The sequence below is a fragment of the Gorilla gorilla genome, chromosome 21 (genome assembly GCF_029281585.2).
Source record: "Gorilla gorilla gorilla isolate KB3781 chromosome 21, NHGRI_mGorGor1-v2.1_pri, whole genome shotgun sequence".
NCBI classification, from domain to species: domain Eukaryota; kingdom Metazoa; phylum Chordata; class Mammalia; order Primates; family Hominidae; genus Gorilla; species Gorilla gorilla.
In genome coordinates this window covers 33,599,210-33,669,968 of record NC_073245.2, presented here as the reverse complement: position 1 = coordinate 33,669,968, position 70,759 = coordinate 33,599,210, and the positions used below count along the sequence as shown (strand labels likewise).

At 46.5% G+C, this 70,759-nt stretch overlaps 3 protein-coding genes and 2 long non-coding RNA genes across 9 annotated transcripts; 3 read left to right on the top strand and 2 right to left on the bottom strand.

The window, feature by feature from the left end:
• Positions 1-4,282: 4,282 nt before the first annotated feature.
• On the top strand, positions 4,283-7,681 carry LOC115931737 (cystatin-S). The gene is made up of 3 exons (XM_031005019.2): positions 4,283-4,577; positions 6,119-6,232; positions 7,344-7,681. Exons 1-3 carry the CDS (start codon positions 4,350-4,352, stop codon positions 7,425-7,427), a joined length of 426 nt encoding a protein of 141 aa, XP_030860879.1. The 5' UTR covers positions 4,283-4,349; the 3' UTR covers positions 7,428-7,681.
• Positions 7,682-25,924: 18,243 nt separating this feature from the next.
• LOC129528979 (uncharacterized) lies at positions 25,925-33,917 on the bottom strand. Its single transcript, XR_010132301.1, has 4 exons — positions 32,300-33,917; positions 31,739-31,849; positions 31,336-31,504; positions 25,925-26,402 (listed from the first exon to the last, which is right to left on the bottom strand). It is a non-coding gene; the product is annotated as an uncharacterized lncRNA (long non-coding RNA).
• A 14,192-nt stretch (positions 33,918-48,109) lies between these two features.
• LOC109024386 (uncharacterized) lies at positions 48,110-55,086 on the bottom strand. 4 transcript variants are annotated; one of them, XR_008674332.2, is made up of 5 exons: positions 54,919-55,086; positions 52,986-53,137; positions 49,524-49,666; positions 49,241-49,291; positions 48,110-48,966 (listed from the first exon to the last, which is right to left on the bottom strand). It is a non-coding gene; the product is annotated as an uncharacterized lncRNA (long non-coding RNA). The 4 variants fall into 4 exon arrangements; XR_008674333.2 differs by having other exon boundaries at positions 52,986-53,133; positions 54,919-55,080; XR_008674336.2 differs by lacking the exon at positions 54,919-55,086 and adding an exon at positions 53,300-54,237.
• Positions 54,338-65,700, top strand: CST3 (cystatin C). Of its 2 annotated transcripts, XM_031004776.3 has the most exons (4): positions 54,412-54,807; positions 57,062-57,175; positions 58,409-58,494; positions 62,937-65,700. In XM_031004776.3, exons 1-3 carry the CDS (start codon positions 54,565-54,567, stop codon positions 58,490-58,492), a joined length of 441 nt encoding a protein of 146 aa, XP_030860636.1. In that variant the 5' UTR covers positions 54,412-54,564; the 3' UTR covers positions 58,493-58,494; positions 62,937-65,700. The 2 variants fall into 2 exon arrangements, with proteins under 2 accessions (XP_030860635.1, XP_030860636.1); XM_031004775.3 differs by lacking the exon at positions 62,937-65,700 and having other exon boundaries at positions 54,338-54,807; positions 58,409-58,751.
• Positions 65,701-67,766: 2,066 nt separating this feature from the next.
• On the top strand, positions 67,767-69,970 carry LOC115931697 (forkhead box protein M1-like). The gene is given in 2 exon segments (XM_055372355.2): positions 67,767-68,375; positions 68,377-69,970. Coding segments are annotated over 2 exon segments (2,094 nt in total). The 5' UTR covers positions 67,767-67,875.
• The last annotated feature ends 789 nt before the right edge of the window (positions 69,971-70,759 follow it).

The window sequence follows — 70,759 nt, the reverse complement described above, 5'->3', positions numbered from 1 at the left end:
CAGATGGATCCCTGGCTGCAGCATCCAGCAGCCCGAGTTCCGGAGGCTGCCCCTACTCCCCTCCATTCATATGTGGTTCTTCAGTCAGTGAATCTGCACTGACAAATGCTCTTTTTGCAAAATAAATGTTAACTTGCACTCCAGAACCACAAATACCGTTCACATGCTAGTCCCTGAGAGAAAGGATTCTCTTTCTCCCCATGGAGTGCAAAACAATCAGACCTGACACTGGGCTCTGCCCTCTCTCGCCTTTCCTAGCCAGGGCTACCAGCAGGCTTCCCCATGAGTATCACAGTTTCCTAATGACGTGGAAGAGCCAAATGTGTTACCAACGTGGGCCCATAGTTTAGAAGCATCCACATGTCCTAGCAGAGCCAAATGTGTTACCAACACTGGCTCATAGTTTAGAAGAATCCACATGTCCACCATGTGTGAGGAGAGGGAGAAAAGAAGGAGGGATGGAGTGAAAGAGATGAGCTTGACCCCAGAGAATTCCAGGCACTCCATAAGGGAGACTCCTGGGCTTCCCATTTGAGAAGTCAGCAAATCCTGTGGCTGCTCCGTCCCAGCTCCTACCATAGACCAAACTGTTAGTTGCTCAAAACCCAGATGTGCAGAATCTCAACTCTTGGCCAGCTTGTCCTCACCACTTGAAGCTTTATGTGATGCTTTCTGAGCTTGGCCATTTGTTTATTATAGTATTGTTTAGTGTTCACTTATTATTGGTCATTTATTGCAGAGAACTTCTGCCTGTCACCTAATTTCTCATCCTACTAATTCAGATAATCGGATCAGTAGTCACCCATGCAGCCTAGGGGAACACAGCTTTCTCTTTTGCCACCTGGCAGAAGGAAAACATGCCCCCTCCTGGGCAGCTGGACTCCTCCAGGTTATATGGGTGCTGGAGGCCCCAAGCTTGTTCCTCGGTCCATGGTTGCTATCTGGCCCCCTCCTAGTGTGTCCTTAAAACTGTGGACTATAGAAATCAGGGAACAAAGTGTTCTGTCATTTTTTTTGAGATAGGGGTTTCACTGTGTTACACAGGCTGAAATTGAACTTCTGGACTCAAGGAATCTTCCTGACTCACTCTCCTAATTAGCTAGGATTACATGTGCACCATCACACCTGGCTACTCCATCATTTTCAAACATGTTTATACACCGCTGCTGAAGTCCTCTCATCTCTGCTGGTCTGAAATCCCAGACACTATGCTTTAGAAAGCAGCCTCTTTCTCCAGAAGCATGACAGACACAACATTTGCCTAAGGTCATCAAATATCTGGAGCAGCTGGCCAGCTACCTCAACCTGCCACTTCCTATAACTCCATACTGGACATCGCACTTGTACCTCCTCCTAAGAGCAACCTACATTGGTATCTTTCCTACTGGGATTAGAGAGGTTGCTGCATCAGGACAGCTGACCCTCCCTGAAGTGCATGCCAGCGTCCTGACAGAAGATGACCACTGGTGGTGTCATCACATATGGGGCACAGGTCAGCACTCTGGCCTCCCTCCCTCACACTCCACCCACCAGCACATTCTCGCTATTTGGGTTACCTGCATCTCCTTTCCAATGATTAAAACAAAACAAAACAAAACAAACAAACAAACAAAAAAACAAGAGGATTGCTTGACCTTCAGTTTACCCTCTCCACACCATGTCTTCCTGAGTCTGGACTCCCAGCTGTCCCAGGAAGGTGGGAGCCACAGAGGAGAACTAACTCCTACCCTTTGGAGATGACCATTCTGCTCACAAACACCTAGTAACACCTAGTAAGGGACTTCCCTCTCTTTCCCTTCTCTAGGAATCTCTCCCCATTTCCTGTCTAACTAGGAGGCATATGTACAGCTCTGTTTGAAGACCTTCCCTCCTTCACCCAGCAGTAAACACCATCGGGACACCTGCTGTATCTGCCAGGCTGCATGGCTATTCTAGGGGTGCTGGATTCACAGTGGGGTGAGATGGTCACCAGGCCTCAGGTAACAAGGTTCCCTGTCCTAATACTGAACATGAGCACCCATGAGTAATACGGTTCCAACTGCCAGGTTCCTGCTGATCCATCCCCAGACATGTCCGAGCCCAGGATGACTCTTGGCCAGCTTGTCCTCATCACTTGCACCTTTATGTGATGCTTTCTGCGCTTGGTCATTTGTTTATTATAGTATTGTTTAGTGTTCTAAACAGGTCTGGGCTGACACCGGCCAACCCTCACCTCCACCACTCCCAAGACAGTCCTCTGGGTGTCCTGCTAAGGCCCAGGGTTTCCTGGAGTTTCTGGCCAAGCCTGCCACCTCCCCATAAGGGCATTTGCCACAGGGTCACCTTCAGACATGGAGGGTGGGGTTGAGAGAACAACGAGAGCAGCTGTCTGGTCAGAGCCTCCTTCCAACCCTCCCCACTCCTGGAGTCACATTCCAGCCCAGGCCCGCAGCATCCCAAGCTGGGGGCTTTGTCAGCCCACAGGACACCCAACTGACCACATCCTCTCAGTCTGTGGAGAAGGAGAACTCACAATCCTGGCAATGAAGCAACTTGGGTGCCGCTGGAAAGCCACACTGAGCAAAGGATGAAGACACATCAGGGCTCGCTCTGCAGGACTCCATTCCTGGGAAGCTCAAGGACAGGCGACAAAGGAGTCTACAGGGCCGGATGGGGGCTGCCAGGGTGGGGCGGGCATGAGGGTGGCTGGAGAGGCAGGAGGATACCATCTGGGGCAAGGCAGATGTCACAGGTCTGGACAAAGTGGTAACACAAGTGTATGCATTTATGAAATCCCCCAGATTGGGCACATACTATTAGGCATTTTATTGTATGTAAATTCTACCTCATTTAAGGCAATTTTTAAAATGCCACGTGAGTCTTCCAAGGAGTGCACAGAGGAAAGGAGCCCGAAGCATGGCTGCCTAGGAGAGAAGCAAGAGAGGCCTGTGGGTTCCCACATTCATCCCGTGGCTGCTGCTCCCTCTCCTGACACCCCCACTGCCTGCCAGGGGTCTCCGTGCACCTTCCACCGGGCCTCACCCACAGTTACCGTGAGACTCCAGGTCGTTTCCTCCCCTGCTCAATTCCCCTCCAGGAGCTTCCTCTTCCTGGAGTAGGCATGCCCCAACCCCACCTCAGGGCCTTTGCCCTGGCTGTTCCCTGCTGCCTGGGGCTTCTCAACCTCTCCAGTCTCATAGAGACCTCCCTGACCAGGGTCCAGTGGTCTCTCTCTAGCCCCCGTTCTATTTCACTTCCAATGGAGTGAGTATAACTCCCTGATCCTAATTGTTGATCATAACCTACCATCCTCTACACACACTGTGTAGGAATTTACTGTGCAGTTCCACAGCCACCAGCCACATGTGCCACAGGACACTTGAAATGGGGCCAGTCCAAAATGATTCCTGGGCTAAGTGTAAAAAATACACAGGGAATTTCAAAGATTTACAAAACCAAAAAAAACCACATAAACGATCTCATTAATAATTGTTCCCATTAGCTGAAATCACACTGTGGCTATATAAGGTTAAATAAATATTTTAAACATTACTTTCACCCATTTATTCTCATCTTTTAAAATGCATCTACTAGAAATTTTCAATTGCTCATGGGTTCGTGTCACATCTCTGTGGGCAGCAGCTCTGCAATGTCACCTCTATGGCTCATCATCCAGGTTCCGTGTTCAAGCCCTAGACCTCCTGGCACAGGGAGTAGCTGGTGATAGGTTTGTTTATTGAATAATGAGTTATGAAAACAGAAGCCAGTGACCTTTTCCAAAAAGGTTAATTCCTTTAAATTTGGCAAAGAAATTCTCCATATTAGCGTGTGGACAGAGTCTTCTGGAACCTTCTGAAATAACCTCTCTGCTCCAGAGATTCAGAGACCGTGACCAAGTGCTCCTGGATCCCCTGATATCTGAAGACCCCGGGAGGCCAAACCCTGTATTTTTCCCTTTTCTGAGCAAACAGGAGGTCACATTGCTTTCACAGTCAAAGGACCAGTGTCACCTCTGTGGAGACCTGGGTGACTCAAGCTTGGGAGCACTGGGGAAGAGAGGCATGGCTCGGGGAGGCTGCAGTGAGGACAGGAGTGGGGAGGAGGGGGAGATGGAGGAGGAAGCCTGGGAGGGGCAGGGAGAACTTAGGCAGGGAGGGAGCTTGTGTTGGCAGGGGAGTGAAAAGAGAGATGGAGAAAGAGGGGATGGGCAGAATGAGGAGGAGCAGTCAGTGGCAGGGCATGGAGGTGGGTGGGGCTGGGCTGCCAAAGCAGGATAAATGCACACCTGCCTGCTGGTCTGGGATCCCCACCTCAGGCTCTCACCCTCTTCTCCTGCAGCTCCAGCTCTCTGCTCTGCCTCTGAGGAGACCATGGCCCGGCATCTGTGTACCCTGCTACTCCTGATGGCTACCCTGGCTGGGGCCCTGGCCTCGAGCTCCGAGGAGGAGGATAGGATAATCTCGGGTGGCATCTATGATGCAGACCTCAATGATGAGTGGGTACAGCGTGCCCTTCACTTTGCCATCAGCGAGTATAACAAGGCCACCGAAGATGAGTACTACAGACGCCCGCTGCAGGTGCTGCGAGCCAGGGAGCAGGTGGGTGCTGCCTCCACCCGAGGGGTCCTGAGTCCCAGCCTGGTTTGTCGCCCGACCCCCAAGAGCATTCCCAGCAAATCAACACTGACACATTCATGATCTAATGCTCAGATTCATTCAGCTTTCCCTGACTCTCCGCTGATGGCCTTCATGCCTAAGCATGCTCCCGGGCCATGCACTGCAGCCACTGTCTGTCCTCTCAGCTTCCTTTAACCTGCAGCAGCCACTGTGTCTGTACCGTGACCGTGGCATTTCCCAGGGTCCAGCAGGTGTGGATGGAGACTGTGCTGACTCTGGGTGGGCTTGATGCTGCTCAGGATGAGATCCAGGCCATGAGGCTCATACTCCTCCCTGAGTCCTCTCTGCAGGGGCCACACAGGAACCTGGCTCCCTGTTCTGCAGAGCCCTGCTTCCCTCCCCAAGTCATGCCCTTGGGCACAACCCCTTAGGGCTAGTGGCCTTCACCCTCAGGCAGGCTGACCAACTCCTACAGCCCAGGGTGGCTGAGTCCCTGCTGGGGTGGAGCACGCCTGACCCTGCCTCTGCCAGCTGATGCAGAGTTAGACCTCAGCCAGATGAGGACAGCAGTCACCCAGCAGAGCGGAGGAGGGGGTCAGGTTGGGAGGTAGCGTCAGCAGCGCTACTGGGCCCAGCTTGACCTGCATCCCATGGCAGAGCAGCAAATAGTGACACAGCATTTAGAGCTCCTCCCCCTTCTCCTGGAAATTCAAACGAATCCCCACCAGCCCTGTTTCTCCTCCTGCAGCTGTCAGCTGGGGCCCTCACCCTGCATATGAGGCATACTCCCTGGTGCCATGGTCCCCGCTGGCTTGCATCTCGCTCTCGAGCATGACAGTAACTTGGAGTGAAGCACAGGGCATTGCAGGCCATCAGGCCCGGAAGCCTATTTTAGACATGGGTAAACTGACACTCGAGGGATCTCAGCAGTTCCTCCTGGTTCCAAAGAGTCCCTCATCCCAGGTTTCTCCACAGCTCTGCCACGTTGTGTCTGGGAGAGGCCCTGTGCAGGGAAAGGGTTCAATTCTAATCTGCAACTGTAAGACACGCAGGTGTGCTGCTGACTTGAGAAACGTATCTTGAATCTCACACTTGAAATGGTGGCATCCGGGTGGCCCCATTGACCCAAAATATCTATGTGTGTGAAGCATCTCATTTCCTACTCTAAGTGAAGTAATAAATCTAGGTTGAATGGAGGGAATGAGATTTTCGTGAGTTAGCTGAAATTTTGTCATCAGACAGCCTTCCTAGAAAAGAGTTAGTGTTCCCTCGCCCCTGAGCCACAGGTAACAGAATTCAATGAATCCTTTTACCCAGCACAGAGAAAGCAATGTTTAAGAGCGGGCATGAGGCCCAGCACCCTGCCAGCTGACAGGAAGAGGGGGCTTGTGTGCCTAGTGTTGACATGTGGGCAGCTCACGAAGCCCCCAAGCAAGTCCAGTGACTCAGCCACAGTGAAGTGCCTGTGAGTGCATGAACTGATGGGGGCGCTGTCCGTGCGTCCTGTTTTCTCCTGTGTGCAGACCGTGGCCGGGACGAATTACTTCTTCGACGTAGAGGTGGGCCGAACCATATGTACCAAGTCCCAGCCCAACTTGGACACCTGTGCCTTCCATGAACAGCCAGAACTGCAGAAGGTACGTTCCTGATGCGGGTCCCGGGCCAGTCATGCACTGCAGAGGGGTGCGTATGTGTCCGCCTCTGCACTACACATGTTTGGAGGGTGTGTGTGTGCAGGTGGGTATGTGGGGAGTCCTGTATGCATGGATGTGTACATGTTCATGTACTTGTGGGGGGTGTGCATGTAGGTGGGCAAGTGGAAAGGTGCACGTGTGTACACACATGTGCCAGTGTGTGCAGGGAGCTGTATGGGAGCATGTGTGCCTGTGTGGGTGTGTGGCGGGAGTATGGGGGTTTGTACATAGATCCATGGGGATGAGGGGTCCAAGTGAGTTTACGTAGTTGTCCATGTATGTCCCTCCATGGTGAGGGAGGGGGGTGATGTGTTTGTTTTGCTAGGAAGGAAGGCTTTAGCTTGGGAATGGTTACTAGAAGGTCAACTGCCTGCTTTGGGGTGTTGCCTGTTGGACAGGAAGAATCAGCTGTGGGGCTGTGTGCTGGGCAGGGAGAAGGGGATCTGTCTAATCCCAGCCTCAGGCACCTGCATGCAGCCACAGCCACAGTGATCAGATTAGTGGGACCTAGAGGTCTGTTAGCTGGGAAGCCCTGGACCTGCCCAGCTCACCCAACACCAGCCTCTCCAAGGACCTGCTGGTTCTTGTGAGGTCTCCACTCAGGGGAGAGCTGCAGTCCCCTTGTTGCCCTTGCCCCATGCCCCAGCTCTTTGAGGGGGAGTTGCCCTGCCCTGGGTTCTTCCCTCTGGCCCCGCTTAGTGCTGGCCTGGGTGCTGGAGGTGGAAGGAGCTGGGGGAAGTGAGCCGCCTCCGCATGTCCTGCACCCTTGGGCTCCCGAGGCCTTGCCCAGGCTGCTCCTCACAGGGCAGTGCTGGGACAGGACACTGCAGGCTGGGGTGGGGGCCCAATGCCACCTGGTGACTTGGAGCCTTGGGAGGGGTAATGGAACAGTCACTATTCATTCTAGTTCAGCACTCTGGGACTCAGCAGGGGTGGGTGAGGGCCCAGTGTCTCACCTCCATCATCCTCACCCAGGCTCTGACATCTCATGCCTGGGCATCTTCCCCTTTAACTGTAACCCACACTGATTGGCCCTCTCTCTTCCCTTTCACAGAAACAGTTGTGCTCTTTTGAGATCTACGAAGTTCCCTGGGAGGACAGAAGGTCCTTGGTGAATTCCAGGTGTCAAGAAGCCTAGGGGTCTGTGCCAGGCCAGTCACACCGACCACCACCCACTCCCACCCCCTGTAGTGCTCCCACCCCTGGACTGGTGGCCCCCACCCTGCGGGAGGCCTCCCCATGTGCCTGCGCCAAGAGACAGACAGAGAAGGCTGCAGGAGGCCTTTGTTGCTCAGCAGGGGGCTCTGCCCTCCCTCCTTCCTTCTTGCTTCTCATAGCCCTGGTACATGGTACACACACCCCCACCTCCTGCAATTAAACAGTAGCATCACCTCCCTCTGAGTTCTTGGCTGTCTGGGGATGTGCACACAGGCAGGGTTTCTGCAGTTCCTTTATGAAGCCTCCTTGTCCTGCTGGTGTGGAGATCAGAGGAGTACCTGGGAGCTGATGCGGCCACAGCAAGGCCAGCAGGGGAGCTGCTGCCACTTTTGGAGACCTGAGCTTTAGAACAGGGAGAGAGCAGCCACGCACTGGGAACCCAGGCCTTCAGCTGCAGCAGCCCCTGGTGAGGGGGTCAGGGAGAGGAGGGGGCCCAGGAAGCTGCCCCAGAAGCTGGGCTGGTGCTTTGGTCTGAGGTCCTGGTCAGACCAGGAAGAGGGGGCTGGTTGTGTCCACAAGCAAGGGCCAGGCCTCGGTGGAGCTCGCCAGGCCATAGAGTCCATGTGTGCTTGCAGAGTGGAGCAGACTCCAGGGACTGAGCTGCTCTCATCAAATCCCCTAGACACTAAATAGATAGCGATCGACGTGTAGTTCTTTCCACAGGAGACTTTAGGCCCCTACATGGAAACAAAGTCCAAAAGTGTGTATGTGTGTGTGTGTGTAACTGATTGAGAAAAATGCCACCCAAACCAAAGACGGGCAAGATCACCCAGAGAAAGCAGAGCCTGCTGTCATCCATCCTGGGAGGGTGTGCCCCAGGCTGGGAGGTTGTCTCCTACGCTAGGAAGCTGTGCCCTAGAAGAGTTTTACACATTCTCATCCAGCCGCCCTTTCTCTAGACTTGGATTTAAAACGAGCACTCAGGTCAGGCTTCTTGGTAGGGATGGAGAAGCTAAAACACAAATGGAAGTGACACGCAGTGGACACTCGATTTTTTTCACAAAGGATGTTTTAATTAATAAATAACATCACCTTAGTGTCAAAACCACTCTGTAGAATAGTGGGTAGTTGCGCTCGAAAGAAGAGGCTACAGTCCTAAGAGCCCACCCATCCTGCACGGCCTTTCCCATTGCCATTTCAGGGCAGAGGGGTGCAGCCCTCAGGGCAGGTGCCTGTGGGAAGGGCTCTCAACTATCTTCCATGCCTAGAGCTGTGTTGACCAAGAGTGGCTGCCATGAACACCGAGGGGGAAATGACAAAGGGGAAACTGCCCAAACAGCCCTGAGGCCAGCACCCCATGTGCCGCACATAGAAAGCCTGGAGGAGAATGGTCTAGCAGGGAGAGTGGGGAGCACGTGCTTCATTTCCCCTCCACCCCCACGGGATTTAACCAAGGTTTTGGATTGAAAAAAAGTGAAGCAGCGCCCAGGAGGCCATGAGCTGAGGAGAATTGAGTCTGGGTCTCACCCCGTGTCGGGGGGTAGGGGGGTGCACACACTGATTCAGGCTTCTGTTGGAAGAGAGGGGCTGAGAGCAGAACAGCATGTGCCCAGGAATGGTGGTTAGGGGCGAAGTCTTCCCTGCATGGAGATCCTCATGGTTCTCTACCTGGGGAAGGGTCTGTCTTGACATAAGCAACCACCATCCAAGGACACAAGGAACAGGTGATTTTCTGTAAACCAGTAACTTTTCTGACATCTCTCTTCCTGGGGAAGTGGAGGGGGAAGTCTGGCTCTGTAGAGGGCTCCCTCCACCACCTCCCTGTGTGTCTGTTCCCTAGGAGGGGAGCAGGGGACAGGGAAGCTTGAAGGTGAGCATGTGGGTCTTTGTCTTCCGGACCAAGCTGAGGATCTGGGCTCTCTCTGGAAGCTACCGGGTTTTGGGAGTAAAAAAGGCTCCTAAGGGTCATGTTTTGGAAATATTGCACCCCTTCTAAGAGTTCCTTTAGCAAAAATAATGTCACATATTCTTGCTAAAAGTGTAAAACCACAGAGGTTAGAAATTCCACCTTCAGCATAGACAAATCACTCTGGAAGGAGAGATAAATCCATTGGAGGCCTGGGAAGCAGGAACAAGTGCGGTCATTCCTTGGGCAGGTGGATTCTCAGCACTATGACCACAGGCAACCCAGGTTCCGTGAGGTCTGAGGCTTACATAATTCAGAGGGTTATCTGCATGAAAAATAGCATAATATAACCAATTTGAAACTAAGCACAGAAGTTAGTGTTTATTTAAGAAGAGGAAATAAGTCACAACAAATTACTCATTTTAAAGTCCTAATAAATACAACAATCATCCCAAATTCCAGAAAAATGATATACATCCTAGTGCGATCAGTCATCAAACTGATTTTGCAGTTAACAGACTCAAGATTATTGGCTTGTAGCAAAAAGGGAATAAATTCACATCAAGAAATCTGGGATGATTCAAAAAACAAAGCAAAGAGGTTATTATAAGACTGTGGGGAGGGATTTTTGAGGCTGTAGTGATGGACTCAGAGCATGGCAGGCCTCTGTGTAAAGGAGCCAGTGTCAAGTCTGGTCTGCAAAGTGGACCTAGGTCCTGTGTCCTTAGAACCCATAAAGTCCAGCCAGATGTGGAACGTTCCATCCAGTAACCCATTCTCTGTAGCTCTGTGCTTCTGTGTAAAGGTGGATATAGATCATCCAGGCAGTGGGATGTTCTTCTTACTCATAAGCAAAGTTTCTGACAGCCCCTGACACTAGAGAACAAGGTCTTCCATTGAGTCAGAAAGCAGTCCTCAGCCAAGGAAGAGGCTGCCTGACTTTTCAAACCTGCAGCTTGAGAGAAACATTGTTTCCTGTTCATGATGTCATTGGCTTTGTCCTCATCAGTCCATCCATGCACCTTGCAGATGAAAGGGCAGATTTGACCTTCCTAAATTTGTGTTCTTTTTACTTGCTAACATAGCATTTTTATTAATTAGCTGCTTGACACAGCAGTGTAATAAGTTATTTCTATGTTTTCATAGTCAACTATTGAGTCACAATTTGCCTCATCGCATGACATTGATTTTATAATAGAATTTTCTATAAATATAGCAGAAAGGTAAACCAGTCTTTCCACTCAGTTTGATCACTTTAAAATTCTGATAAATACTACAATCATCCAAAATTATGAAATACTACAATCAATCCTACTTGTGAAAATCATGGTTTATAACATTTTCTTTCTGCTTCAAAACTCACATTGGTAATATTATGCAAATTTGTCTGATTGTTGTCTAATTTGGAAAAGCTTCCAGTTTTCTTTCATGTGAGCGCTAAGATTTTAGTACTTTCTAAATTTTCTTGACTTAAGATTGATGATCGTAAAGACTCTATTGACAATGATCACTAAACACAGCATTTTAAAACTCTCATTGTTGTAGTGGGCTTCAAAATTGTGCAAATGTATAATTATATCCTATATTGATTACCTTATGGAATGCACAGAAAGAGTTTGTCCTGAAAGAAGTATTTCTTCAAGCCATCTTACTGTTGGTCAAAGTTTTACATCTGTGTTGTCTGGAGCTGTCAGATTTCATCAGCATAAGAGGAGGATGGAGGCCAAGTCTGATCCATCGGGTCTGTGCCACCTCACAGGCATACATCCTTGCTGTGAGCAGTTCACTACACAGGTCTGCACCCTACAAATGTGAAAATCAAGAAATCCTATCTCATTAAATTCCTGTAAAAAATAAAACAATTTGGGTCTCACTTGGGTAAAATGAAAAACGAAATAACATAAAATAAAAACAAACCATGATACACTAACTATTGTACATACCATATTAGTGAGTACATTTTCATGAGGATAACACTTTCATTTTTGACTAGGTGTCGAAAGAACCCAATCTTTTGGGGCCTATTTTCAGCATTCTTAAAGACAATAAATTCCAAACAAAATTTCCTATCCCATCAAACTAAGCTTCATAAGCAAAGAAAAAAAATCTTTTCCAGACAAGCAGTCACTGAGAAAATGTGTTACCACTAGACCAGCTTTACAAGAGATGCTTAAACGAGGTCTAAAGATGGAAATAAGAGAACAACACCTACTGTTGCAAGAATACAGTTAAATGCATAGCTCAGAGACAGTAGATAGCAACAACACAATACACACTACAAGGAAAACAGCTGTCACCTTCATGATAGGATCAAAAACTCACATATAAATATTAACCTTGGGCCGGGCACAGTGGCTCGCGCCTGTAATCCCAGCACTTTGGGAGGCTGAGGCGGGTGGATCACAAGGTCAAGAGTTCGAGACCAGCCTGCCCAGCATGGTGAAACCCAGTGTCTACTAAAACTACAAAAAATTAGCTGGGCATGGTGGTGCACACCTATAATCCCAGCTACTTAGGAGGCTGAGGCAGGAGAATCACTTGAACCCAGGAGGCAGAGGTTGCAGTAAGCCGAGATCGTGCCATTGTACTCCAGCCTGGGCAATAGAGCAAGTCTCTGTCTCAAACAAACAAACAAACAAAAAATATTGATCTTGACTATAAACAGCCTAAATGACCCACTTAAAAGGCATAGATTACAAGTTGTATTTAAAAACCCAGACCCATCCATCTGCTGTCTTTGAAAAGATCCATCTCACACATAATGACACCCATAGTCTCAACAAAAAGGGTTGGAGGGAGATCTATCACACAAATAGAAAACACAAAAGGGAGAGGTTTGCTATTTTCACATCAGATGAAACAGACTTTAATCCCAAAACAGCAATTTAGAAAGGACAAAGAAGGGCATTACATGATGACAAAGGGTTCAATTAAACGAGAAGACTTAGTTATTCTTAAACATATATGCACCCAACGTTGCAGCCCCTAGATTGATAACAAGTATGCCCAGGCCTACAAAAAGAATTAGTCACAGAATAATAATGGGGTACTTTAACATCCCAATGGCAGTGTTAGATAGATCATTGACGTAGAAAACTAACAAAGAAATTCTGGATTTAAATTTGATACTTGACCAATTGGACCTAATAGACATCTACAGAATACACTACCCATCAACCACAGAACATACTTTCTTCTCATGGGACCACAGAGCATGCTCTAAGAGAGACCACATGCTCAGCCATGAAGCAGGTCTCAATAAATTAAAAAAGGAAAATCATACTAACTGTACTCTCAGACCACAGTGGAATAAAAATAGAAATCAATACCAATAAGACAAAATGAAATAAAAATAGAAATCCATACCAAAGAGAGTTGCTGAAGCCACAGTTTTTCCTGAGTGATAGGCACTATGGCCAGGAACAGCTATGCAGTCATGGACTTGTGTGTGGGTGCCATTTCTGGGTACCCCAGCCTGCCCCCTTTGTCAGTTGGGAGATGTGTCACACCAGTTTTGAGCTGCTGGTGTGAATGGGGAGTGTGGGTCATAGCTCCCTTATCTTGCAAAAAATCTGGCAAAGCAACAACCCCCACTTCAGGTCCAAGTCTGGGGATATTTCCCAGCATTCAACACTTCCACTTCCTGAAATAAGGGCCTGGCACCCCTCCCGTGAACAGAGCTTGTTGCAACAGCCATTTCTCCACTCTGCAGCAAATTTTTTTGTTGCTCACTGAGGGACATATTTCCAGGCATTTGGCCCAACTGCTCACCTAGATTAAGATCCTGGGTCACCCCTCCATTGCTGTGCAGACATCTTCATGCAGACATCTTCATGGAGTAGAGAAGCACCCTCTCTACTCCATGCTGGGCACATTCCCAGGCATTTGGAGAACATTCTCACCTGGATTAGGAGCCTCAGCCAACCCTCCCTTCAGGTGCATAGGTCTTGAATCAGCAGCACCCACTGTGCTGCATGCCTGGACGTATCTTCACGCATGTGGAGTACTCGCTTTTCTAGATTAGGATGGTAGGTTACCACTCCCTTTCCAGGCAGAGAACACTGGGCAGCAGAGGATTATCCCCTCCATACCCAGGCACATCTCTGGATGTTTTGCAGCTGCCTGTTTATCTGCCCTCAGAGCTAGTGCTTGCACCTACCACTGGTGGACATGTAGGCATGTCTGCATTCTCTGGCCCAAGCCAGCTTGGTCCCTCAGTCCAGGACTGTACAGGGAGCTCACACCACTGTGCATTCCACAACATAGCCCATTGCCTGAGGCAACAGAAAGCATCTCACCATAAACAAAGATCAAGTATATGCCCCATCTGAATCAGCCTTAGCTGGTTCTTACCCATAAGCACCACCCACTGGATTGGAAAATAAATGGCACAATCTAATAAAAAATCTGCTGACAGAAATGCATTGCACTGGAGAATGAGATAAGCTTCCTGAGACCTCAGCCATACTGGACATGTAGGAGGCAGTGAACACACTCATTTCTCCCTTCACCACTACTACAACCAACATCTAAGGAAGCCACCATACAAAGACTATCTATAACCAAGGAACATACACAGAACCTTTGACAATGAAAGCACCCAGAACCAAAGTTGAACACTACACAGCACACATTATACACATTCTCAAGAGAGAAAAGGTAAAAACAAAAACATCCCTTCCAAATGAAAGTAAATTTAAAAATTAGAAACAGAGATAGCTTTACAGATGAGAAGGAACCAGAGAAAAAATTCCAAAAGTATGGAAAAGCGGAGTGTAACAATATCTCAAAAGGACCACACTAACTCTCCAGCAATGGGTCTTCATGAAAATAATTTTTTTGAAATGCTTGATAAAGAATTTAAAATACCAATTTTAAAAATGCACAATAGAATCCAAGAGAAAGTTGAAAACCAACATAAATCAGAAATACTATTCAAGTATCATAAAAGATAGATTTTTAAAAACCCATACAACTACTAGAAATAAAAAAATGTATTGGTGAAATTTTGAAATCCAGTTAAAAGTATCAATAGTAGGCTTGACCAAAGCAGAAGAAATTATTTCAGAGATGGAAAGTAGGTCTTTGAAATTAACCCAGTCAGACAAAAATAAAGGAAAAAAATTAATGATTAAACATTTCAAGAAATATGGGACCATATAAAAAGCATGTAAAATTAGGAGTCACACATATTTCAGAGAGAGAACAAAAAGGAAAAAAACAGAAAAATCTATAACTGAGACAAATAAGGTAATTATATAATGATAAAGAAATTTATTTGAGAAGATCTAACAATTCCAAATACATTTGCACCAAACATTAGAACACCTAGATTCATAAAACAAATACTACTACACCTAAAAAAAGAGATAAATACCAATACAGTATTTGTATGGGACTTCAATATCCCACTGACAGAACTAGACAGTTTATTGAGGCAGAAAATCAAACAAAAAATTCTGGAATTCAGTTGAACTCTAGAGCAAATGGACCTAACAGATATTTACAGAATATTCTACCCTACAACTTCAGAATATACAGTCTTCTGGTGTATGCATAAAACATTCTCTAAAATTTACCATATGCTAGGCCACAAGGAAAATTTCAATAAATGTAAAAAAATTGAAATCATGCCAAATACCTTCTTGAACCACAGTGAAATAAAAATACAGATCAACACTAAGAAGAATACTCAAAACTATACAAATACATGAAAATTAAATGATCTGCTTCTGAATGACTGTTGGACCAATGATGAAATTAAAATCGACATCAAAAAAAAAGTAAATGAATAAAAATAAAGATATAGCTTGCAAAAATGTCTTAAAAACAACCAAATCAGTGCTAAGAGGGAAATTTATAACATTAACTGCCTACATGAAAAAGATAGAAAGATTTCAAATAAGCAACTTAAGGTTATACCTCAAGAAACCTGAGAAAAAAGAACAAACCACACCCAAGACTAGTAAAAGAAAAAAAAAATAATGATCACAAAAGGACTAAATGAAATTGAGACCCAAAAAAAAAGAATCAATGAAACGAAGTTGATTGTTTGAAAAGATCAACAAAATCAATAGACCGCTAGCTAGATTAACCAACAAACAAAGAGAGGAGATTCAAACAAGTGCAAGCAGAAGCGATAAAGGTGTCATTACAACTGATACAACAGAAATACAGAAGATTATCAAAGACTACTCTGAGCATCTCTATGTGATCAAATGAGAAAATCTACAAGAAATAGATGGATTTCTGGAAATATACAACCCCCTAAGTTTCAACCAGGAAGAAAAAGAAATTTTGAACAGACCAATAATGAGTAATAAAATTGAATTAGTAAGAAAAAAAAAAAAAACCTCCCAACAACAACAAAAAAACCTAGGACCAGATGAGTTCATAGCCAAATTCTATCAGATGTACAAGACAGAACTGCTGCCAATCTTACTGAAACTTTTCCAAAAGGGAATCTTCTCTATTCTATTCTATGTAGCCAGCATTGCGATGATACCAAAGATAGACAAGGACATAACCAAAAACAACAAAAAAACTACAAACCAATATCTCTAATAAACACAGAAGCAAAAATCTTCAACAAAATGCTACCACACAAAATCCAGCAGCATATCAAAGACATAATATACAAAGATTGAGTGTGTTTTATTCCAGAAATGCAAGATTGATTCAACATACACAAATCAAAAAATAGGATTCACCATATAAACAGAATTAGAAACAAAAACCATGTGATCATATCAAAGGATTCAGAAAAAGGCATTTAACAAAATCCAGCATCTCTTCATAATAAAGACCCTTACCAAACTAGGCGTAGAAGGAACATGCCTCGAAACAATAAATGCCATATATGACAAACCCAAACCCAACATCATTCTGAATGAAGAAAAGTTGAAAGCATTTTCCCTAAGAACAGGAATAAGGCAAGGATACCCACTATGACTACTCCTATTCAACGTACTACTGGAAGTTCCAGCTAAAGCAATCAGGCAGAAGAAAGAAATAAAGTACATCCAAATTGTAAAAGAGGAAGTCAAATTTTCTGTTTTCTTTTATGTTATGATCTTATACCTAGAAAACCCTAGAGATTCCCCCAAAGACTCTTTGATTTGATAAATTTCTTCATGAAAGTTTCAGGATACAAAATTAATGTACAAAAATCAGTAGCATTTCTACATAACAATAATGACCAAGCTGAGAACCAAATCAAGAACTCAATCCAATTCATAATAGCTACAAAAAGTAATAAAATACCTAGAAACACATTTAACCAAGGAGGTGAAAGATCTCTACAAAGAGAACTACAAAATCCTGAAGAAAGAAATAATAGATGGCACAAAGAAATTTTAAAAATCCCATGCTTATAGATTGGGAGAATCAATATCATTAAAATGACCATACTGCCCAAGCTATCTACAGATTCAATTAAATTACTATCATACTACCAATGTCATTCTTCATAGAATTAGAAAAAAAATCCTAAAATTCATATGAAACCAAAAAAAGATCATGAATACCCAAAGTAATGCTAAGCAAAGAGAATAAAATTGGAGATATCATATTATATTGCAAGGCTGTAGTAACCAAAACAGCACGGTCATGTTATAGAAATAGACACATACTGAAAAATAAAGCCACACAGCTACAGTCAACTGATCTCTGACAAACTTGACAAAATTATATAAAGGGAAATCACATTCTATTCAATAAATGGTGCTGGGATAATTGCTGAGCCATATGTAGATTCAAGAAACTGGCCTCTTACCTTCCATCACATACAAAAATTAACTCAAGGTGGATTAAAGACTTAAATGTAAGAACTGAAACTATAAAAATCTTAGAAGACAACTTAGGAAAAACTCTTCTAATTATTGGTCTAGGCAAAGAATTTATGATGAAGTCCTCAAAATAAAATACAACAAAAACCAAAACAGAGAAATGGGATTTAATAAAACTAAAAAGCTTCTGCACAGCGAAAGAAATAATTATCAGTAAACAAACAACCTACAGAATGGGAGAAAAGATTTGCCAATGGTGTGTCTGACAAAGAGCTAATTTCCAGACTCTACAAGGAACTCAAACAACTCAACGAGAAAAACAAGAATAACCCCATTAAAAAGTGGGCATAGGGTATGAACAGACATTTTTAAATAAAAGACACACAAATGGCAAACTTATGAAAATGCTTAACATAATTAAATATCAGAGAAATGAAAATTAAAGCCACAATGCCATACCATCTTATACTAGTCACAATGGCTGTTATTAAAGAGTCAAAAAATGGCCAAGTGCAGTGGTTCATGCTTGTCATCACAGTATTTTGAAAGGCTGAGGTGGGTGGATCACTTGAGCTCAGGCATTCAAGATAAGCCTCAGCAACATAGTGAGACCTTGTCTCAACAAACAAGAAAAAAAAATATCCAGGTGTAGTGGTGTGGGCCTGTAGTCCTTGCCACTCAGGAGGCAGAGCCAGGAGGATGCCTTGAGCCCAAGAGGTTGGGGCTGCAGTGACCTATGATCATGCCACTGCACTTCAGCCTGGGCAACAAGGGAGACCCTGTCTCAAAAAAGGTCAAAAAACAAGATGTTGGTATGTAATTAGTATGACCTCTATGGAAAACAGTATGGTAATTTCTAGAAAACTAAAAATAGAACTACCCTTCAATCCAGCAATTCCACTACTGCATATGTACCCCCCAAAAAGAAAGAAATCGTTATATAAAAAAGCCTTCTGCATTTGTATGTTTATTGTAGCACAATTCAGAATAGCAAAGTTGTGAAATCGACCTAAGTGTCCATCAACACATCATTGAATAAAACAATCTGGTAGATATATACCATGGAATACTATTCAGCCATAAAAGTGAATGAAATTATGACTTTTGCAGCAATGTGTATGGAACTGGAGGCCATTACTCTTAGTGAAATGACTCAGAAACAGAAAATCAAGAACTGCACATTCCCACTTATACGTGGGCGCTAAACCATGGACATGGACTTACTGAGTGGAATGATAGACATTGGAGGCTCCAAACGGTGGGAGGATAGAATGAGGGTGAAAGTGAAATGCTGCCTATCGGGTACAATGTATCTTATTTGGGTAGTTGTACACTAAAAGCTCAGATTTCACCTTTGCACAATATATCCATGTAACACAACTGCACCTGTACCCCTAAACCCATCAAAAATCTTAAAAAAAAATACTTTTAAATAAATATATTTTAAATACCATACATCCTATAATTCAACAATGTATAGCCGATCATTAGCCACTGGTATTTCTGTCTACCAATGAGAATTACTGATCAACAACTTTTGTAATCACGCCTTCTCTTCATTTGTACTTTTTATTCCTTAAAATCTTGAGTTTCTTTTTTGTTCTACAGAGCAGTCCCCAAGGTAACTTGAAAGTGTGTCCTGTGCTCCACTTTTGCTTGATCTCTGTGCTTAAATAAACTCTCTTTCGACTGGAAAAAAAAATTAAGAGAAGTGAATGAATGAATACAAAAATAATTTCAAAACTAACTGTACAGTGTACACAGAAGCCTAACACAAGACTCTTAATGTTTATCTTATAATTAGTTATTAAAGTCTCTTCTTGTTTTCTTTTTCTGAATATAGAAGATCAAAGTGAAACCAATAGGTATACAGACAATACCTGGCTATAAATCTATGAAATGAATGTTGACAAATTATACCTTTTTAAATGAGGAGAATTATACAGAACAAAAGGTCAACGTATAGCCTATAGTAGATGGGCAATAAATATTTGTATTTAGTGGAAAATGAATAAAACTCTGTTTTACAAAAAGCATGGGATGTCCTATAAAATTAATGGAAGATACTCCTTCCCTTTCAAAAATAAAACAAAGTTTTAAAAGGGAAGAAAATTCTAAAGAAATTATAAAGATTGCACACGCTTGGTTCCTAGTTTATTGCTTTTCCTCCTTACATATCTTCTTCCTCTCTGTTTAATTCTCTTTCTCCTTCTCTTGCTCTTAGTAAATAATCAAATGTTTCTGCCCTCATTTTATCTATATCTTGATTGTCAAAACCAGAACACATACCTATAAGGCAAGCACAATCGGTAGGAACACAGTGTCCAATCTTAAGAAAATATCTTAATCTTTCTCAGTCTCATTTCCCTTTTCTTGAAATGGTGGCATCAGTCAGGATGAGCTGGGTTATGCTGTGGTAACAAAAAAAGTATGAGGGACTTAAGACAGCAACATACCATTCCATTATTGTGACTGCTATTTGTATAGACGCACTGCATGTGTGCTGGGGGTGCTTAACTATGTTGTGCTCACTCTGGACCCCAAGATGATGGAGAAGACACCCTCGCAATGGTATCAGGGGCCAAGGCAATGAGTACCAGCTTTCCCCAAGTGCAACAGGAAGTAACAGATGCCACTTATTCTTCTGTTATATTGACCAAAGCAGGTCATGACTACAACAAACTCAAAGGAAGGGGAAGGACAATCCTGTCTTGTACCCATAAGAAACAGAAGCACTCAAGGGACAGCCCTAATGACTACCACAAATGCCCACCCAATCACACCAGGCAGATGTCTGTGCTGCCCACAGCACCGGGGTACCAGGCAAGCAAGAGCACAGCTCAGATCCCACTTTGTCCCTGCTCACCACCTCTGCTTCCCCAGATATTTAGGACATAGTGGACCTGAAACCAAATAATAGAAGTATAATAAAATATAGTAACCTCGCAGGGGGGATGGCTCACGCCTATAATCCCAGGACTTTGGGAGGCCAAGGCAGGTGGATCACTTGATGTCAGGAGTTCAAGACCAGCCTGGTCAACGTAATGAAAACATGTCTCTACTAAAAATTCAAAAATTAGCCAGGCATGGTAGCGCATACCTGCAGTCCCAGCTACTTGGAAGGCTGAGGCAGGAGAATCACTTGAATCCAGGAGGCGGAAATCACGCCACTGCACTGAGAGATAGCGCCACTGTACTGCAGCCTGGGTGACACAGTGAGACTCCGTCTCGAAAAAAATATATATATATAATATATTTTATATATATATAATATATATTATATATAATATATATTATATATATTATATATAATATATATTATATATAATATATATAATATATATTATATATAATATATATAATATATATTATATATAATATATATTATATATAATATATAATATATATTATATATAATATATAATATATATTATATATAATATATATTATATATTATATATAATATATATTATATATAATATATAATATATAATTATTATATATTTATAATATTTATAAATTTATTATAATTTATAAATTTATATAAATTTATATAAAATTATATAAATTTATTATAAATAAATATTATAATATATATTTATTATATATTTTTATTTTATATAAAATATTATACATATATATTATATATATAATATATATTATATAATATATATAAATATTATATATAATATATATTATATAATATATATAATATTATATATAATATATATTATATAATATATATAAATATTATATATATTATATATTATATATAAATATTATATATATTATATATTATATATAAATATTATATATAATATATATTATATAATATATATAAATATTATATATATTATATATTTCTCCTGGAGAACTCCAGGAGGAAGATCTGAATCTTCCACCACCAATGGGTGTCAGGTCTGCTAGACAGGGAAGTGGAAATCGGAGGAGAGAATAGGGCACTGGAGAGCACAGAGCAGGGCACCAAACCCATAGAGAGGCTAGGGGAGGAGGACAAGCTGCCTACATTCCTGGGTCCTTTCTACCTCAGCATCAATCAGCCCACCTTCCATTTGCCAGCATCTGTACCCATTTACCTGTACAAATAGCCCAAGTAAGTGCAAGATAACTAATTCCCTGGCACATTCTCCAGCAACGACTGACACCACCTGACACGTCAAACACAATCTGCCAGAAGTTCCCAGCAGAAATGAGCCACATAGCAGTCAGTAGCCTGACAGCTCACACTCATAGTATTGACCACCTTCTCATCCCTGTTTCATTTCCTCACTGTCCTAGGAGTGTACCCTGGGATTGCCTTCCAGATAAGCCACTGGAAATTGAATTCTGGCTACAAGGTCTCCCTCTGGGTAGCCCGATCTAGACAGTCATCTTTATGGAGAATGTAATTTCTGTGGAATCACAAAAGTTGAAGAGGAATCATTGAGGTGACACAGGCGAAGGGAATTCCAAAACAGGGAGTCTGGGCCAAGACACTTGGGTGTGAATAAGTGTCAAGTTCCATATGAGGTGGCATGACCCTGGAATTTCAGAGGTTTCAAACACTGAGCTCCAGTTCAAAAGCTATCTAACTGGGCCCACCATAGAATTTGCCAAGTATCCAAAGGTGTTGAGGACTGGGGACTGCTGGGAGATCTAACCTCATGCCAAAAGCATGAAACCAGACTGCATGGGTTAAAAGCCTGGTTCTTCCACTTATAAGCTGTGCGACTTTGTAATACTTGCCTCTCTGTGGTTCAATTTCTTCATCTGTAAAATGGAGACAGTAATAGTAACTACTAAGTAGTTATGCGATGCTATAATAAATTATTGAATTATGTTCATTGTAAGGTGACGTTATTATTATTAGCTAGTTTTTGTTTGTGATTCTCTCAGTGATCTCTGAAAGGCACATCACATGGGGAAGGAGACTCAGTCCTTGCTCACCAGGACCTCATGGACTAGTGGGGGACAGAAATACACACACGAGTAAGAAAGACCATGAGAGGAAGAGGATAAATGCCTATAGTGAATATAAAAGTGCTGTAGGAGACCAAAATCAAAAGGTTCACACCTGGTTACATGGACCAGAGAAGGATTTATAGAAAAGGTTTATGTAGAACTGAACTTGGGAAGCATGTTACATTTGAAGAGGCAAAGATCTATGGTGGATGGGGAGCTACAGGTGCACTTTCCAGAAGGGCAAATTCATATAAGCTTGGACAGGATGTGTCTGAGAACATCAAGGAAGTCCAGCTTCTCTAGAGGCCAAGCCACATGACGGGCAAAAGCTGAAGGGAAGCCACAGAGGTCAGGTTTCCAGGGCTTCATGTGGCAGGGGATGTGGCTTTCAGAACTTTTGAGAACCAGAGAAACAGAATCTAAGGGTGCAGACCAGTGGACCAGTGAGGACATCACTGTGGATGTCCAGACCAGACCTATCTGGAAAGGATCCAGCAATGTGGGAGATGAGAAATAAAATAAATCTTCTCTTTTGTTGATTTCAAAATAGTTCTGAGAATAGAAGACAGGTTATCATACTCTTCTATCATGTTACAAAGCCAATTGCCACCTTCTTTTTCTGTATAAAATATAGAATCAGAATGACTGTATAATCACACGAGGTTGATAAAGGGCAGAACACAATGTCCAATGCAAAGTAACTGCTGACACCTGGCAGTGACAGTGAAAATGATGATGGTGATGATGATGGTATTGTGGAGATGGAGGTGGTGATGGTGGTGAAGATGCTGATGATGATGCTATAGCGGCAGTGGTGATTCTGGTGATGATGATAGTAATGGTGGTGATAGTGATGGTGATGATGGGGATTGTAGTGGACACGTTGCTGATAATGGTCATAGCGTGGTGATGGTAGTGATGATGGTGGTGATAATGTTGGTGATGGCGGTGGTAGTGGTTATGATGTGGCAAAAGTGAGAATGGTGACAGCGGTGGCAGTAATGGTGATGGAGGTGATGATAATGGAGAAGGTGATGCTGATGATAATGATGATGGTGGTGAAAGTGGTGGTGATTATGGTGATGATGATGGTAATGAAGATAGTGATGTGGTGATGATGGTGGTTATAGTGGTCATGTTGATACTGGTAATGGTAGTCATGACGATGATGGTGTTACAGATGAGGATTACCATGGTGATTGTGGTGGTGATGGTGATGACAATGGTGGTGGTGATGGTAGTGATGATGGTAATGGTGGTGGTTGTGGTGATAGTGGTGATGGTGATGTTAGTAGTAATAGTGATGGCAATGGCAATAGTGTTGATAATGATGGTGATGGTGGTGATGGTAATGGTGGTTGACAGTGATGGTACTAGTGGTGATGGGGGTGTTGATGATAATGGGGATAATGATGCTTATGGTAGTGAGGATGTTAATGGTGATGTTGGTGGAGATAGTGATGGTGACACTAATGATGATGGTTACAACAGTGGTGATAACAGTGATGCTGATGGGACAGTGGTGATTGTGGTGATGATAATCGTGATTGCTTGGATGGAGATGGTGGTGATATTATGTTTTATGGGAGAGGATGAAGCTATTTGGAGCGGAATGTAAGCACCAGGCCTGAGCAGGTACCAGTAAGAGAGTTCCACTGTCTAGTGATTTATCTGATCGGGACTAAGGTGAATCTTCTCCTTAGACACCTCATCGTGGATGGAAAACTGTGTCTGTCACAAATGGATCACGTGTCCCTGTTAACCACAAGAACAAAAGTAGATTTTCCCTGGCATTCACACCTCTGACCTCCAGAAGGGACCATGAGCGAGAAGGAGATGGGAGATGGGTAGCTTTAGTAAAGGGGGAGGGGAGGAAGAGAGCGAACAGTAATAACAGCGGAAGGGGGAAGAGTGAAAGAGAGGAAAGAAAACAGACTTGTCCACAGAGGTGTCCACATATTCATCACCCACCCTGAGAGAGTCCTTGTCTTCTGAGAGGGTCCGTTCTGGGCCTGTCCAGCAGGGCCATGGGGACAGCTGCAGGAAAAGGAGGCTATGCCATCTACTGGCCATTGCTCTGATCAATAAAACCCTGCACACCCCTGTAGCCCAGAGCAGCAAGGACAGAGCCAAGCAGAGGGGCCTCTGCAGAACCCATACAGCACTCAGGGAGTGTTTAGTTAGTAGAGCTTCTTCCTTCAATGCAGACCCTATGTCGACCCCAGGGCCACCTTCAGAGCCTCCTCCCCAGGGTGAAGCTGGAGTAAAAGGCACCTGAGGGGCTGGTCATCCGTGGGTGAATGCTGCCCTCTATTGGTCACTGTGGTGAAGTGGAGGATGCCGGGATTTACAGGGCAGGTGGCTGTGGGCACAGGAATTGCCCTGTAGCTTTGTGGTTTATCTGCCACCTTGGAGGATTCTCTTCATGATGTCTTCATCTTCACATGTCATATTTCAACATATTGTCACCTTCTTTATCGTGGGGTAGGAAGACTGCCGCTCTGCGAGACTCTTCCCACGTTAGTTCCTGTCAGACACCCTCCGTTTCTCAGAGGTCAGCCACCCACCCTCTCTGCGAAATCTGACACAGCCCAGGATCCCTCTCAGACACCTTCCAAGCCATGGGTTATAGACTCTGGGTTCCTGTAATCCATGCTTTTTTAGATTAAGAATTGCTAACGTTAATTTCCCAAATATGGTTGGCAAAGATTAAAATTGACTATCACTAATTCATAATGGAAAACCACGTGGTACTGCCCCAAACGAAGTCCGTGATCAAAATTGAGAGGTGCCCTCCCCTGCACTCTCATAAAACCTGAACCTCTAAGCTGGATCCACGGGGTGGCATTTGAGATCCACAGTCCTACATGCATAACGCCCCAACACTCTATGAGGATCGCTCTGGATTCCTCCCCAAAGGCCCAGCCCTGACAATCTTCTCATCCTCACCTCTGCCTTGGCTGAGTAACCATCCTGTGACTTACTCAGGCCTGGGCTGGAGTTCTGTTCTTTCCTCCTCACTGCACCCTCACCCCAGCCCTCAGCAAGTCCTGCCCCGCCACCTCTCACAGGCATCCTGAGTCTCCTGTGCTCCACCTCCTGGCCACGGCACAGGCCCAGGTCACTGTCCTCTCTTTCCTGAGCAACCGCAATGTCCTCCTGACTGTTCTCCACCCTCCCATTCTCACCGACTAAAAGCCTGTTCCTTCCCTGTGGCCATGCCAGCCTTCTAATAATATAAAAGGTGTCTGGTCATGTCCTGGTAAAACTTTGCAAAGGCTTCTCATTTCACTTGGAGTAAAATAGAAATTCTTCAGCACAGTGTGCAAGGTGTGGCAGGAATTGATATCTGCTCATCCACCAAACCCAGTCTGCTTACTTCTCCTGCCGGCCGGTTCCTCACTCAATTCAGGAGCTTCCACAGGTTAGGATCATTTCCAGCTAGGTGTCGGTTTATGATTTTCTTTGCATTAAACACCATTCTTGTTGGCTTTCTGCAGCTGGCTGTTTTCTCCTCCTTAAAAGTCTAGCTCACATGTTATTTCCTCAAATCGCTCCTTCCTGATCATTCTCTGCAGTTAGAATTTGGCTTGGCCACCAGTTCGTTTAAGGCAATATTGTATCTATCTCATTCTCTGTAACGTGTCTGTGCTTCTCACAATCTGTGGAATGTGGAGGACACTCAGTGTGCATACTGGATGAATATGCCTTTATGGGTGTGTCAGAGACTTTCCCAGTGTGGATAAGATGATTTCATATGGATAGTTTGCTAGCAGCCCCATGAGGTGACAATGACTCTAAGACGACTTGTTAGAACTGCCATTTCAATGGCTAGAGTTTTAATCACTTTTGGATCTTTTGAAAAACAGTAAAATCTTAAAAGGAAATATCAAAATGCAACTGGGGAAGGATAAGAAATGACGCTGGGGAGAGTGGCAGGAAGCACAAGCTGTCCCAGAAGAAGAGTCCTGGAAACCAGCCAGCAGAGCCCCCACCAGCAACACTGTCACCCTTTCTCCAGGGCTTCTCTGTGCCGAGCAATTTAGCAAGAACCTCTTACACATCATCATTTTGTTCTTCACATATTCCCAAAACATAGAGAGATTCTTTTTCTGATGAGAAGATAATTCCTAGCACACAACAGGCACACCATAACCTTATTTTGACTGAATGTGTGGAGGCATCCCACGTCCACTCTTAAGGAGAGGAGATCGCTGGAGAGTTCCAAGATTCCAGGCAGAGCTCAGCAGTGATGAGATCACAGTGTGGGGTCTGACACCTTTTGTTGCAGTTTCCTTGTCTGAAAAATGTGGAAAACATATTTTATAAAGATTGTTGGAGAATCCATTCATTCACTCAACTAATTCCTTACTGAGTCCGGTGCTAGGGCTGAGACCACAGCATTGAGCAAGTAGACAGTGTGCCATGTGCATGGAACAAAGGAAGCAGAGAGGCATGGGCACGGCAGCTGATAGACACCCCCTTCTTTCCTTCTAGGCCTATGATTCTCACCAGAAGAGGGTGCCTTGGAGTAGGTTGAGCCCACTGGTAGGAAGCACAGGAGGTAAAGTGAGTGCATCTTCAATGTGATGCTACCCTAGGAAAATGCCACGGTGTTACTGAACTCCAACAGTGATAACAAATGCTGCAGTGGGAACCCAGAGACCTCAGAGAAGAGCAATGAGGGCTTCCGGGGGAACACAAGAGCTGTTGAATGGAGTGAGCCATCAACGGACCTGTAGTGGGCAGCTCTCAGGCTCCTGATGGATTGGTGCCTTGTTCAGGTGCAGGCACACACACAATCTCATACACACATACACAGTCTCATGCAATAGTGTACTAGTACAGAGAAAACCTGCTGTATAAATATTTCTCAGTAATGAATTTCCTCAAAAGCATGAAACTCTTTATGTTCATGGAAAAATCTAGAAAAACTCCTTGCAGGGTGCAAAAGATCTAAAACAGTGTTTGCAAACTGTTGCACACAGCACAAATGTGGCTATGAGTTAATATATATTGATAATTACATTTTCAAAGATTCCCTGAAGAATACATTGAAATTATACTGTATACAAAAGCCTCCATTCAGAGATAGCAATGCACATTAGAATATTCATTAAAACATAAAATACTTGTGATAAGAATCTGATTAATTCTCTTCCAACTTTCCTAGACGATTCTGTTCCTCATACCCTTTGTGTTTTGCGGGGAAGGGCTAACATGTATCAGCAACCATGAGAAAGAGTGCCCTGTGAAGATAAATTTGGAAACACTGATCTAGAATAATGTTTCACCTTCTGTGAGTTCTAGTACACAGAAAGAAAGTAAATATATTGATGATAATGGAATTAAGATATATGATTGTCCAAGAAAGGAGCCACAACTATAGAAAGGAGGAGACTGGAAAGAATCTCATTGCATTGGGTTTGGTGTCAATATTAACTCAGAGTTTTTAATACGTAAATAGGCAATAGAACAATAGCTATCTACATGTGGGTAAGTTTCTGTGTGTATTTTGTAGCACTGACCAACAGACAAGGCCAAGAACAAGGTTCCTCAACTTCTGCACTGTGGCCATGTGAGACCTAGGAAATGTCCTGTGCATTGCAGAATGTTGATCAGCATCCCTGCCCTCTCTCCCTAAATGCCAGTAGCACCTGCCTTACAAATTGGAACAACCAAACACATCCCTAGACACTACAAAATGTGCCCTGGGAAGCAAAATTGCCCCAGGTTGAGAACCACTGACTGAGGCCTCACGGCATTCCAGGAGTGGTGAGTACAGGCAGCACGCGGGAATTGCTTTCTGCATTCACTGCGGATTCCAACCACTGATTTTCAGCTTGGATCAGAGAAAGTAAAACATAAATCTGGGACTTCTTGTTATGTCAGAAAGTAAGGATAGGCTCAAATAATGATGGAAATATGTCAAGAGGACACAGGAAGCAGCTTAAAGGGGCTCCCACTAGCCTATTCTGAGATAATTTTAACATTCTAATAAACAAGAGCAATAGATTATAACTCACTGAGTAAAATAAGAAACCATGAGTGGGATAGATCAATAGCAAAATAGATGACTAACAGATAGATGGATAGGTAGGTAAAAGAGAAAAGTGTTTCCTTGCAGTAGAATGAATGCCATTTATAAGTATTTTTTAAAAACGAAGTTAGGAATACAATTTGAAAGCAATCATAATAACAATTGATTCAAGCAGGAATTATTATTGTATGCTAAAGCTAGAAAGCAAAAGTGAAAACATTATAAGTAAGACATAAATACATATTTCAAAGTATTGCTCAATAAAATAATTCCTAATTATAAAGGAGAGAAGAGTAAACCGTACTGTGGAGAGACCTGTCAGATACCATCTGAACCTAGAGATCAAAGTTAGTGTCTGTCAGCCATGGGACAGCGATGTTATGGCCTCCTGGTAGGAGGTAATGAGGGACACAAGATCACATCTACAATTCTCCTCTGAAAATCTGCATAGCCTGAATCTCATCCATTGACAAAGCCCAGCTGAGGACATTCTATGAAATCGCCAGTTATCTTCAAAAATGACAAGATCACAAAGATAAGAAAGACTGAGAAACTGTTTCAGATCAGAGGAAACTGAGGCGGCCTGACAACGACACACGGTTGATGAATTGCATGGACGACAGATTAGACGACAGTGTGGACCCATGCTAGTGCCGTGATTCCGCTCACTGCACTGAGGCTGTGCTGGAGAATGTCCTTGGCCTTAGGGGACACACATGAGAATGTCTAAGGACAAAAGGAGTCACACCTGCAGCTTGCTCTGAAATGGCTCAGGAAAAGCTGTAACAGTGCGTACACATATAGAAAGACGGAAAAGCGCGCGAGACACAATGTGAGGAGTGGGAGGGTCTGGGTGTGTACAGGAGCTCTTTATATTACTCTCGCTGCTTTTTGTAAGTTTGAAGTCACTTCAAAACTACAATAAAAAAGTTTATTATTACTTCTTTTCTAATGAATATAGAAAAATAAAATTGCTTCATTTTTTCTATATTTATTAATGGCATTCTTTTTACTCCAAGGAAGAACTTTTCTCCTTTATCTGTATCTATCTTTCCATCTCTCTATTTGTTAATCATCTATTTATCCACAGATCTAGAAGACTCATGGTTTTTTATTTTATTCAATGAATTGTAATCTATTACTATCATTTATCTGAATGTTTAAATTTTCTCAGAGTTGACTAGTAGAGCCCCTTTAAGCTGCTTCCTGTGTCCTCCTGACATACTTCCATCATCTTTTTATCTTTTACAAAAAATTAAAAATTGAAAATACAGCAAAGTGCTGCCTCAGCACTGAGACCCCAGCCCCATCCAGCATGCACAGTCCTGTGGGCTCAGCTTGTTGGAAAGTCCCGGCTCATGCTTTCCAGCCTAGCATGGACTTCCAGCCAAGCCACAGCACCATGAAGCTACAGGCCAGCTGGTTACTAAGGATGTGCTTCACCAGCGTCCACACCCTGTACTGTTCCTTGGAGCATAGAAACGGGGTGTGAGACGGCAGGGACTGGGGCACTGAAGAGAATGCATGGGCAGAGGTTGAGGAAGAAGCAGCCTCTGCTTCCACCAGATGTGTTGCCTCACAAGAGACAGCCACGTTCCCCACCACTCACTCTACCTGCACCTCCCTCTGCAGCACAGGGGGGTCACTACTGTTTCCCAGTTCCCTTCTTCTGTTTCCTCCTGCGTTTTCACCATAAGCCCCCTCTCCCACATGAACACCCCCACAAGGATGGGCCTGTGAGTCTGGTACCACATTGCCAGCAATGGATAGAGGTGGGAATGGAGGTAGAAGGGGGTAAGTTCTTCATCCAGAGTAACACAGTAATCAACAGATCACAAACTATAGGCCTAAAAAGGACTCTCAGAAGCCATGGCCTTTGACCTGCTCATTTTATAGAGAAGAAAGAGAGAGGTCCTGAAAAGCGAGCTGTCCGCACTTGGAGGACTCCTGAGAAGCCAACACTTCCCAGAAAAATCCCAGGATGGAACAGAGGAGACAGAGAAAAGTCAGCCTAGATAGCAGGAGTTCAGCCAACCACTGCCAGCACGAAATCCACCTGCTTCCTGGGCGCATATATGCCATGTCACAACAGTGTTTTTCCAAGATTCTCGGGGGTGTGACAGGATGGATGGACAGCTGGCTCCCTCGCTGGAACTAAAGTATACATCCATGCCCTGTGCCATGCAGCTAGCAGCGCCTCTTTCCAGAAAATGCAGAGTAGGCCCCCATTGCCATTGTACATGGTCATGGGTCTTGCTTGGCCTATAGGATGTTAACACATGGGACAAGCAGAGACCTTAACCCTGCATGTGTGAGAGGCTGGTCCTCCTGCTCCCCTCTGAGCCTCCATGAGAAGAACCTGGCCCAGACAGGCACCACCCCTTCAGCATGGACCCCAGCATGAAGACACAAGCCAAGCCAGCACCAGACCCACTGACCCCCAGCCCATGTTCAGGCGGCAGAGCATGACAGGTATAGCTTGTTGCTGTCAGCCCCCGAGATGCTAAGGTTTTTCCTAGGGAACAGCAGCTGACTAATGCATGAGTTATCCCATTTTCCATGGTGCATCTTCTCCACTCTTATTCCAAGTGAACCCTTGGCTGCCCCCATAACAATCTATGTTCCATAACAAGTACTAAAGATGGTTGTTACAAGGACTAGAAACAAGAGCTTTAAATATTTCCTTCTGGTCCTTCGCGGTGGCTCACGCCTGTAATCCCAGCACTTTGGGAGGCAGAGGTGGAAGAATGGCTTGAGCCCAGGAGTTTGAGATCAGCCTGGGCAACATAGCAAGAGATTGTTTCTACTAAAAATTTAAAAAATTAGTGCAGCATGGTAGTGCACACCTCTAATTCCAGCTACTAGAAAGGCTGAGGTGGGAGGATCACTTAAGTCTGGGAGGTCAAGGCTGCAGTGAGACGTGATTGTGCCACTGCACTGCAGCCCAGGAGGCAGAGCGAGCCCCTGTCTCCAAATAAACAAATAGTCTCCTTTTGGCAAATCCTAACAGCTACCCATCTCTCGGATTCAGAGGACAGCATTTAACTCTCTTCAGGCAGATGAATACCTCTGCTTTTGTCCTCTGTCTGCTATCCTCAGCCCTCCGCTTCCTCAGCTCTGCTCATCAAACACTCTTTGTTTTATGAATGATGTATTGCCCAATTCTAGCCTCTAAACCAAAGCCAATAAAGACCTTTAAATGGGATGTGTTGTAATCTTTTCTTCTGACACCTTGTAGGTATGGATATGACTTGGGGACTTTGTCCAAGGTCTCCAGCACACACAGGGAGCTATTGTCCTCACATATCCCAAGAGACTTCTGGTGTTGCTTTAAGTGGACTATTTTATTCTCTTCAGAGGACCTAAGCATTTAGGAGACAACAAAATGGGGAAAAGAAGGTGAGTTCAAAATTAAAACCAAGAAAAAAAGTTGATTTTTACCATGACTGCAAAAACAAGAATCCCACAGCAGGGCTGTTGCAGAGGAGTGTTTAAAGTCCCCATTTAAAATCATATAATGTGTAAACCAGATCAGAGATAACTGAAATTAAAATGAAATTGCAAATCAGAAATACACCCTTCTCGGCTCTACTTACTTCCTTCTCTGGGCCTCCAGTGTCCAATGTCATTGGAGGGTCCTTCCACAATTGCAATTGTCTGGGATGAACAGAGATGGGCAGGAGACTCGCTTCCCACGGTTCCAATGCCTGAGAGACCACAGAAAAATAGCCAGAGCAGTGTGGGCTATGCGAGGTGTGCAAAACCTATCAGGCCCAGAGAGACGTGAGTGTGGGACTTTAGTCATGTCCTTCCTACGCATGGCTGGGGGCAATTGTTTAAAGGCATTCTATTCCTTATGACCTGTCTCACCCATTATCTTCCCCATCCTGGAAAAATGTATAGCCAATTTACAGCATATGTTATCTTAACGTAAATTCTTGGCAAACAATTTAGAAATGGCCTTTTTTTTTCTTTAAAAACTCACTTGCAACTGCTGCTAATTGGAGCATATCTTCAGGGCAACTTTAATCTATGCAACCAAGTTGCAGTTTTTACCTTTGGGCCATATAACCATTCTACTTATATTAATTTTGCCTGAGTTTTTTCTTTTCCATCCCCACCTTTGGCTTGCCAGGGGTGATGTAATCATAACTCACCATGAGGCTGAGCCACAGCTGGAGTCGAATTTGATCACGTGGAATGATCAAGTTCTGGGTTCATATCAGGTCTCAGGGCAGCCAATTCTAAGAAGTCCTGAATTCCAGAGGCCCTGTGAAGCCTCTTTCCATCCAGCTCGCAATGGAGACAAATCTCAAAGCTTCCATAGTTTTCCTAAGCCCTTATTTTGTTCAGTTTCTTCATTCCCACAATCCAAGCTCCTCTGAGGACTTGCTTTGCCCAAGCCTAAGATTCAGACGTTTACATAAGGACAGGCAGGAAGCCAGAGGCCAGAGAATGGAGGAGGGCAGGCCAAGTGGAAAAGGTCATGTAAAAGTGGCCTCTCCCCCAGCTGGGGGCACAGCCCACACTGAGAAGGCCCAGCCCAGCTGGACTTTTATGAGGGTATGTATATCTCTGTGTGTGTATGAGTATGTCTGTGTGTGTGTCTGTGTGTGTGTGTTTATGTGTATATGTGCATATGTGTGTGTACGTCTGTATGTGTGTATGCCTGTGTGTGTATGAGTGTGTGTATATGTATGTGTCTGTATCTGTGGGTCTGTGTGTGTATGTGTGTGCACGTGTGTATGTATGTGTATGTGTGTGTGCATGTGTATACATACGTGTGTGTGAATGTGTCTATATATGTGTGTGTTTGTATGTCTGTGTGTAGATGAGTGTATGAGTGTATGTGTGCATATGTGTGTGTGTATGTATTTGTGTGTATGTCTGTATGTGTATGTCTATGTGTGTGTGATGGTTAATATTGAGTGTCAACTTGATTGGATTGAAGGATGCAAAGTACTGTTCTTGGGTGTGTCTGTGAGGGTGTTGCCAAAGGAGATTAACATTTCAGTGGGTGGACTGGGAAAGGCAGACCCACCCTTAATCTGGGTGGGCACCATCTAATCAGCTGCCAGCGAGACCAGAATAAAAGCAGGCAGAAGAACATGGAAAGACTAGACTGACTTAGCCTCCTGGCCTACATTTTTCTCCTGTGCTGGATGTTTCCTGCCTTCAAACATCGGACCCAAAGTTCTTCAGCTTTGGGACCCTTGGACCTTTGGCCACAGACTTAAGTCTGCAGTCGGCTCCCCTACTTCTGAGGTTTTGGGACTCAAACTGGCTTCCTTGCTCCTCAACTTGCAGATGGCCTATTGTGGGACCTCACCTTGTGATCGTGTGCGTCAATTCTCCTTAATAAACTCTCCTTTAGATACACATCTAGCCTATTAGTTCTATCCCTCTAGAGAACCCTAATACAGTGTGTATGTATGTGGTTTGTGTATGCGTGTATATATGTGTGTGTGTGTGTCTGTGTGTATGTCTGTGTGTGTGTCTGTGTGTGGCAGGCCACGTCTCACTAACGGCTGAACAGGCAGGCCTCTGTAACAACTGTTTCAGCACTGACTAAGTGGTTAAGTTAAATATTAAAAGCCTAGAGAGCCAGTCCCCTTATGCAAAGGCTGGAATGTAACAAAAGCCCACCAAGAGTTTTGCCCAGGCCTTTCCTGGGCCTTGAAGTATGACAAGATAACGAAGGAATTCTTAACAGGACCCATTTAAGATTAAACAAGTTTTTACTGGGGTCTGAAGAAACTCCGCAGACCTCCACAAACAAGTTTACTGGGGTCTGAAGGAACTCCCCAAACCTCCATGAGTTAGCAGGAGACAAAATAAGGGTAATCACCCCAGCACCTGGACCCAGCCAGATTAAGTCAATTTACTGAGGCGCCAAAGGAAGGTCTTCAGGACTCAGACCTCAGTTATAGATTAGAAGAAGTTAATCACTTATGTCTTTAGGTGATTGCACACTTACATGTAGACATACAGCTTAGAAGTTATATAAGCTCTGGAAAACTTTGTGATTTTGAGTTGGTCTGGCGATATTTTCCTGGCCTTCTTTCTCCCCGTACCTGGTTACAGAAATAAACTCTCTTCTTTCTCAGTTCATCTGCATCTCGTTATTGGGCTGAGAGAATAAGTAGCTCCACCCTTGGCTTGATCTGGAAACGTGTGTGTGTGTGTGTGTGTGTGTGTGCATATGTCTGTGTGTATGTGTCTGTGTGTATATGTGTATGTGTCTGTGTGTCTGTGTGTGTGTGTGTGTGTGTGTGTGTGGCCTTAACTCCATGCCCAAACACCATTTCCTAAACTACTAACTCTAACAGGGCTGTAGGAAGTTCCAGAAACTCCTTCAATTACTCATCAAGCAATGGAGCCATTTTGTGTTGTATTCTGGCATTAAAGATGTTAGCCTCTTAATTTTTATTTTTACACAACTAAGTTCCAGGTAAAATTTTTATTTTCACACAAGTTCCAGGAAGTGGTAATTAACTGTTCGCCTTCATGACAAGATCATTTGGCCCACGCTGCTTGTACTATTAATGCAATCCTTGCACCAAAGTGATGAGTTGGAAATGTAAAACTTGCAGTAAGTGCCAGGGTACTCTCCTCTTCTGTTTTATTGTCAGCTCTAAAATCCTTGGGCATTTCTGTGGCATCTATTTGTCAATGTCAGTGAGCAGTTAAGTTTCCCTAGAAGATACCTGACCACACATCAGAGAATGTTATGATGATGTGATTGGTTGGTATGCCCGATACTATCTGCAAAGGAAATCCTGATTAATTATCAGGATGCCCAGCAGCTAACTTGGGGGTATTCATGATCTTCTGTTAATGAAAGCACACTATGGCTAACCTTTGAAGACACAGATTCTCCTTGCACAGCTACCCTCTTGGACTTAGTATATCTGGGTCTCAAGCAGACAGAGCCACGCCTTGCTGGACATAAGACATCCAGCAAAGTAATACTTCATTGGAAAAGATACTTATTAGGTTATGCAATACACACTCAAATAATGCTCTAGGAATCACACACCAAATGACATGAAGTTGTGTTCTAAATATACTTATGATGGCAGTAATGTTATTTTATTATGCTAAAAATTATTGAGAATCCCAGAAGTTCCTGAATCAGCAGTTAGGAATCGAAAAAGAAAGGAAACTAATCAGTGCTGTCTTTTATACCTGTAATGGGATTTTTTTAAAGGTGAGAAGCATGGTACATTCCAGGGTGCTTGACTACAAATAAATAAAACCAAGTCTAATTGACTTAGGAGAAAAAAGATTCATTTGAAAAGAAGCAAGGTGGTTCACAAACCTATGGGAACCTAGATAACGAGGCTTGGCAAGTGAGCGCAGACTGAGTGGGCATGCCGCTGCAGCAGGACCGAGGTCACACCTCACGCCTCCCTGGTGAGCAAGCTGCAGCCCTGCCACCTAGTGCCATGGGTGAGGGACAGCTGTCAGGCCCTCCAACACCACAGCCTTGCACGTGGACATGGCATTTCCCCTCTCCTAGCCCACTGTCCCGTCTCTTTATATAATCCATTCCCAATTTAAAATCCAGAATTGGAATATCTGATTGGTTGACCCGAAGATAGGTGTCATGCCCTACCTTCTGGGACCAGGAAGACAAGGCGTCTGGCTTCTTCAGCTTCCGTACAGGGGAAGCTCTGACTTTTTCCACAACATGCAAAAGGGGGGATCTCAAAGAAGAAGCCCGTTTAGACATGACTTGGCCCCCCAAAATTAAACATTAAAGCTGCAAATGTCCAGTTCAGAAGATTAAAGTAAAATATTACATTTGGCTAAGGATCTAAAATATTAAAGATTCCTTCACAAGCGTAAGTTTGTAGAAAGGTCACTGGGCTACTGTGAAAGGGTTGTTTTTTCTCAATGTATTTCCAAGAGATAACTAGGACGGCACCTTTAAAATAACTGGAGGCTTCAGAGTCATTAGTAATTCTAAGGCATTACTTTCGTGCTATCATAAGAAACATAGGCACACATTCTGTGTTGTGGAGTAGCCGAATAGATTATTCACTTCTGCTTGTTGAGGGTTGCAGCTAACATGTAACTGGACATTTCGCCCACTAGAACTCAACTGTAGCCATGTATTCCCATTTACCGTACCTGTTAATGCCTAATGCCGGGGTAGCCAAGCAAGAAAACTAGTAAATCTCCCAACGGGAAGCACTCCAGACCTCAGGGGCTGTGGGAAGAGCTGACTCAGCACCAGCAGTGCCGCTGCTCAGCCTGGTGCCTGCCCTCCACAGCCCTGACCTCAGAGCGGTCCCCAGACCAGCAACATCAGCATCCCTGGGAGCATCAGAAATGCAGAGCTCAGGCCCGCCCCGGAGCTACCGATTCAGAACCTGCATTTTACACACCCCTCAGCTCAGAGCTTGTTTCTCCCTGGATTCCATGGCCCTGTGCTGCTGGCAGCCCGGGGTTAGGGCATTTCGTTGTCACCTGGCGACGGTGAAGCCTAGTTTCCTCCAGAGAGATTGTGAGTACATGGGACTCCACATAGCGTTTTTCCCTGAGTCACATAATTTCCCCTCCCCTTCTGTGGGATTTATCTCCAAAGAAGCCCTCCAGGGCCAAGTGGCCAAAGGGAGGGGAAGTGCCTGCCCTTGCTGGGGGAGCTCCCAGCCCCTCCCGGGGAGGCCTTTCTGCCGAACTCGGAGTTGTAGGACCTCTCTCCTGCTGGTGCCCTCCTCCGCCCAGACTGCCCAGCCGCTGGTGAGCACAGGGCGGGGCCTGCCCACCCTCGGCCGGTCCTTCGCGTGCTCCAGGCTTGGCAGGGGGAAGTGAAAGAGGGAAGGAAAAGAACTGAACTTCCTCCCGAGGGGTGGGAGAGGTCTGGCCCTTTTCCAGTCTCTCAGTGAGGAAGTGAAAAGAAGGCAACACCGGCCCTCTGAATGCAACCCAGGAAGCGAGGGTGCTGAGGGAACCCCCCCCCCCCGGTCCTCAGGGGGAGCCCTGCCTGACGGGCTGGCATCCCTGCAGCCCAAGCAGCCAAGTCCGGATCACCTATGTGGGGGTGCGGGGGTGGGTGTCAGGCTGGGCACCAAATGGGCGTGCGTGGGGTTCGAAGCAGAGGAGAAACAAAAGCCTGTGTCAATGCCGTTTTACAAAAGTGTTGTGTATTTAGCCAATTCCGGGCTGAGGCCTGGACCAAGCCCCATGTTCCGGTTTCTGCAGCACAGCAAGGCCTTTTCTAACATATTCCAGATGCTGCTCTCCATCCAAGTGAAGTGGCAATGGTGCCAGCCTGAGATTTCTGCCGTGAGTTTTAAGTACGAGAGTGTGGGCTGACAATAAACTCCTTTATTCTACCCTCTTCTGTTCTCATAAGGAGAAATGTAAATTCTGGAAGGGACGAAGCTTGCATTTACCCAGGCCTGTTAATGAAGAATGTTGGACTAAATTTTGAGAATTCAGACTGCTTAAGAAATTTGCTTCCGAATCCCCAAAGGATTCTGCAAGGAGCCAGAAAGAACATTTTCTAACATCAATTACTTGTTTTGTTTTAATAAACTCCTTCGGGGTAAGATTTTGATTCCCACCACTGATCATATCATTAAAAAGTGTATTCTCTGCACTAACTTCTTCTTCTCCTTGAAGTATCACCACCAAAACCCTGAGCATGTTTTGTCATTGATTTAGCTCTTCTGATCTTAGGACTTGAGTTTAATGTCACTGAGAAGCAAGTGTAAGCTGAAGGTTACATAAACGATTGCCAGAATATCTGGATGCTTACGAATAAAGATAGGCCAGGTTATTTTCCTGTTATCTGTACCGCAGTTGGCAAAGCAAACACGAGGGCCTCCCTCATTCCTCAGGCTCTGGCTTGATGCATGTGGGGTTCCTGGTTTTGCAGGGGTCCCTCCCTTCCCAGTTCCCCTATCTGCCTCCTCCTTGGTCTTCTAGACCCCTGTCTCTGCACTTGGCACACTTCCCACTTCTGCAGAAAAGGAACAGACTTGGTTTGCATCCCCTTTCTGCCTAACTGTGAAGGATGTGCTTGTCTTCAGTTTTCTGTTTTAATATTTATAAGACAGGGGAAATGTCACCCGGGGTTGTTTGAAGGTTAAATGAGGCGGCACATATAAGAGGACCGGGTGCAGGTAAATAGCAAGTTAGCTTAAAAACCTTTGTTTTTCTGCCCCACCCTCCATTCCTGCCTCTACCTCTTTATTCCCAGCCTTGCCCCATCCAAGTCCTCCTCACTCCCTTGCCCTCCATCAGGACCTCTTTTCACTAGTTCTCACAGTCTCGGGTGATGTGGAATTAAATTTCCTGAACACTATGGTGGCTATGTTAGAAAGAAACCTACACAGTAATAGGATGACCTTTCTGCCACAGCTCTCCTGGCCCCATATCTCCACACAGCCCTTGGACTCTTGCCTGGCCAGCGGGATTTGGGTCAGCACAACCAGAGGGTGGGAATGGAGACTTCTGACTTGCAAATTATGAGTAACATTTGCTGAGAGTTTGGCTTCTCAACACAGCCAGGTAGCCAACTGAGACCATGATTGGATGCATGTTGGAATTTGCTGCAGTGCTGGTCTCTATTACCCACCTGCCCTGGGGCTTAGAGAAGCCTCGCCTTCTGTAACGTGCATGTGATACAAGTCTGAACTTGTGAGCCATGCCTTCTGGGATTTTCACAGGATTTGCAGCTAAGACTCAGCACATGGTGTTTTTCTTGTGAAAATGAAAACATTTGGTAAGATGTGGGTGTGTGTATTCTTAATATCTTAGTACAATTGTTCTGTTTTAAAGACTTGGATCCAGGCAGTGCCTCACAGCCCCAGCTTAACAGCTGCTCCAAGGAGCACCTGAATTTACCTGCTACCTGTGCTTCTTGCTTTTCAGCTCAAGCAGGGCTTGGTGGGATCCCAAAGAAAACCTCCAGGTCTGCCCTGGTAGGGAATTAAAATAAATGCACAGCAGAATTTCCCCCCATCCTTGACTGCTAAATCTTTGATGTGACTTTTAGACTGAGGAGAGATTAGTCCCTTGTCTCACGGAGCTTGTGCTTTGACCTTTTAATCCATGGCCCTTGACACTTCCTGTCTGACTCTAGAATCACCTGTGCAGGTTGAAAGCGATGAATGCCTGGGCCTCCCCCCAAGGAGTTAAAGCAGAAACCCTGGGGGAGGTGCCTGGCATAGCTCCCCACAGGAGTCTGCTCTGTGACTGGGGTGAGACCCTCTAGGGCATGGTCAGCCATGGGCAGTCTCCATGTGGCCTCCCTTGATCTGACACTGGAGGGGAGGAAGGAGAGGGTCCCGGGGCCACAGAGTGGAGGAAGGGTGGCCACCACTGCAGAATAAGAGAGCACAGATGGCAGAGAATGGGTGAGGGCCAAAGGGAAAGTAGAGGGAGAGAGGGAGGAGAGGCCCACAGTGCCTAAGAAGATCAAATCCTGAAGTGAGGAGCTCGAGACCAGCCCGGCCAACATGGTGAAACCCTGTTTCTAAAATACAAAAATTAGTCGGGTGTGGTGGCAAGCACCTGTTGTCCCAGCTACTTAGGAGGCGGAGGTAGGAGAATCGCTTGAACCTGGAAGGTTGCAGTGAGTTGAGATCACCCCATGGCACTCCAGTCTGGGCAGCACAGTGAGACTCCGTCTCAAAAAAGATCAAGTTCTCCCTCACCATAGTGCTGGAGGAGCAGCAACCCTTGGAGTTCAGCTCAGCAGCACGGTCACCATAGGGAGGCAGGGCCTGGGCCTGGGTCGTGTGTAGGGGCCTTGGACTGGCCCAGAGTCAGCTACTGGCTCACCTCTTCAGGGGCTCCTTCCTGACTCCCCTCCAGGGCTGAGATGCCCAGGCACAAGCTGCCACCAGCCCTCTGAAGGACACAGATCTCAGGCTTCTGACTTTGAACTGTTGCCTGGACCCACTTCCAGCCACCAGCCGGCATAGTTAAAGCCTGTAGACTTTGACAGCTAAAACGGAAGGCTGCCATTTTCCATAAGATCTTCAGGTCTTAAAAAGAGGTGTCCTAACAAAACAGGCCCAGAGTACCTTATATCTTGCTCAGGAAAAAGGAAGTGCACAAAATATTTTGTAGACAGGGATATACCACCACCTCCCTTGAAGCCCAGTGTTTTGGGACTCTGTGTTAGGAAGGAAGAGCCTTCCCTAACAGCCTGCTGCAGGCTGAATCAAAGAACAGCATTTAAAAGCCTGGAAGCAACCACAGAACAATAACATACTTGGATGGAGTCATCAATAGACACTAAAACCACTGGGGGGAGTGACTGGTGCACAGGGTATTTTATAATGTCTCCAAGCATCTCCCCATAGGTCACTTATTAACAATAAGTATGGAGAAACTTATGGAGAAACCTGCAGACACTGCCTTAAATAATGATCAACATCAAGTCACCAGTAACAGGACAAACTCACATCCTGGGCCTCCTGATGTGATACACTGAGGAGGACACAGCCTCACCCAGGCGAAGCTTCTGTCAAAAGTGTTGGCCTCAAGTCTAATCATCAAGAAACAAAAAGATTCAAATTTATAAGGTTATAAATTATGTAAAATATTATTATAAAAACAACTGTTCTGTATTCCTCAAAAACTGTCAATGACATGGAGGACAAAAACAGGACAGCAGTTGTTCCCATGCACGTTCATTAAAGCAACATGATACAAAACGCAAAGTGAGATCCTGGATTTGATCCGGGAGCAGATGGGAAAATGCTGGAATGGATATCTTGGGGATAACTGGATAAATTTTTAAAAGAACTACTATTAGATAATTGTGTATTGGTGTTAAATCTCCTAAATCTGATAATTATGTGACAACAAGTACCAGAAAGCCTTTTCTTCAGAAGAACTTCTTTCTTTTTTATTCTTTTCTTTTGGGGGGGTGGAGGGATGGAGTTTCGCTCTTTGTTGCCCAGGCTGGAGTGCAATGGCTCGATCTCAGCTCACTGCAAACTCTGCCTTCTGGGTTCAAGCGATTATCCTGCCTCAGCCTCCTGAATAGCTGGGATTACAGGTGCCTGCCACTACACCTGGCTAATTTTTTGTATTTTTAGTAGAAACGGGGTTTCACCTTGTTGGCCATGCTGGTCTTGAACCCCTGACCTCAGGTGATCCATCCACCTCGGCCTCCCAATGTACTGGGATTACAGGCGTGAGCCACCACACCAAGCTAGAACTTCTTTCTTAGGCAGAAGTATTTAGGGGTAAAAAACCATAATATCTACAACTTACCCTCTAATATGTAAATGTGTGCGTGTGTACATATATATGTGTATATATATATATATAAATATTTATAATATATGTATGTATATATAAAATAGAGAGAAGCAAATGCTAAAGTTGGCATATGGATGTGTATCACTCAGGGTTCAACCTCTCTCTTACGAGGACTGTAAGTTGGTATATGGTATTAATCCATATATAAGTTAAATTAATACCATATACCAACTTACAGACCTAGTAAGAGAGATATATTAAGAGATATACTGGCATATTTCATTTTATTATCCTTTGCTGACATTGCATTTTTTACAAATTGGAAGTTTGTGGCAACCCAGAGAGGAGCAAGTCTATTGGCACCATTTTTCCAAGAGCATGTACTCACTTTATGTGTCTGTGTTACACTTTTGTAATTCTCACAATATTTCAAACATTTTTATCATGATTATATCTGCTATGATGATCTGTGATCAATGATGTTTGATGTTACTATTGTAATTGTTTTGGGGTGCCATGAGCAGCACCCACATAAGACTGCAAACTTAATCTATGTGTGCTGACTGCTCCACTAACCAACCATTCTCCCATCTCTCTCCCTCTCCTCGGGCCTCTCTATTCCCTGAGACACAACAGTATTAAAATTGGGCCAATTAGGCCGGGCACAGTGGTTCATGCCTGTAATCATAGCACTTTGGGAGGCCAAGGCGGGCAGATCACTTGAGGTCAGGAGTTCAATACCAGCCTGGCCAACATGGTGAAACCACATCTCTATTAAAAATACAAAAATTAGCCTGGCGTGGTGGCACACACCTGTAATTCCAGTTGCTTGGGAGGCTGAGGCAGGAGAATTTCTTGTGCCTGGGAGGCGGAGGTTGCAGGAGTGGAGATCAAGCCATTGCACTCCAGCCTGGGTGACAGAGTGAGACTCCATCTCTGGATAAAAAAGAAAAAATAGAAAGAAAGAAAGAAAAACATAGGCCAATTCATAACCCTGCATTGGCCTCTAAGTGTTTAAGTGAAAGGAAGAGTTGCACCATCTCTTCCACCATCTCTCACTTTAAACGAAAATCTAGAACTGATTTAAGCTTTGCAAGGAAGGCATTTTGAAAGCCAAGACAGGCCAAAAGCTATGTCTCTTGTGCCAAAAAGCCTAGTTATGAATAAAAAGGAAAAATTCTTGAAAGCAATTAAAGGTGTTACTCCAGTGAACCTGCAAATAGCAAGAAAGTGAAATAGGCCTGGTGCAATGGCTCACACCTGTAATCCCAGCACTTTGGGAGGCTGAGGCAGGAGGATCACTTAAGCCCAGGAGTTCAAGACCAGGCTGGACAACAAAGTGAGACTTTGTCTCTACAAAAAATAAAAACAATTAGCCAGATGCAGTGATGTGCATCTGTAGTCCCAGCAACCCATGAAGCTAAAGCAATAGGATTGAGCTCAGAAGTTCAAGGTTGCAGTGAACTATGATTGCATCAGTGCACTCCAGCCTGGGTGACAAAACAAGACCCTGTCTCAAAAAAAAGTGAAATAACCTTATTGCTGATATGGAGAAAGTATGAATGGTCTGAATAGAAGATCAAACCAACCACAACATTCCCTTTAGCCAAAGCCTAATTTAGAACAAGAACCTAACTCTCTTCTATGAAGGCTGGAAGAGGTTATAAAGCTGCAGAAGTTTGAAGCTAGCAGAGATTGGCTTATGACATTTAAGAAAGGAAGCCATCTCCATAACGTAAAAGTGCAAGGTGAAGCAGCAAGTGCTGATGTAGAAGCTGCAGCAAGCTATCCAGAAGATCTAGCTAAGATCATTGATGAAGTTGCCTACACTAAACAACAGATTTTCAATGTCGAAGAAACAGCCTTCTATTGAAAGAAGTTACCACCTTCTTTTGTAGCTAGAGAGGAAAAGTCAAAGCCTGTTTTCAAAACTTCAAAGGACAGGCTGACTCTCTTGTTAGGAGCTAATGCAGCTGGTGACTTTAAATTGAAGCCAATGTTCATTTACCATTTCAAAAATCCTACAACCCTTACTAATTATGATAAATCTATGCTCTACAGATAAAACAAAGATAGCATTTCTGTTCACAGCATAGTCTACTGAGTATTTTAAGCCCAATTTTGAGGCCTACTGCTCAGAAAAAAAAAAAAATCCTTAAAAAAAAATCACTGCTCATTGACAATGCACCTGGTTACGCAAGAGCTCTGATGGAGATGTGCAAGGAGATTAATTTTGTTTTCATGCTTGCTATCACAAAATCCACTCTGCAGCCCATAGATCCTGGAGTAATTTTGATTTTCATGTTTTATTATTTAAGAGATCCATTTAATATGGCTACAGCTGGCATAGATAGCGATTCCTCTGATGGATCAAGGAAAAGTGCATTGAAACCTTCTGGAAAGGATTATCCATTCTAAATGCTATTAAGAACATTTGCGATTTATGGGAGGAGGTCAAAATATCAACATTAGCAGAAGTTTGGAAAAAGTTGATTACAGCACTCATAAATTACTTTGGGGGACTCAAGACTTTAGCAGAGGAAGTAATTGCAGATATGGTAGAAAGAGAAAGAGAACAATAATTACAAGTGGACAATTAATAATTGCAAAGACATGAAACTAACCTAAGTACCCATTGATCAACGAGTGGATAAAGAAAATGTTGTACCATAGAATACTACTCAGCCATAAAAAAGAATGAAATCATGTCTTTTGCAGCAACTTTGATGGAGCTGGAGGCCATTATGCTAAGTGAAGTAAGTTAGGAAAAGAAAACCCAATACTGCATGTTCTAACTCATAAATGGAAGCTAAGCTATGGGTATGTAAAAGCATAAGGAGTGATATGATGGATTTTGGAGACTCAGAAATGGGAGGCTGGGATGGGGGGTGAAGGATAAAAAACTACATATTGGGTACAATGTACACTACTCAGGTGATGGGTGCACTAAAATCTCAGAATTCACCCTATATAATTCATCCAGGAACTGTTTTATTACTATATCACTACATAATTCATCCATCCACTCATTCAACCAAAAACCTATTGTATTCCAAAAGCTATTGAAATAATAATGCAAATAAATAAAAACTTATTGAAAAGTAGAGCCGAAGATGGGACTGGATTGCTGCAATCATATGATAACACTTGAACAGATGAGGAGCTGCTTCTTGTGGATGAGCAAAGAGAGCTGTTTTTTGAGATGGAATCGACTCCTGGTGAAGATGTTGTGAAAACTGTTGAAATGACAACAAAGGATTTAAACTATTATGTAAACTTAGATGATAAAGCAGTGACAAGGTTTGAGAGGACTGACTCCAATTTTGGAAGAAGTTCTTTGGTGGGTAAAATGCTATCAAACAGCATCTCATGCTACAGAGAAATCTCTTTTTTTTTTTTTTTTTTTTTGAGACGGAGTCTCATTCTGTCACCCAGGCAGGAGTGCAGTGGCGTGATCTCAGCTCACTGCAACCTCCGCCTCCCAGGTTCAAGTGATTCTCCTGCCTTGGCCTCCCAAGTAGCTGGGACTACAGGCCTGTGCCATCACGCCTGGCTAATTTTTTTTTTTTTTGTATTTTTAATAGAGACAGGGTTTTGCCACGCCATGTTGACCAGGCTGGTCTTGAAATCCTAACCTCAAGTGATCCGCACCCCCTCAGCCTCCCAAAGTGCTGGGATTACAGGCATGACCCACCGTGCCGGGCCTACAGAGAAATCTTTGGTGAAAGGGAGAGTCAATCAATGTGCCAAACTTCATTGTTGTCTTATCTTAAGAAATTGCCACAGCCACCCCAACCTTTACAACCACCACTCTGATCAATTAGCAGCCACTGGATTGAAGGAAGACTGTCCACCAGCAGAAAGATTTTAACTCACTGAAGGCTCAGATGATTGTTAGCATTTTTTACCAATAAAGTATTTTTAAACAAAGGTATATATATTGTTTTTAGATATAATGTTATTTCAAACTTAATAGACTACAGTATAGTGTAAACATAACTTTTACATGTACTTGAAATGAAAAAGTATGTGTGACTCACTTTATTGCAAAATTCACTTTACCGTGGTGGTCTGAAACAGAACCCGCAATATCTCCAAGGCGTGCCTTGTTGTAAGCCATCGGCTTATGCAGTGGTGGTAGCTGGCAGAAACAAAAAAGGTAGATCCTCAGGAAGGGCAGCTGGGGCTCTCAGACACAAACTGACACCGCTGTCCACAGTCACAATTTCTTCCTCCTCAGGGAAACTGAGTTCTGTTTTTAGGGCCTTTGGACTGATTGCATCAAGTCCACCCAGGTTATCTAGGATAATCTCCCTTCCTTAAACTCAACTGATTGTTAACTTTAATCACTTCTGCAAACTACTTTGACAACAACACTTACATTAGTGTCTGACTGAAAACCTGAGGACTATAGTCTACCCAAGATGACAAATAAAACTGACCATCTCTTTTTACAACTTTTCTGTAAATTGGAAATCTTTCAAAATACAGTCTTGGGGCCAGGCATGGTGGTTCGCACCTGTAATCCCAGCAATTTGGGAGGCTGAGACAGATGAACTGCTTGAGCCCAGGAGTTTGAAACCAGCTTGGGCAACATGGCAAAACCTCATCTCTACAAAAAAAAAAATACAAAATCAGCTGGATATGGTGGCGTGCACCTGTAATCCCAGCTACTTGGGAGGCTGAGGTGGGAGGATCACTTGAGCTCTGGAGGTAGAGATTGCAGTGAGCCGAGATGGTGCCACTGCACTCTAGCCTGGGTGACAGAGTGAGATCCTATCTCAAAAAGTAAAAGTAAAAAATGCAGTCTCAAACACTCTGCTACGACTTTCCTTTCTCAAGTGCCGGTAAGTGAAGGACATTGCAGTAGAGGAGTCTGAGGGATCCTAACTACCCATTCCTTGCTGTTTCAGAATTCTGTCCCTGTGGTTACTACAGCTGCAATTTAGGGAACAGAATTATTTTTCTTTACCAGCCTTTATGACCAACTGCCATGCCTCAGGCACCTGACACAGTGCTTCTCAAACTTGCCTATGAATCACTTTGGGTCTTGTTCTTCAAGAAGGAAAACAATATAAATGAGAAATTTGTTCCACATGAAGAAAACGAGAGCATTAGAGAAGGAATAAATGAAGGTAAAATAAGATTTTTCATTTTTATTGTTTATTTTTCTTTCACTCCTGCAAGCTAACTTGAACCAGGTTAATGCATTGGACATATATGTTAGAATGGTACATTCATTCTCTTCCCCCAGATAAAACTTCTCTATGCTTTAATTTTATGCTGTTTTCTTTGGCCCATATTCCAGCCTTCCCAAATAGCTACCCGTCAGATGCTGCCTACAGCTGGCGGTGGTCTGGCCCAGTGGTGGCCATGAAAGTAAAGGCAGTGAACAGATCATCTAGATGTGTTTTGAAGGTGGAACCGGCAACATTTCCTGATAAATCAGATGTGAAAAGAGAAGTTGGTGAAGGGGGACTCCAGGTTTTTGGCTTGAGCAACCAGAAAGGTGGAGCAGCCCTTACTGAGCAGGAGAGGCTGGGAGCAAGGGAGATGGAGGGGTGGGCCCAACGTACAGCTGAAGGCCTGGGTGGCCTGAGGTGTCTGGAGCCATCCAGGAGAAGGGCACTGAGATGGACTTGGACGTTCATCAGGAGTTCATGCTGGAGACATCCATGCTAGAGACATGGGTGCAGCATTGGTGTGAAAGCCCCAGATGTGCCTCAGGAGACCCCCAGGGTCGGAGCCGTGGCACTAGCATCTGCACCTTTTAGTGTCGTGTGATGACCTGCACCACGCTGTGTTGAAATAGCTGTTTAGATGGCTTTCTCCTTACAGACCCAGGACTTCTTGAAAGCACAAACGGAACTTTTACCTCGCTAAAGTCAGAATCTCACATCATAGGTGTTCAATGAATATTTACTAAACTAAGTGAAAGAATGAAAAAGGTAACACCTCTTATAAAGGATCATAAGAACAAGATGGGTCTACCATGATGTGATTCAGGTGCAAACGATGCCTAGAAAGAGCACTGCCCTTTAGGGAGGACCACCCATGGTCTCAGGCCCAGCATGACAACTGAGGACAGTTACACTCACCAACATTCACACCTAAGATAAAGCGCAGAATGCTGCAGTTGACCACTAGAACTGCCTCGTGGCTAGTTGGACCTGACTGAGGCAGGTGTATCTCTCTGAAGAGCTATTGGCAGTCTTTTTTTGAGATTCATTAAAAAAAAAAATAGATAAATAACTTTGTAGCCCCGGACTCAAAAGTTTCACTTCTAGGAAGAAAACAACCTATGCACCAAGAATTTTTTTTTTTCTGTAAGAGTGTGTATCACAGTATTACTCATTCTAGAAAAAAAAATTTGAAATAGCCTAAAAGTCTATCATTAGCAAAAAAATTAAAAACTAAACTATGGAATACTCAGAATAGGAAATGAAACAAAACTTTCAAAGACGATTTAACAACATGAAAAATGCTCAAGACATAATGAAGTTTAAAAAAGCAACATGAAATTATAACCACCACATGACCTCAGTTTGGTGAAAATGCACACATGCACATACACAGAAGTGTGCGCACACAAACCCACATGCACACATGTGTACACACGCAGGCATATGCACAGAAGCACGTGCACACAAACTCACATGCACACATGTACACGTGTACACACGCAGGCACACGCACAAAAGCGTGTGCACACAAACTCACATGCACACATGTAATTTATCTTTCTTACACTTTTATTCATTTTCTTATTCATTTTATAATAAGCATGTACTAATTTGATTCTAAAAATACAAGAACTTTTATTTTCAAATATGGAGAAGAGTTGGAGAAATCTGTTCGTTGTCTTAGAAAATTGGGTTTTGCTCCATTGATGGTGACACTTTTTCCCCCTTCTAGATTCCGCTTGGAGCTAAAAGTGAAAGTAACCTTAGGAGAAAGAGAAAGATGAAAGAGGAGGAGCAGGGAGAGTAGGGGTAAGGCAGGGCAGCTGGTCCAGATTAGAAAGGAGAAAGGGGAAGTAGCGGCAAAAACTCCGAGTGCTCGAGAGCTGCCTCCTCACTACAGCAAATGCTGCCTGAAATCCAGGGTTGCGAGTGTCAGGAGCCTCATGTGTGGCAATCAAAGACTGATGTATGAATATACTGTTTAACATGGATACATCTAAAAACATCATGCTGAGTGAAAAATGGCAAGCGTAAAAGTCTACATGATGTAAAAATTTGTCGGCATGCACTTCTGCAATAAACAAAACTCATCAATAGTAAATGAAGCATTGGTGCAGTGGCTGTCTCAGAAGTGAGGCCCCCAGTTGACTGGAAAAGGGGACACGGGAACTTTCTGGGGGGTGATCATGCTCTGTATCTGACAGAGTGTGACTTCGTCAAAATTTAGTTAATGTATGCTTCAGATTCGTGCATTTCACTATAGGTACATTTTATAACAAATGGAAAAGGTATAAATAAATGATGAGCTCTAGTTAATGATACGCATACTAACACATGTTTAGGAGTGGAGTATACTAATGTCTGCAACCTACTATAAAATGCATTTTTAAAAAGACAGATTGAGGATGCTTAGACGGACAGAGCAGTAGATAGGTGAGAGAAAAAAAGAAGTCTAATATTAATGACAGAATCACGGCAGCGGGTAGATAGGTGTTTGCTGTAAAATTACTCTAACTTTGATGAACGTTTAAATACTTTCATAATAAAATATTCGGGGAAACACATGCCACAGCCCCACAGCCCCACCTTACCCTACACCCGTCCCTTTCCCATCACCCCCGCTCAATCTGCACTCTTCCCATCTTTTGTTTGCTTTTAGTCCTCCAAGCCCCTTACTCTTACCTGGCAACAGGATTTTCTGGTAGGGCAGAGTTTTGGCCTGGCTGGCTTCTACTGTTAAAAAAAATATTCCGTAGACACTTATTAAAATGGTAACGGAGACTTGATTCAAGACCGTCGCGGTGGGGGTCAACACCGTCGCAATAAGAGAGAGACAGAGCTCAACCCTGAACACAACAAGAATAAGTGGGATTTACAGCCAAGGAACGTGGCGTGGAGGGGTGGTGTTAGCAGGTGGAAAGTTACTAAGCAGACATCAAGGGAAGAGAATGCTGGCTAAACTAACCTAGCAGGATTCTGACAAGATGCAGCAGGAGGCCTGGGGCTCCAGCTCCAGCACCCAGTGAGTCAGCTTAGCAGGATCCTGAGCAGGAACAGGAACCACTCTCCCGGGTCACTGAACTCTGCTAAGGGAACTGATATTCAAGGCTGCAGAAACACAAAGAGGGGAATGGTACAAGAACGTGGGTCTAGAAAGTAAACTGACCACTCAGAGATGCCAAAGGGATTGCTCAACCCCCTCAGAGCCATCTGTTTTCTTCGTGGCCAGGCCTCTGCAGGGAGTCAGGTGGAGCCCTGGTAGCACCAGCCAGCAGCCTGTGTCCCTGGAGGCCTCTCTCTCTCTCTCTCCCTTCCACTCAGATGTGGTTCTTCAGTCACTGGCTCTGCTCTGGTGAATGCACTCCTTGAGAAAATAAATGTTAACCCTGTAATCCAAAATGATGAGCGCCGTTTACACATTTGCTCCTGAGCAGAAATGTCCCAAGGATTCTCATCCCCCCATGAAGTGCAAAATGGGCCGCAGACACCGGGCTCTGCCCTTTCTCGCCTCAGTCTGCAAGGCTGCCAGCAGGCTTCCCAGTGCGGATCAGTTTCCTAATGATGTGGCTTCATCTCTATTGGAGCCAAATGCATTACCAATGTTGGCCTACGGTCTAGAAGCATCTGCATTTCCTCCATCGTTGGGGAGAGAGAGGGGAGAAGCAGGGAGCCTGTGTGTAAGGGACAGGCTTGACCCCAGAGGACTCCAGGCACTCCATAAAGAAGGCTCCTGGGCTTTGCCTTTGAGAAGCTACCAAAACCCGTGGCTGCTCAGTCCAAGCTCCTTCTATAGACACCGAGTGATAATTGCTCAAAACCCAAAGTGCAGAATCTCAACTCTTGGCCAACTTGATTTAACCACTTGCACCTTTAGGTGCTGTTTATGTGTTTGGTCATTTATTTATTATAGCATTGTTTAGTGTTGTTATTATTGCTTATTTATTATAGAGAATTTCTGCCATTTACCTAATTTCTCACTCTACTAATTCAGATAATGAGATCAATAGTCAAAAAGGCAGCCTGGGAGACCACGGCTTTCTCTTTCATCACCTGGCAGAAGGGAAATATGCCCCCTCCTGGGCAGCTGGACTCCTCCAAGTTACATGGGTGCTGGAGGCCCCAGGCTCAGTCCTAGGTCCATTGTTTCTCTCTGTGTCTCTGTAGCATGTCTTTGAAGCTGTAGGCTGCTCTGTCACTTTTAATCATGTTTAAACATCATCACTGATGCCCAGGCACAACAGTTTACAAGGCAGTCCACCTCTCCAGACACATGACCACAGAGAAGGCAAAACATTTGCTCAAGGTCACCAAATATCAGGAGCAGCTGCCCAGCTACTGTAACCTTTCACTTCCTATTACAGCATACTGAACACGGCTCCTGCAGCTCCTGAGAGCACCCTACACTGGTGTCTGTCCTACAAGGGTTAGAGAGGTCGCTGCATCAGGCCAGCTGACCCTCCCTGCAGCATGTGCCTGCAGGGCACGTCCTGACAGAGGATGACCACCGGCGGTGGAATCACATACAGGGAAATAGGCCAGCACTTCAGCTCCCACCTCACACCCCACCTACCACCATGCTCCTGCTATTTGGGTGACCTGCACGTCCTTCCTAATGACAAAAGACAGGGGATTTGTGTGTATTTCAGCTTACCCTCTGCACAACACATCCTCCTGAAACTAGAGCCCCAGTGGCCAGGGAAGGTGGGAGCCACAGAGAAGAACCAACTCCCAAACTTGGGAGATGACCATTCTGCTCACAAGCACCTGGCCAGGGGCTGCCCTCTCTTTCCCTTCTCTGAAAATCTCTCCCCATTTCCTGTCTAACTAGGAGGCATATGCGCAGCCCTGTTTGAAGACCTTCCTTCCCTCACCCAGCAGTAAACACCATCTGGGCCACCTGCTGTATCTGCTGGGGTGCATGGCTTTTCTAGGGATGCTGGATTGACAGTGGGGTGAGATGGTCACTGGGCCTCGGGTAACAAGGTCCCCTGTCCTACCACTGAACATGAGCATCCATGAGTAATATTGTTCCCGCTGCCGGGTTCCTGCTGATCCAGCCCCAGCCATGGCGGAGCCCCAGGATCACAGCAGGTCTGGGCTGACCCTGGCCGATCCTCACCTCCACCACTCCCAGGAGAGTCCTCTGGGTGCCCTGCAAAGGCCCAGAGTTTTCTGGTGTTTCTGGCAAAGCTGCCACCTCGCCATAAGGGCATTTGCCACAGGGTCACCTTCAGGCATGGAGGGTGGGGTTGAGAGAACAAAGGGAGCAGCTGTCTGTTCAGAGCCTCCTTCCACCCTCCCCACTCCTGGAGTTACATTCCAGCCCAGGTCCGCAGCATCCCAAGCTGGGGACTTTGTCACCCCACAGGGCACCCAGGTGATCAGGTCCTCTCAGTCTGGGGAGAAGGAGAACTCACAATCCTGGCAATGAAGGAACTCAGGGCCCACTGGAAAGCCACACTGAGCAAAGGACAAAGACACACCCAGGCTTGCTCTGCAGGACTCCATTTCTGGGAAGCTCAAGGACAGGTGACAAACGAGTCTATAGGGCAGGATGGGGGCTGCCAGGGCAGGATGGGCATGAGGGTGAGCTGCAGAGGCAGGAGGACACACCGTCTGGGGCAAGGCAGATGTCACAGGTCTGGACAAAGTGGTAACACGGGTATATGCGTTAATGAAATCCCCCAGATTAGACATTTTGTTGTCTGTAAATTCTACCTCACTCACAGCGATGTTCTAAACTCAGGTGAGTTTTCCAAGCAGTGCAGAGGACCAGCGCCAGCAGCATGACGCCCAGAGGGGAGGAGCAAGAGACACCCGTGGCCTCCCATATTCATCCTGTGGCTGCTGCTCCCTCTCCTGACACCCCCCTGCCTGCCAATGGGTCTCACTGCACCTTCCACCCGGCCCCACCCACAGTTACCATGAGACTCCAGGTCGTTCCCTTCCCTGCTCACACTCCCTCCAGGAGCTTCCTCTTCCTGGAGCAGGCATGCCCAGCCCCGCCTCAGGGCCTTTGCACTGGCCCTTCCCGCTGCCTGGGGCTGTTTCCTGTCTAGGCATGGCTTCTCACCTTTCCAGTCTCATAGAGTCCTCCCTGACCAGGTCCAGTGGCATCATCTCTCTCTATCCCATACTCTCACTTCCAACAGAGAGACTAATTTCCTGATATTAATTATTGATCACTATTCGCCATCCTCCCACACACCCTAATGCTGGGCTGTGCAGTGCCACAGCCACCAGCCACATGTGGGCACAGGGCGCTTGAAATGGGGCCAGTACAATTGACACCCACATACACAGGGAATTTCAAAGACTCAGTACACACACCCAACATAAAATAACCTATGTTATTAATGATTCTTCTTATGTGTTGAAATAATATTTTGGATATATTAGGTTAAGTAAGAAATATTATAAACATTACCTTCACCTGTTTCTTTTTTACTTTTTGAAATGTGTCTCCCAGAAAGTTTTAAATTGCTCCTGGGTTCGTGTCACATTTCTGTCTGGCAGCAGCCCTGCAATGTAGTGTCCATGGCTCGGTCACCCAGGCTCCGTCTCTAGCTCCTAGACTACCTGGTGCAGGGAGAAGCTGGTGAAAAGTCTGTTTACTGAATAATAAGGAGTTGTGAAAGGAGAACCCAGAGTTTTTTACTCAAATAAAGGTTAATTCTTCTGTTTGAAAAGTTCCCTAGCACAGGGCATGGCCTGAGTCTCCTGCGGCCTCTGGAATCACACCTCTGCCTTAGTGATTTCTAGACCTTGACCAAATGCTCACGGATACTCAGGACCTCCGAAGACTCCGGAAGGCCGAGACCTCTATCTTTCCCTTTTCTGAGGAAATGAAACTAGGGGGTCGCATGCTTTTAGGGCCCAGAGGGCCTTGACACCTCTCTGGAGGGCAGGGTGACCTAAGCTTGGGAGGAGGGACAGGTCTTTGGGAAGAGATGGAGCTGAGGGGGTGGAGTGGGTAGAAGGGGGGCATAGGTGTGGAAGGGGTGGGGGAAGAGGGGCCAGGAGTGGGGTGAGAAGAGGGGAAAGAAGAGGATAGGAGGGACAGGGACAGGGAGAGGCCAGGAGTGGGTAGGAAGGGAAGACAGAGGAGGGGCGGGACGAGGCAGGGGCGATGAAGAGGGGCCGAGCTGGGGTGGGGGCGAAGTGGGAGCAAGGACAGGAGTGGAGGAGGGAGATGAGGGGCATGGGAGGCGGTGTCTGGGGGTTGAAAGGGGAAAGGGACAGAGGAGAAGGAGCCTGAAGAGTGCAGGCATGGAGGGGCCCGAAGTGGGGAGGTGGGAATGGTCTGGGATGGATGGGGAGGAATGGGGAGGATAGGATGGGGAGGAATGGGGAGGATAGGAGGGGCAGGGAAGGCTGGAAGAGAGTAGGAGAGGAGGGGGAGGGGAGGGGAGGGGAGGGGATGGATGGGAATGGATAGGGAAGGCCAGGGAGACTGGGGGGCCAGGGGAGGAGGGGAGGGAGAGGGGAGGCGGGAAGGGAGAGGGGAGGCGGGAAGGGAGAGCAGAGGCCGGGAGGGGCTGGGAGGGGAGGGAAGGGGATGGATGGGGAAGGACAGGGAGGCCTGGAGGGGCAGGGGAGGCTGGGATGGGAGGAGACTGATAGGGAGGGACCTGGAGGCGGGGAGAGGCAGGGGAGGCGGGGAGAGGCAGGGGAGGCGGGGAGAGGCAGGGGAGGCGGGGAGAGGCAGGGGAGGCGGGGAGAGGCAGGGGAGGCGGGGAGAGGCAGGGGAGGCGGGGAGAGGCAGGGGAGGCGGGGAGAGGCAGGGGAGGCGGGGAGGGAGAAGGGAGGTGGGAGCGACGAGGCGTTCCGGAAAAGGGAGTGCAGGGCGCGGGGGGGGTGGGGCGGCGAAGGCCGGAAGGGATAAAACCGCAGTCGCCGGCCTCGCGGGGCTCACGGCCTCGCCTCGGTATCGCAGCGGGTCCTCTCTGTCTAGCTCCAGCCTCTCGCCTGCGCCCCACTCCCCGCGTCCCGCGTCCTAGCCTACCATGGCCGGGCCCCTGCGCGCCCCGCTGCTCCTGCTGGCCATCCTGGCCGTGGCCCTGGCCGTGAGCCCCGCGGCCGGCTCCAGTCCCGGCAAGCCGCCGCGCTTGGTGGGCGGCCCCATGGACGCCAGCGTGGAGGAGGAGGGTGTGCGGCGTGCACTGGACTTTGCCGTCGGCGAGTACAACAAAGCCAGCAACGACATGTACCACAGCCGCGCGCTGCAGGTGGTGCGCGCCCGCAAGCAGGTGCGTGCCGCCCCCCGCAGGGTCCGAAGCCCCGGCCCCGCCTCCCCAGCCCCCCCCCGCGCGCTGCTCCCGGACCCCGTGCTGCTCCTCCCCGGCGCCTGGGCTTCTCACCCGGACCCTGTTCCCGGTCTTCGCTGTCACCCCCGAGCCCTTGGCGGGCGTGTCCGGGAATGCCCTGAGTCTGGCCTGGCCTGGAACCGCACGGACACGTCAGGTCCGCGCCCGGCGCCTAAGATCAGCTTCCAGACGCCAGCTCGAGCTGCGCCGCAGTGCGGGGGCAGGCACAGGACGTCCCACACAGCTCTGTCCCGACCTCCTGGGAAGCTGGGCTCCGGGTGCGCTGCTGAATACGCAGGAGAAGGAAAAACAGAGCCCCTCATCTGGCTGCCTCCTTGTTCTTCCACCAAATAATTTTTAAGCACTTTTGTTTCTTTTAACTTTTTATTCTCACGCAATTTCAGACTTACAGAGCAGCTGCAAAATAGCACAGGGCATCCCTGTAGATCTTTCACCCAGATCCCTCAGATGTTAGCACAGATGTTAACATTTTGCCCTGTTTGTTCCCCCCAGCTCACTTTCCGAATGTGAATATGGGTGTGTGTATATGTACTGTATATGCATTTTTTGCCTGAATCTTTTGAAAGTAAACACTTCAGTGTGTTTTTCCTAAAAACAAGGGCAATATCTCACATAACCACGATTCCATTTTGAAAATCAGCACTGACACATTCATGATCTAATGCTCACACTCATTCAGCTTTCCCTGTCTGTTGACGGCCTTCGTGCCCTAGGACGCTCCTGGGCCATGAGTGCATGAGTTCAGCCCTGTCCTGTCCCCTCGGCCTCTTTTAACCTGCAGCAGCAGCTGGGTCTGTGCCACGACCGTGCCATTTCCCAGGGTCCAGCAGGTGTGGATGGAGACTATGCTGACTCTGGGTGGGCTTGATGCTGCTCAAGATGAGATCTAGGCCATGAGGCTCGTCCTCCTCCCAGAGTACTCTCTACAGGGGCCACACGTGAGCCTGGCACCTTGTCCTGCAGAGCCCTGCTTCCCTCCCCAAGTCACACCCCTGGGCACAGCCCCCTAGGACTAGCGGCCTTCACCCTCAGGCCGGCTGACCACCCCCTACAGCCCAGGACAGCTGAGTCCCTGCTGGGGTGGAGCATGCCTGACCCTGCCTCTATCAGCTGATGCAGAGTTAGACCTCAGCCAGATGAGGACACCCAGCAGAGTGGAGTAGGGGGTCGAATCGGGAGGGAGCTTCAGTAGGGCTACCAGGCCCAGCTTGACCTGCATCCCATGGCAGAGCAGCGAACAGTGACACAGACTTTAGAGCTCCTCCACCTTCTCTTGGAAATTCAGAGGAGTCCAGACCAGCCGTGTTTCTCCTGCAGCCGTCAGCTGGGGCCCTCTCCCTGCACAGGAGGGCCATTCCCTGGTGTAGGGTCGCCGCTGGCCTGCACCTCTCTCTCACTGGGAGTGAAGCATGGGGCATTGTAGATCGTTGGGCCCTGGAGCCTATTTTACAGAGGAGCAGACTGACACCAGAGGGATCACAGGACTTGCTTGTGGTTCTACAGGACTTGTGTGTGGTTCCACGGGGCAAGGTCTAGCACCCTGGTCCCAGGGTCCCTCATCCCATGCTTCTCCACAGTTCTGACAAGTCATGTGTCGGGGCGGCACTGTGCAGGGAAAGCATTCAGTTCTCTTCTGAAGTTGCAACCCTAAGACATGCAGGTGTGTGACTCACTTTAGAAATATTGCCTTGAAAATCACACCTGGAATGGAGGCACGTGGGAAGCAATGTTTATTGGCCTAAAACATCAATGTATGTGAGCATCTCATCTCCTAGTGAGAAATGAGGAAAAATACCTCTGGGTTAAATGGCAGGAATGAGATGCTCTGTGGACTGAATGCCAGGAACTGGAAGTTTGCCGATATTTCATCATCACATGAGAACCTTCCTAGAATAGATCCAGTGTCCCTGCCCCCTGGGTCATAGGTAGCGGAATTCAGTTAATCCTTGGCATTGGCATAGAGAAACAAGTTACTGGGGAGGCCTGGGGCATGGCATCCCTGCCAGCTGGCAGGAGGAGGTGGCTTGTGTGCCTTGCAGGTGACAGTGTGGGCAGCTCATGAAGGTAGGCTTGAAGCCCCAGGCAAGCCCAGTGACCCGGTCACAGTGAAGTGCCTGTGTGTGTAAGAAACTGACAGAGCGTGCTGTCCCTGCCTCCTACTCTTTCACATGTGTAGATCGTAGCTGGGGTGAACTACTTCTTGGACGTGGAGCTGGGCCGAACCACGTGTACCAAGACCCAGCCCAACTTGGACAACTGCCCCTTCCATGACCAGCCACATCTGAAAAGGGTATGTGCCTTATATGGGTCCAGGGCCAGTCATACACTGCAGAGGGGTGTGTGTGTGTGTGTGTGATGCACATGTTCTGCAGGGTACGTGTGCATGTGCCTGAGTGTGTGTACATGTGGAGATGCATATGTGTTTCCAAGTATAGGTTTGTGTGGGGAAGTGCACGTGAGTGTGTGCAAGTGGGTGTGTGGATGTGTTGGGGAAGTGTGGGGGTTTATGCATGGATAGGTGTGGGTGTGTGAGTGAGTATATGTGTGGGGGTGTCTGTGCACATACATTCACATACATGGGGGTTTCTGTGAACATACATGCTGTATTAGGAATTACCTGCACTGTGTGTGTGTGCATGTGGGTAGATAGATGTGTGAGGGAGTATGTGGATTCATGCATAGATCCGTATGGGTGAAGGTTAGGGTGAGTTCATGTAGATGCCTATGTGTGTGCATGTAGACGGGGTGGTGTGGAGAGGAGTGATGAATTTGATTTGCTAAGAGGGCTTTAGCTTGGGATTGGGGTACTGGGAGCTCCACCCTATGTGCTTTGGAGTGTTGCCTACTGGACTGCAGGAAGCAGCTGCAGGGCTGGGTGCTGGGCAGGGAGAAAGGGCTCTGTCTAATCCCAGCCTCAGGCACCTGCCTACAGCCATGGCCACGCTGAGCAGATTAGAGGGTACTAGAGGCCTGTTAGCAGCCAAACCCTCAGACCTGCCCCAGCTCACCCAACACCAGCTTCTCCAAGGACCCAGGATTTCTTGTGACGTCTCTGCTCAGGGGAGAGCCACACTCTCCTTGTCATCTCCTCACCACCCCATGCACTATGACTTGGAATTTCCAGTTCCCTGGGTTCTTCCCTCTGGCCCTTCCTAGTGCTGGCCTGGGGGCTGGAGGTGGAAGGAGCTGGGGGCAGTGAGCTGCCTCCCCCTGCCCTGTACCCTTAGGGCTCCCGAGGCCTTGCACAGGCTGCTCCTCACAGGGCTGTGCTGGGGCAGGAATCCTGCAGGCTGGGGTGGGGGCCCAATGCCACCAGGTGGAGTTGGAGCCCTGGGAGAGGGATGGAGCAGTCACTGCCCAGTCCAGCGGTGCTCTGGGATCAGCGGGGGTGGGTGGAGGGGTAGATAAGGGCCCAGTGTTTCACCTCCATCCTTCTTCACTCCCACTCTGATGTCCCGTGCCTGGGCATCTTCTGCTTTGAACTGTAACCCACACTGATTGTCCCCTCTGTTTTCTTTCACAGAAAGCATTCTGCTCTTTCCAGATCTACGCTGTGCCTTGGCAGGGCACAATGACCTTGTCGAAATCCACCTGTCAGGACGCCTAGGGGTCTGTACCGGGCTGGCCTGTGCCTATCACCTCTTACGCACACCTCCCACCCCCTGTATTCCCACCCCTGGACTGGTGGCCCCTGCCTTGGGGAAGGTCTCCCCATGTGCCTGCACCAGGAGACAGACAGAGAAGGCAGCAGGCGGCCTTTGTTGCTCAGCAAGGGGCTCTGCCCTCCCTCCTTCCTTCTTGCTTCTCATAGCCCCGGTGTGCGGTGCATACACCCCCACCTCCTGCAATAAAACAGTAGCATCGGCTCCCTCTGAGTTCTTGGCTGTCTGGGGATGTGCACACAGGCAGGGTTTCCGCAGTTCCTTTATGAAGCCTCCTTGTCCTGCTGGTGTGAAGATGAGAGGAGTACCTGGGAGCTGACACGGCCACAGCAAGGCCATCAGCCAAGCTGCTGCTATAGGAGTCCTGAGTCTTAGAGCAGGGAGAGCAGCCAGGGGCTGGGAACCAAGGCGTTGAGCCACAGCAGCCCCTGGTGAGGGGGTCAGGGAGAGGAGGGGGCCCAAGCTGCTGCCCCCAGAAGCTGGGCTGGTGATTTGGTCTGAGCTGCTGGTCAGACCAGGAGGAGGGAGCTGGCTGTGTCCATACACAGGGGCCAGGCCTCAGTGGAGCTCACCAGGTCATAGATTCCATCTGTGCTTGCAGAGTTGAGCAGACCCCAGGGACTGAGCTGCTCTCATCAAATCCCCTAGACACTAAATAGTGATCAATGCGTGCTTCTTTCCAAGAGACTTAGGCCCCTACGTGGAAACAAAGTCCAAAAAGCCTATCTGTGTAACTGAGCAGGAGAAACGCCAGCCAGACCAGAGACCGGCAAGATCACAGAGAAAGCGGCACCTGCCGTCATCCATCCTGGGAGGCTGTGTCCTCCCAGAGTTTTACAGGCTCATAGCCACCAGCCCTTTCTCTGGACTTGGATTTAAAACAAGTTGTTAGTCCAGCTTCATGGTAGGGATGAAGTTAAAGCACAAATGAGACCGACAATGTAGTGGACTCTTCTTTTTCCAAGGAGGATTAAGAGAGAACATTCCCTTCATGTCAGCATTATCCTATAGAATAGTGGATCTTTGTGCCACAAGCAGGAGGCTACAGTCCTAAGACCCAGCCCACCCTGCACAGTCCTTCCCTTTGCCATTTTGGGACAGGGGTGCAGCCCTTAAAGCCAGTGCTGCTGGGGCAGGCCTCCCAGGTACCTTCCAACCTCGGAGCTGCACTGACCCCCTCTTTTGGCTGCTGCCATGAACACTGAAGGTGAAATGATGAAGGAAAATCCACCCCAGTAGCGCCAAGGCCAGCACCCCACATGCTGTCCCTGCAAAGTCAGAGCAGGGGACACGGCAGGGAGAGTGGGGAGCGTCTGCTTCCTTTTCCTCTCCACCCTGACTTGCTTTAACAGGGTCTTTGGGGTGAGGGAAGTGTAGCACCCCCTAGGATGCCACGAGCTGAGGAGATTTGAGTCTGGGCCTCACCCTGCTGGGGGTGGGTTGTCTTAGTCACCCAGTTTTCTGTGGGGGGTTGGGGGATAGAAGTGGTGGTTGTGGTCAGTGATAAAGGGTCCCTGCAGGGAGGTGCTCCTGGTTTTCTACCTTGGTGAAGGATCTTTGACACAGGCAACCTCCATCCAGGCACGCAGTGGAAACGGACAGCTGACCATATAGCCCAGTCCCTTTTCTGACACACTTCTTCCTTGGGGAAGTTGAGGTTGGGGGCGGGCTGTGCACAGGGCTGCCCAGCCTCCCTGTGTGTCTGCTCCCTTCCCTGCCCTCCGCCCGGTGGCCCCATGGCCCACAGCCCACAGGGAAGCAGGTTGGTGCCACCCCTGCCTCCCCTCCGCAGCCGGCGGGCCTGTAAATGCCTCCCTTGGGCCCCCATGAGGCCATGAGCCAGAAGCCCCTCTGACCCAGAGGTCACTGTGACCAGCACATCCTGGAGAGGAGGCCTCGCCCTTGCACCTTTCATCTACAAGAGTTACTTTTACATTTATTTTAAATGTTGATTTAAGTATATACTTCATCTACAGTTATCCATATAAATAGATTCATTACAGGGCCTGGCTCTGAATAAACACAGTAAGTTGGAGAGGATTTTTCACTGATCTGGTTCTACACTGGTGGCTTTATAACATAGTGCTCTGACACCTCTTGCATTGTGTTGCTGGTGACCGTTGGGGTGGGATCAGGAAGGGCCCAGTAGCTTCTGAGCTCCCTAGCATTCTTGTCCTGAAGGAAGCCAGCCTCTGCGGAAGGATCCCTCGCCCCAGGACGGTCAGGCTGGCGGGGTGTTCCTCGATGGCAAGCCTTCAGACACCTACCCTCAAAGGCCCAGGGAGCTGAGAGGCCGAAGAAAGGCTGACAAGTCTAGTTTCTTAGAAAGAAAGTTGTAATAGGGACCTGGGAACAGAAGCCGTGTCCTGCGTGGCTGCAAGACAGTGGATCGCCACCCCATTACCCCCAGACCCTGGGCTTCTGTGCCATAGGGGAAAGGGTATAGGAGCTTCAGAAGGAATTTACCTAAGGGCTGGATTTACAGTGAACAGCAGATGAAATAGAAATCTTAGAAGCATTGATGGGACTGAGGCTCAGCATTGGCATCCAAGATGGAGTCTCCACAGGAGACCTCCCAGAGCCGCTCCAGCTGACACCCACAGCAGATTTCTATAACCATAGGTCAGTTTCAGGATCTCAGTCCTAAATCTGGCTTGTTCTTTTCCATTTTTTTAATTACTCCATTTAAAATATAATATTTTTGTATCTTTTAGGTAATATTTTTATATCTTTATTCTTTATTCCCCCAAAATTTTGTTTTCCAAATGTATTTCTTCCTCCAAATGAAACTTTTTTCAGGTTCAATAAGTAGAAATATTATGTTATTTTAGGGAAAAAAATTGACAACGTTTAACATTTGAGCCTTTCATTTTAGAATACCATGCATCTTGCAATACCTGCCTGCTTTTCTGATGGTATTCAGTAGAATAAATTTTATGCATCTTTCATATTTTCTGTGAAATTTATTCCTGGGTATTTTATATTTTGGTCAGGGATATTTCCAAGTATTGTACCTCTAGTCTTTGCTGATAGACTAGTTAATAGTTCAATAGAAGACTATTGATTTTGCCTGTTTTTTTTTTTTTTTTTTTTTTACTCTGCCTTGGTGGTTTATTATTTATGGACTTACAGGCTTGGGATGTTGCCACCTATGTGGCTGTGAGAGACAGAGGGGAGCTGGCTTATGATTGGCTGGCGGGAGTGACCTTGGACTAGGCCACAAGCCTCCCTAAAAGATGCAGAGAGAGCAAATCGCCAGCCCTGTCCCATAACTCCAAGGTGAAGCTGGAGAGACGAGGCCCAGGAAGACAGCAGCTAGTCACCCCTTCCTCTCCTTATGCTCTGCTGTGCTGTCTGAGTTCACTGCTCAAAGACACAAAACTGAGAAGCCATAAACACAATGGTGACTAAAATAGGGAACAGACATTCCTTTAATTACCCATACCTGCTCTCACCCTTGGTACTGGGATGCCAAGTGGGTCACTTCCAAATCCTGTCACCTGAGGCTTATGGGGTCGAGTCAGATGTGCTCAGGCCACTGTGACATCAGCTGGGGCTCTGGCTCCCTTGAGACCAGGTCAGGCTCATCTGAACTCTAGTCTCAAGCTTGGCTGTACGTGGCGTCACTGGGGAGGCTGGCTGCACGTGGCAATCCCATGGTCCCCGTTGGAAAAGTTGATGATGTTCTGGGATGGGACGTGGACATTGGATGTTTAAATACTCCTCCCATTGCTTCCCCAAGGAACCACTGGACTATAACTCAATTAGAGTCCTGGTCAAAGTCCAGTTGCTCCTAAAACATCTCCAAATTGCAGCAGGTAAAGATAGTCTCATGGTCGCATCTGCCTGTGGACACACTTTCCGTGCCAGGTATCTCTGCAAACGTGTAGCCCTTGATTTCCAGTAAATGAAACTCAACAAAGCAAAAGCAAATGGAAATTCCTTTCACCAAAGCTTTGTTTGGGGCAATGAAATTTGTTGGTGATTTCAGGAAATCACCTCCTGTCCTGTGGAACAGTAACCCCCACTTCCTCAAACCCAGCACTGGGTATTTCTGTTCTTGAAATGCCCTTGGCTTCCCTCCCAAAGGTAGTTGCCACTTGACCTTCACATTCCACCCCCCCCACCAGTCACTGGCCTGATTGTTCCCCTGCCTGCCCTTCGCCGTGGCATTCCCCATGTGTCCACGCATCCTCTCCACTGGGTCCCTCAGCAAGTCCAAAGGCTCCTTTGTGGGGTAGAACAACTCAGCTCTTTGTAGACTTCCCCACACCCATCAAGGTGCTTATTAACCAAAGGCCTTCCTAGTGAACAGGACCACCCTCTTTGTGAGGGACTTGAGATCACTAATAGCAGCAGTTATTTATTTATTTATTTTACCAAATCCAGGACCCTGATGAAAAGACTGAGGAAAATGCTGCCTTTCCTGAATGGCTACCAGGCAGGGAATGATGCTGGGAAGTGTTTACCCCACAGGCTCTGTGCCTTCTCTGACTGGGCAGCTCATGCTGTATGCATGGAGGCATCATTACCAAACACACCTCTGAGGCCAGCGGCCAGCGTCTGACTCACAAGCCATGACTGCCCCACCTTCTTACAACAACAATAGCAGTTTCCCCGTGAGGATTCACCCCTCCTCCCCTCTCACTCCGCCTTTTTCCAGGGAAGCTGACTCTACCCTTTAGACCACAGCTTGGAGCACTTGACCCTGGCTAAGCTGGTCAGGGCAGCAGGTCTCCCTCCCCTGAAGCCTCAGTGATTGGCATGAGGACAACACGTGACCTATGTGTGGCTGCCCAGGACCCACATAGGCTTAACGGTGGGATTCTGTTTGACTGTGTGATAAGTGGGTTCTTCCTTCCTTGCTGAGTGTGAAGATAAAAAAGACATGAGGTCTGGGGCCCACTTGGAGCCTGTTTGAGAATGAAGCCAAGTTATGGGAAGCAACAAAACTGAAGAGACAGCAAGGAAACCAGGCCTGGTGGTGCACTCCCAGCTATTCTGGAGGCTGACGCGGGAGGACTGCTTGAGCTCAGCAGTTTGAGGCTGCAATGAGCCATGATTTCACTACTGAACTCCAGCCTGGGCAAAAGAGCAAGACCCTGTGTCTCAGAAAAAGAGAGATAGAAACAGACAGCAAGGAGCAGGTGGGTTATAATGGAGTCCCTGCACCAAGCAGAGCCTGATGCCCGCCCTTGCTCTGAACTTCCTGGTTATGTGAACCAACCACCAGGCCAGTTGGGTTGGGTTTCCAGGCCTGTGCTCTTGTCTGTCCTCACTGACAGACCAAAATAACTCATTAGTCGGTTCTCAGACCCACAGTCCATGACATTTCTTGACTGTTTCAGAAGTAATGCCTCAAGGACCAGCTTGCAGAAAGTGGAGGACCTGCCCCCTGGACCTTACAAGTAGCAGGCCACTCATAAAAATGCAAGGACCACAGATGTCACCATGACTGAAAAATAGAGGCTGGCCCTGCCTCTGAAGATGCTGCAATGGACTTGTGTTCAAGGAGAAATTAGCTGTAACTTCCCTTATTGAGATATAATCGGGCTCATCGTTAAGCTGTGGTCAGCCAGAAGTGTAGCTGTGCCCCTGGGATTGAAATCAGCAATCAATCTGGACATCCTTTTTCTATCTTCATGAGGCACCTCCCCAGTACCAACCAAATTTCTTGGGGATCCCCTGGGACTTCTCATAAATGGAACTGATTTGAACTCAGGAAACCCTCAAATAGGCCAGAACAACTCACTAATTAAATTCATCCCCTCCCCCCCCCAAAAAAAAACACACAAAAAAAAACAACACACATGATAGGAAAAAAATTTTGCAAATTATATATCTGATATAGAACTTGTATTCAGAACATATAATGAACTCTTACAACTCAATAAGACAGGTAACCCAATTAAAAATTCTTTTAAAAAAGAAAACCCAATTTAAAAATAAAGGCCAATAACCTAATTTTTATATAACTCAAAGTTTTTAAAGAAACAAACCAATTTAAAAGTTCCAAAGGATTTGAATAAACGTTTTTCCAAAGAAGATATGTAAATAGCCAATAAACACATAAAAAGGTGCATAACACCATTAGCTATTAGGGAAAGGCAAATCAAAACCACAATAAAAAGCAGCTTCAAAGCCACTACATGGTTGTGGTCAAAGAGACCACAAATAACAAATTGGAATCTTTATACATAGCTGGTGGGAATGTAAAATGGTGCAGCTGCTTTGGAAAACAGTTTCACAAGTTTTCAAAAGGTTAGACCTACCATATAACCTAGCAACTCTACTCATATTTATATGTCAGCTACAAATAAAAACATTAAGTTCACCAAAATATGTACACATGAAAGTTCATAGCATCATTATTAAAATCAGAAAAAAATATTAAAAAAACCCTCAAATGTCCATCAACTGACGAATGCATAATCAAGATATAGTGTTTGTCTATTCATACAATGGAAAATGAACGGGCATAAAGGAGAATGACATGACCCGTGCTACAATGTGGAGCAATCTTGAAAATGTGCTAAGTGAAAGAAGCCAGCAAGTCATGCTGAAACAAGTCAGCATTCATACAATATGATTCCATTTATATGAAATACCCAGAACAGAAAAATGTATAGAGACAGACTGTAGATTAGTGGTTGTCTAGGGCTGGGGGCAATAGAAGGCAGAGTGACTGCTAATAGGAGGTTTCCTTGGAGGGATCATGAAAATGTTCTAAAATCAGATTATAGGTCCATTTGCACAATTTTGTGAATATACTCGGAACCATTGAATTGTATACTTTAAGTGGGTGAGGTATGTGAAAATTAAATGCCAGTAAAGCTGTTTAAAAAAATTTCATCCCAAAGCTACATTTAACCTAAGGCAAATGTTTACTACTGCTTTTCTTTCAGTCCCAAATAATTTCCAGCCATATATTCCAGTCAAGCCTCAACAAAATTAAACAACACCACAACTTACTCCAGTTACAAGCCAATGTGCAAATGCCCCAAACTTGACCATAAATTTACCACCCAACCCCCATCATCTCATTCCCAGGAAAAACTAAACACAAGATCAACTCCCCTTGCAAGCTGAAGTCCTGACATTGAAGTCTAAAGAAATTACAGCCCACAATAAAATTCTTAAAGTGTACAAACAATTCTTCTCAAATTCTTATTTGGCTCAGTCTCAGTCTCTCAGCAACTGAGACCCCCCCAGCCTTAGTGCATGCGTGACAGGTGACAGCGCAGTGCCTGTAACCCAATTCTCACTGTGATTGGGTGTATTTTTTAAAGGTAGAGAATCCCAAAGTGCAGTTCCTGGACCAGCAGCAGCAGCGCCAGAGATCTTGTAAGAGATGCAAGTTCTTAGGCCACAACCCAGCCTGTCGAATTAGAAACCCTGGGGCATGGCCCAAGAATGTGTGTTCACAAGCTGTGAGACAAAGTAGTAAACATGAGAAGCAGTGTGTGCTCATGCCTGCTTGCAGTGAAATTTTGGAAAGTCCTTGATTCTTTCCTTGTGTTCAAGCCCCACTCCTTTCCTCTTCTTACGCAGTCCACTGCATTTTGCCCAAGGGATACCCTAAGGAAGGATATAAATCAGTCACTTCCAGTCTGCTCAAGTCATGTGATGTTGAACAGGTCTTGTTTATTCTCTCACCCTGAGTGGGATAACTGTTTTCCATCAGAATGAGCACTGACCTGAGACGCCGGTGGCTGACTCCCCTTTGGTAGGTCCCACCTCTGCTCATCCTCTCTTATTTTCCTTGAGTTTATCAAGCACGTCCTCTTGAAGCTGAATCAAACCTGTATCTTCACCTACAGTGTCCGCATCACCTGAGAAACCACCAGTGGAGCTTCGATGATTTCAGGTTGGTGAAGTTGGTCAGAAGACCTTGGCCTGGTTGCTGAGACTGTGGTCCTCACTCCTGGGGGCACAGAATGAGGCTGGATAAGGAAGGTTAGGGGGCCATACTGGCTCATCCACTTGTGTGAAGCCCTGTGGGCTCACTTCTCAGCGGGCTCCTTTCACTTGCATCCTCACGTGTCAGCATCTAACTCTTTTGCAAGGTAAGCAGTCCTACACGGTACCAGCCAACCGCCAGAGTCTTAAGTTCCTGATACTCAACACAGCTGGGAAAGAGAACAAAAGCCCCTTGTTCATGACGTAGCTTCCCTAATCTCCAGCCAATCATCTCCAAAGCCCAAGAAGATACTAGCTACAAATTCCTACTTTGAGGGGAGTGGAGGGCTAAGAACTTCTCTGGGGTCCCACCTGTGCAAGTAGGCTGAAGGTTTGGCTTATAGTGTCATTTCCCTCATCTTAATAGTAAAAAACACATTCCTAGGTGGAGATTTTATGTGCTAATGATGCACGTGATGCATGTTAGAGCACATAGATGCTGAGTGCATGTGTCAACCGCAGGTCCACCTTTGCATACTTGACCTCACCAGTATTTTATGAATGTGTATGAACAGCTCCCATAAAGGGAGTTTCCCTTACGGCACTAGCTGCTGTTTCTTCTTCTGAGCAGCCCCCTCTGCCTCTCAGAGTGTAGCTGTTGCTTTGCAACAAACTTCTTTGCCTACTGTTACTTTGGACTTGCTCTCAAATTATTTTGTGTGGCGAAGTCAAGAACCTGAACCAACAACTATAAGAATCACCTGGATGCGTTGAATGGATGCTGGTTCACAAGCTCCATCCAGACAACTAAAGTCACACGCCCCAGGTGATTCTAACAGTTGTAGGAAGCAAACCTTCAACTGTTCTTACTGGGAGTCCTCTTTGTGCAGACCTAAGAGGCTCCCCGCAGATGCCAGTAGCTCCCTGGACCCTACCTGCACCCCACCAACCCCCCGAGGTGTCATTCTGGCCTGTCCTCTGAGACCACTCTACTCTCCATCAGTGAGATGCCTTTGGCCCCATTCACTTTCTTCCTTCCTTCCTTCCTTCCTTCCTTCCTTCTTTCTTTCTTTCTTTCTTTCTTTCTTTCTTTCTTTCTTTCTTTCTTTCTTTCTTTCTTTCTTTCTCTTTCTTTCGTTCTTTCATTCTTTCTTCCTTTTTTAGGCACAAGAATTTTGTTTTGTGGCCAGACCCCACCCCCGGCCCCAGCCCGGGACCCCCTCCCCTCCCGGGATCCCCCGGGGTTCCCACCCCGCCCGCACCGCCGGGGACCCGGCCGGTCCGGCGCGAGCCCTTGGCCCTGGCTCGGCCCCCAGGTTGGAGGAGCCCGGAGCCCGCCTTCGGAGCTACGGCCTAATGGCGGCGGCGACTGCAGTCTGGAGGGTCCACACTTGTGATTCTCAACGGAGAGTGAAAACGCAGATTCATAATGAAAACCAGCCCCTGTCGGCCACTGATTCTCAAAAGACGGAGGCTGCCCCTTCCTGTTCAAAATGCCCCAAGTGAAACATCAGAGGAGGAACCTAAGAGATCCCCTGCCCAAAAGGAGTCTAATCAAGCAGAGGCCTCCAAGGAAGTGGCAGAGTCCAACTCTTGCAAGTTTCCAGCTGGTATCAAGATTATTAACCACCCCACCATGCCCAACACCCAAGTAGTGGCCATCCCCAACAATGCTAATATTCACAGCATCATCACAGCACTGACTGCCAAGGGAAAAGAGAGTGGCAGTAGTGGGCCCAACAAATTAATCCTCATCAGCTGTGGGGGAGCCCCAACTCAGCCTCCAGGACTCCAGCCTCAAACCCAAACCAGCTATGATGCCAAAAGGACAGAAGTGACCCTGGAGACCTTGGGACCAAAACCTGCAGCTAGGGATGTGAATCTTCCTAGACCACCTGGAGCCCTTTGCGAGCAGAAACGGGAGACCTGTGGTTGAGGAGCCTTCGAGACCATCAACGTCCTGGCAGAACTCTGTGTCCGAGCGGCCACCCTACTCTTACATGGCCATGATAAAATTCGCCATCAGCAGCACTGAGAGGAAGCGCATGACTTTGAAAGACATCTATACGTGGATCGAGGACCACTTTCCCTACTTTAAGCACATTGCCAAGCCAGGCTGGAAGAACTCCATCCGCCACAACATTTCCCTGCACGACATGTTTGTCCGGGAGACTTCTGCCAATGGCAAGGTCTCCTTCTGGACCATTCACCCCAGTGCCAACCGCTACTTGACATTGGACCAGGTGTTTAAGCAGCACAAACGACCGAATCCAGAGCTCCGCCGGAACATGACCATCAAAACCGAACTCCCCCTGGGCGCACGGCGGAAGATGAAGCCACTGCTACCACGGGTCAGCTCATACCTGGTGCCTATCCAGTTCCCGGTGAACCAGTCACTGGTGTTGCAGCCCTCGGTGAAGGTGCCATTGCCCCTGGCGGCTTCCCTCATGAGCTCAGAGCTTGCCCGCCATAGCAAGCGAGTCCGCATCGCCCCCAAGGTGCTGCTAGCTGAGGAGGGGATAGCTCCTCTTTCTTCTGCAGGACCAGGGAAAGAGGAGAAACTCCTGTTTGGAGAAGGGCTTTCTCCTTTGCTTCCAGTTCAGACTATCAAGGAGGAAGAAATCCAGCCTGGGGAGGAAATGCCACACTTAGCGAGACCCATCAAAGTGGAGAGCCCTCCCTTGGAAGAGTGGCCCTCCCCGGCCCCACCTTTCAAAGAGGAATCATCTCACTCCTGGGAGGATTCGTCCCAATCTCCCACCCCAAGACCCAAGAAGTCCTACAGTGGGCTTAGGTCCCCAACCCGGTGTGTCTCGGAAATGCTTGTGATTCAACACAGGGAGAGGAAGGAGAGGAACCGGTCTCGGAGGAAACAGCATCTACTGCCTCCCTGTGTGGATGAGCCGGAGCTGCTCTTCTCAGAGGGGCCTAGTACTTCCCGCTGGGCCGCAGAGCTCCCGTTCCCAGCGGACTCCTCTGAGCCTGCCTCCCAGCTCAGCTACTCCCAGGAAGTGGGAGGACCTTTTAAGACACCCATTAAGGAAACGCTGCCCATCTCCTCCACCCCGAGCAAATCTGTCCTCCCCAGAACCCCTGAATCCTGGAGGCTCACGCCCCCAGCCAAAGTAGGGGGGCTGGATTTCAGCCCAGTACAAACCCCCCAGGGTGCCTCTGGCCCCTTGCCTGACCCCCTGGGGCTGATGGATCTCAGCACCACTCCCTTGCAAAGTGGTCCCCCCCTTGAATCACCGCAAAGTCTCCTCAGTTCAGAACCCTTAGACCTCATCTCCGTCCCCTTTGGCAACTCTTCTCCCTCAGATATAGACGTCCCCAAGCCAGGCTCCCCGGAGCCACAGGTTTCTGGCCTTGCAGCCAATCGTTCTCTGACAGAAGGCCTGGTCCTGGACACAATGAATGATAGCCTCAGCAAGATCCTGCTGGACATCAACTTTCCTGGCTTGGAGGAGGACCCACTGGGCCCTGACAACATCAACTGGTCGCAGTTTATTCCTGAGCTACAGTAGAGCCTTGCCCTTGCCCTTGTGCTCAAGCTGTCCACCATCCTGGGCACTCCTGTGGCTGGGCATTCCAAGGCTCAGTGCACCCCAAGCCTCTGAGTGAGGACAGCAGGCAGGGACTGTTCTGCTCCTCATAGCTCCCTGCTGCCTGATTACGCAAAAGTAGCAGTCACACCCTAGCCACTGCTGGGACCTTGTGTTCCCCAAGAGTATCTGATTCCTCTGCTGTCCCTGCCAGGAGCTGAAGGGTGGGAACAACAAAGGCAATGGTGAAAAGAGATTAGGAACTCCCCAGCCTGTTTCCATTCTCTGCCCAGCAGTCTCTTACCTTCCCTGATCTTTGCAGGGTGGCCCGTGTAAATAGTATAAATTCTCCAAATTATCCTCTAATTATAAATGTAAGCTTATTTCCTTAGATCATTATCCAGAGACTGCCAGAAGGTGGGTAGGATGACCTGGGGTTTCAACTGACTTGTGTTCCTTGCTTTTAGTTTTGAGAGAAGGGAAGACCTGCAGTGCACGGTTTCTTCCAGGCTGAGGTACCTGGATCTTGGGTTCTTCACTCCAGGGACCCAGACAAGTGGATCTGCTTGCCAGAGTCCTTTTTGCCCCTCCCTGCCACCTCCCCGTGTTTCCAAGTCAGCTTTCCTGCAAGAAGAAATCCTGGTTAAAAAAGTCTTTTGTATTGGGTCAGGAGTTGAATTTGGGGTGGGAGGATGGATGCAGCTGAAGCAGAGTGTGGGTGCCCAGATGTGTGCTATTAGATGTTTCTCTGATAATGTCCCCAGTCATACC

Excerpts from the sequence above, each read along its gene's own strand:
- LOC115931737 (XM_031005019.2), top strand. The coding sequence starts at position 4,350 with ATGGCCCGGCATCTGTGTACCCTGCTACTCCTGATGGCTACCCTGGCT. Across the intron at positions 4,578-6,118 it reads TGCTGCGAGCCAGGGAGCAG|ACCGTGGCCGGGACGAATTA; the intron begins GTGGGTGCTGCC and ends TCCTGTGTGCAG. Across the intron at positions 6,233-7,343 it reads AACAGCCAGAACTGCAGAAG|AAACAGTTGTGCTCTTTTGA; the intron begins GTACGTTCCTGA and ends TCCCTTTCACAG.
- CST3 (XM_031004776.3), top strand. The coding sequence starts at position 54,565 with ATGGCCGGGCCCCTGCGCGCCCCGCTGCTCCTGCTGGCCATCCTGGCC. Across the intron at positions 54,808-57,061 it reads TGGTGCGCGCCCGCAAGCAG|ATCGTAGCTGGGGTGAACTA; the intron begins GTGCGTGCCGCC and ends TCACATGTGTAG. Across the intron at positions 57,176-58,408 it reads ACCAGCCACATCTGAAAAGG|AAAGCATTCTGCTCTTTCCA; the intron begins GTATGTGCCTTA and ends TTTCTTTCACAG.